This window comes from Danio rerio, chromosome 10 (assembly GCF_052040795.2).
Source record: "Danio rerio strain M-AB ecotype USA chromosome 10, GRCz13ab, whole genome shotgun sequence".
In the NCBI taxonomy this organism is placed as follows: domain Eukaryota; kingdom Metazoa; phylum Chordata; class Actinopteri; order Cypriniformes; family Danionidae; genus Danio; species Danio rerio.
The window spans coordinates 46323060-46395148 of NC_141030.1; the positions used below are offsets into that span (position 1 = coordinate 46323060).

General features: G+C 37.7%; 1 protein-coding gene and 1 long non-coding RNA gene across 3 annotated transcripts; both read left to right on the forward strand.

Annotated features, from left to right (window-relative positions):
- Positions 1-7473: 7473 nt before the first annotated feature.
- Positions 7474-48452, forward strand: npy8ar (neuropeptide Y receptor Y8a). Of its 2 annotated transcripts, XM_087268844.1 has the most exons (2): positions 7474-7655; positions 46735-48452. In XM_087268844.1, exon 2 carries the CDS (start codon positions 46751-46753, stop codon positions 47930-47932), a length of 1182 nt encoding a protein of 393 aa, XP_087124970.1. In that variant the 5' UTR covers positions 7474-7655; positions 46735-46750; the 3' UTR covers positions 47933-48452.
- Positions 48453-57873: 9421 nt separating this feature from the next.
- LOC147835177 (uncharacterized) lies at positions 57874-62425 on the forward strand. The gene is made up of 3 exons (XR_015501656.1): positions 57874-59548; positions 60873-61156; positions 61941-62425. It is a non-coding gene; the product is annotated as an uncharacterized LOC147835177 (long non-coding RNA).
- Positions 62426-72089: the final 9664 nt, after the last annotated feature.

The window sequence follows — 72089 nt, forward strand, 5'->3', positions numbered from 1 at the left end:
TAGGATTTAGGTCTGGGCTCTGACTAGGCCACTCATGGACATTCACCGAGTTGTTGTGAAGCCACTCTATTGATATTTTGGCGGTGTGCTTTGGGTCATTGTCCTGCTGGAAGATGAAGCGTCGCTCCAGTCTGAGGTCAAGAGCACTCTGAAGCAGGTCTTCATTCAGGATGTCTCTGTACATTGCTGCATTCATCTTTCCCTCTATCCTGACTAGTCTTCCAGTTCCTGCTGCTGAAAAACATCCCCACAGCATGATGCTGATGAGCGCTGCCTAAAATTGTTCCAAAGAGTTAAATTTTAGTCTCATCAGAGCAGAGAGTTTAGTTTCTTATGGTCTGAGAGTCCTTTAGATGCCTTTTGGCAAATTCCAGTCTGGGAGTGTCTTCTGTCTGGCCGCTCTACCATACAGGTCTGATTGGTGGATTGCTGCACAGATGGTTGTCCTTCTGTAAGGTTCTTCTCTCTCAACAGAAGAACGCTTGGCTCAGACAGAGTGACCATCAGGTTATTGATCACCTCCCTGACGAAGGCCCTTCTCCCCCGATCACTCAGCTTAGATGGCCGCCCAGCTCTAGGAAGACTCCTGGTGGTTCAAACATCTTTCACTTATGGGGGCCACTGTGCTCACTAGAGCTTTCACAGCAGCAGAAATGTTTCTGTAACCTTCCCCAGCCTTGTGCCTTGAGACAATCCTGTCTCAGAGGTCTACAGACAATTCCTTTGTCTTCATGCTTGGTTTGTGCTTTGACATGCACTGTCAACCCTGGGAGCTTATATAGACAGGTGTAGCCTTTTCAGATCATGTCCAATCAGCTGAATTTACCACAGGTGAACTCCAATGAAGCTGCTGAAACATCTCAAGAATGATCAGTGGAAACAGAATGTACCTGAGCTCAATTTAGAACTTCACGCCAAAGGCTGTGAAAACTGATGTACATCTGATTTTTCAGCTTTTTATTTTCCACAAATTTGCAACAATTAAAAAAATAATTCACATTGTCATTATGGGGTATTGTGTGTAGAATGTTGAGGAAATAAATAAATTTAATCCATTTTGGAATAAGGCTGTAACATAAACAAATGTGGAAAAGGTGAAGCGCTATCAATACTTTCTGGATGCCCTGTAAATCTATGGTTTAGAATAAAACAGACAGTATGTGTTTGTTAATGCCTAAATCATTGTTTTCTGTCTTAATACTCTTAAATAAACACACTTCTCTGTAAATACACTTCTCTACAAACAGCAACAAAATGCAAAGTAGATGGGACAGTAATTGTTAACCCAGGCTCATTCTAAAAAACAAAGTCCCGTGCATGTTTTTGGGGACCACGAAATATAGCTTGGGAGGTACGTATTTTTGCAGTTTTGGCGAATCCGCGAGAGGCCGCTGTGTGCGCTTTTTCGTATCTCAAATGTCTCTTGCGAGTGTCGTTCGCACTCGTGCCATTCTCACGTAAACCCACCAGAGGCCGCTGTCGACCGACCGTCTGTCTGACTGGCTGAATGGTTGACTGGGCGACCGGAAAATCGACTGGCCCACCCTCCTCCTTCCCTCAACCCAACCAATTTTATCGATTGACCCGTCCACCCGCTTACGTTCCTAAACCCAACCAATGGTTTAAAAAAGCCGTCCAGAAAAAGAAAAGCCCTCGTCTGATTTTTACCACGTTTTCGGATTTTACCCCATTCTAACCCTGTTATTCACTTGTTCATTTTATTTTTTGGATTCTGTTTTTGTCTTACCTGATTTCTGGAACCGATCTTTCCCGGACTCGAACCTGGTCGTTGTGGTCTGCGACTTTTTGCGACTCAATTCCGCCGACGTACATTTCAAGAGTTCACACTTGATGATTGATTATAAAAGCTTGTTTGGCATGCTGTCCCGGGAGAGAGCCCTGAGCTCATGAGATCCTCGAGCCCAGGGTTCCCTCCCGTTGCAAGGTGGGAGGGGAGTTTGAGCTCAGGTAGATCTCGAGAACTCCCGTGCTGTAGTAAACAATGAACCTTAAGTGATTGCTCTTGGAGATAACTACATACTAGGAGCATGTCTATGGTGCCGATTTGGATTAGTCAATTAACTTAATTTGCATGTTTTTGGACGGTGGGAGGAAACCGGGGAACCCGGGGGAAACCCACGTGAGCACGCGGAGAAAGTGCAAACTCCACACAGAAATGTCTGCTGGTTTGGTAAAGCCAGGAACCAGAGACATTCTTGCTGTGAGGCAACAGTGCTATGCACTGGGTCACCATGTCACCCATCTAGGAAGAAGGAGGAGAAGGGGTGGAAGGGGGGACTCTGCAAAACGAAGATAGCAGTGGAATGAAACCCAGGGTATTTATAGTAGTTTAGGAGTCATCTGATTGGAGCATAGTGAATTTGATAATGCGGATCCAGCTGCTAGCAATCATAAGCACGTGATCCTCTCGAAATTAGTTTATACATAAACTTCATGACGAGCTAACGGGACACACTGGTTGCGACGGGAACCCTCCACACGGAGGTAAGTGGTCACCTGGTGAGCGCCAAAAGGAACGGCATCATAACGCCTCGTAGCGTTCGCTTAAAAAATTTAATGCAGCCATACGTACCTCCGGCTACATAATTCATGGTTTCTAGAAACGTCCATGGGACTACGTTTTCCGAATGAGCCTAGGTTGGTAATTGTTAAATAGTGATTAATCATTTATTGTCACAGTAATTTTATTTTTTGCACTACATACAAATCCTACTTATGTTACAGTAAAATACTGTTTCCTTTCATTACAGCAGATCACTGGCTATTTTAGAGTTATTTAACGCATAATCAACAGCAAGGGATAACAGTGTATATTCAATAGCATTTCCTTGGCTTTTCAGATCAGGGTCTATACAGGAAATACAACCTACTCGGAGAAATCCTCACTAAAGCGAGTCTCTCCTCTTGAAGAAGAAAAGAAAACAACACCTTGAAGATCCTTCACAGAAAAAAACAATAGCATTTCTTTCCTCGAGCTCTGCACTTCAAAGTGTCTTTGGCTCCCGAAGTGCTCCTGAAAGTGGTCGAGAAACACAGTCATTTGCATTTCAACAGCGTGGATTTTATATATCAAAAAGAGCAAGAAATAAGAAGTAAAAGATCACATTTGGTCTCCCCCCCTGCGAGGTTTCTTGCGTAAGACGCGCTTTGCTTTACATCACGAATACGCCAAAAATAGCATAGAGCCTTGCACAGTAAATCACAGGCAAAGAGGCAGCGGAGTGAGTATAATATTTCTCGGTTCACACGTCAAGGTCTAGCCATCACCTGCAATGCCACAAAAAGTAAGTCAAACTCCCAGCACACCTCTAATCTAACACTGGCTGAAGCAGCAGCATTGTGATTTCTCCCTCTGTTCTTCCTGAGATGAAAGAGCGTGATTCGTAATGGCAGTTTCTGCCCTCGTAGTCTTGCCTTTTATTATCTTCTCCCTGTGATCCCTTTCCCAGGGCCTGAAAACTCATTATTCGCACAAATTGATGCGATTACCAGTTCTCGTCGATACACCGGTGGAGATTTCTCGGATTTCATTTGTTCTTAAATCACACTGGCATGCTCAAATGAGGAATTAATAATTTTTTACTCGTAATTGTGTCAAGGAGCAGCACTTCGAAGAGAGCCCAGCAGCCACAGGACGTCGACATCACGTCAGATTGATGTTGTACCTTAATGTCGTGAGCACGTGCATTTTGTTTGGAGATGAAAATCGGTTTAATGTCAGAACCCAACACCAGCAGTGACTAGAGTAACTTGGGGGCCCGGCAGGGACCACTTGTACTTTTAACACACTTTAACATACATCAAAAACTACTTAAACAATTATTAAGTCTTTTTTCATGAATCACTCTTCAGTCTTCATTGACAAGCTAATTAAATAGTCAAAATAGTCTTCCTTGTTAATTTATTAATACTTTGTTTTATAGTAGGATAACACGTTTTTAACATTCAAGTACATCAAGGCACATTTTTGCACCGGTAAACTTTAACAGATACATTCATTCATTCATTTTCTTCTCGGCTTAGTCCATTTATTAATCCGGGGTCGCCACAGCGGAATGAACCACCAACTTATCCAGATGCCCTTCTTCTGCAACCCATCTCTGGGAAACATCCACACACACTCATACACTACGGACAATTTAGCCTACCCAATTCACCTGTAACGCATGTCTTTGGACTGTGGGGGAAACCGGAGCACCTGGAGGAAACCCACGCGAACGCAGAGAGAACAAGCAAACTCCACACAGAAACGCCAACTGAGCCGAGGCTCAAACCAGCGACCTTCTTGCTGTGAGGCGACAGCACTACCTACTGCGCCACTGCTTCACCCAGAGATACAGTTGAAGTCAATATTTTTGTCCTCCTGTTAATTTAATGTTTCCCAAGTGATCTTTAACAAACCTGCCCTTGGTTTGTTAACCAGTTAAACTACTATTTGGGGATTTCCGCCTGGATTTTGCCTACCCAAATTTAAAAGCTTCCCAAATCCACATGCAGAGGTGCAAATGCAAAAATTTGGTATCATTTTAAAGAAAACCCTTTGAATTTTCATCAAAAACTATTGAAAGTGTTAAAAATTTCTGTATATGTCGTCTGTGTTATAATAAACACCTAAAAAAAAGAGGCCCTTTTTGTATTTGTTTTTTTATAAACTCAAATTTGAAAGTGTAGCTTTAAGGGCTCTGTGTGGTCTAGCGCGCTGTAATTAGTGATGGTGGTTCCTGCACATGTCTGTAATCATAGGAAAAAGGAAAAATGTCTCCATTATAATCTATGCAAAAGTTATTGTATTTCAACTGATGAGAGGTGCTGTACAAGCCACAGGGAGCGATCATTGTTTCATATTTCACTATTCTTTTGTTTGATCAAACATAATTCACTGTGTTTGGACCACGTCAGACATATAAAAGCATTACTTATGCACATCACCTCAAAAACAGAGGAGAATGGCCCTGAAGCGCACAGCATAATGTAACAGATGACAGCTGTCTGTGCTATCCGGGGCTGCTTATTGATCATAAATGTATTGTTTACACTTCTGCGTCATGGAAACACCGAGATTCATTCAACAACTGTTTGGCATATGAATATAATTCAGTAAAAAGAATGCTAGAACTCGGCAAGAGCTTTCATTTGAGCTATAACTTGTACATGTGCCATATGAAAAATATGAAAATGAACAAATTTAAAATACCCAGCTCGGGTATCCAAAATACTGTGTATTTAAGTGTGTATAACTTTTGTACAGTAGAAAAAAAACCAAAGTGATGCATATGTGGATAAAACGTAGATTCTACACTGTCTGGTGCAATGCTAGCCCTTTAAATCTTAAAGCCAAAGTCGGTGACGTCAAAGACCCGGTACCAGGTCCGATGAACTTAAACATTACTTTAAATGTTTAAATCCTTAAATTTTTACAGTATTTCCTATAATACAAAAATAATTCTTCTGGAGTTTTACATTTTATTTCTTATAGTTTGTCTTGTTTTTAATAATAAAAGAAAAACTATTTTAAGGTCAGTATTATTAGCCTTCTTAAGAAATATTTACTGTATATTTTTGATTGTCTACACAACAAACCAGTTTTACAATAACTTGACTAATTATTCTAACTTTCCTAGTTAATATAACCTAATTAAGTTCTTAAATTACACTTTAATCTGAATACAACTATAACTAGTAAGATATGAATCACTAACTGGTCACCATGGGAAAGACAAAAAGTAGTTATTAGAAATGAGTTAGTTACACTATTATGTTTATAAACGTGTTGTAAAAAAAATCATGTGTTTGAAGACCAACAGAGACAGCACGCAGAAGTACGATAAGAGGGGCGTGGCTAAGAGTATCACAGCTGAAACGTCAAACTGACGTCAACGGAGAAGAACGGACACTCTAAAAATGGTCTGATTTTCGAGTAAAATTACCCAAACGATTGTTTTTTAGTGTATTAACTGTTCACCTAAAGACTTAATTATTTAATTTAGACTTTAATAACCAATTCTTTCAAATCGTTTATTTGTAGACAATGCACTTTGAACTGAACCGAGATTACTAATCACTTTATATTTATCCATATAGCCTAAAACCAATATGTAGCTTATTGAATATATAAAAAAAGACCATTTACTTTAAAAGTGCGTCCAATCAAAAGTGGCTGAGACTTTTAATTTAGCATGCACTGTACTAACTCTGAGAAGGGGGCGGGGCTTTCTCTGTGCATCATTCCCTTCTAGCAAAGTAGCGGTTTTTCCTAAGGGAAACAGCCGTGGACGGAAGTTAATGAGTACTAATCATATTATTTATTAAATTATTCATTAAATTGTATTTATTAATGTCCAACCCTATAACCATCACAGTAATGTAAAAACTGTATACAGAGTATTATTCATTCTTTTTATAAAATTACACATTAAATTGTATTTAACACCTACCCCTACAGCCTGACAGTAATGTAAATAATATATATTATTGTTTTACAGTGTCACATAAATGATGCTATATTAAAGTGAGCATACACAGCTGTATCCCATGTAGACCTTACCCAAATTTACGAAATTAACGAGAATTATCTATATTATTTATTAAATTACCCATGAAATTGTATTTTTATTAACGTTTACCCCAACTGAAACCTACACCCAACCATCACAATAATGTAAACAGTAATTATACAGAATATTGTTCATTTTATTTATTAAATGGCCCATTAAATTGCATTTTATTAATGCCTACTTCTACCCAAACCCTAAACCTACCCCTGACAGTAATGTAAAAAAAAATTATATATATATATATATATATATATATATATATATATATATATATATATATATATATATATATATATATATATTATTGTTGTACAGTGTTACGTAAATTATACATTATTTATGTGAGCATCCGTAGCTGTATCCCTTCTAGGCTTAATGTAAGAGGGGCGTGGCTAATAATATCACGTCTGAAACGTCAGACTGACATCGATCGCAAACTTTAAATATCGTCCGATTTTCAATTAAAAATGGCCAAAACAATTGTTTTGTTTAGTAGATTGACTTAATCTAAATACCTAATTATTAATTTAAGACTTTAATAACCAATCCTTTCAAATAGCCTTGTTTATTTATGCAATTTGAACTGAACACGATCGAGAATACATTTAATCATTTTAATTTTATTAGCCTTAAACCAATATGCAGCATACATCGGGTGTGTAAACACACCATTTACTTTTAATTAATAATTAATAGTCTTTACAGTATCACAGCAACGACTTATCAACGACAGCAGTCAGCCTTAATTAGCCATCTTATTAATTAGCCTAACCTTTTCTTGCAGCGTTTCTATCAAAGCCTGTTTCTCTCCAAACAACACACCAATGAAAGCCGCGCGCGAAGGCGGGAGGAGGACACCAAAATCCACGCAAACTTTCCCAGCTCGTTTGATCTCGACACTTTCCATCTGAACGCCTGAAGTTCAGTCAGGAGGATCAGACAGATGCTGGTGCTGATGCTGAGGGCAGTTTTAGCATCTTCCTCCTCCTCCATCATTATAATAATAGTCGAGTTCGGGCTCAACACCGCACCGTCGGCTTCATCCCCGCCGGAGGAGAAAAAAAAACACCGCGTTACCCGGTAAGAGAGCTTTAAATATATACAGTATGCTGGATGTGTCGTGCTGGAGAGCCTTAGAAATGTTATAAACTGTGTTTTGAACGTGATCAGATTTGAACGGAGATGTTTACAAGCGTCTGAAGGAATTTCTAGGATTCCTCGCGTTTCTGTGCTGAGTTATGCAACTGATTTCCATATATTCTTGGCGTCTTTGAGATGGACTGTGAGGAATTTCTTGATAAAAACAATAAGCCTTGGGGTTCTCGGGTAAACTTTTAGCTTTGAGGAAAGACATTCAGGGCGAAGCAGTGGCGTTGGCTCAGTTGGTGTTTCTGTGTGGAGTTTGCATGTTCTCCCTGCGGTTTCCTCCGGGTGCTCCGGTTTCCCCCACAGTCCAAACACATGCGGTACAGGTGAATTGGGTAGGCTAAAATGTCTGTAGTGTATGAGTGTTTGTGTGAATGTGTGTGTTTCCCAGAGATGGGTTGCAACTGGAAGGGCATCCGCTGCGTAAAAACTTGCTGGATAAGTTGGCGGTTCATTCCGCTGTGGCAACCCCAGATTAATAAAGGGAATAAGCCGACAAGAAAATGAATGAAAGTCATTCAAACACTCTGATGTACATCTGCTCTGTATTAATAACAAATGCAATGTTGCGTCAAATAAAATATGGACAAACTCAAACGCTGGCTTAAATTCGGTCGGTTGTTTAAAGGGATAGTTCATGATGCAACAATTTAATTTCGTTGTTGAGTAGTTATGCAAATGATTTCCATAATCTTGAGATAAATTGTGAGGAATTTTTTGATAAACAAAAAACAAAACAATAAGTCTTGGGTTTCTCGGGTAAACTTCTGGCTTTGTGGAAAACCATTTAAAACATTTTGCTTATATCTGCACTCTAATAACAATAATAAATGCATATAATATTGTGTCGAATGAAATACGGATAAACCCACACGTTGGTTTGAAGTGGGTCCTGTGGCTTAAAGGGAGTAGTTCATGCAAAAATTAAATTTCTGTTAAGTTGCTACTGATTTTCAAAAAATGCTTGGCGTTTTATAGATGAATTGTGAGGTATTTCTTGATATAATATAAGCCTTGTGGTTCTTGGGCAAACTTCTAGCTTTGTGGAAAGTCATTCAAAACATTTTCTTAAGTACATCTGCTCTCTAAATTAATAATAATTTTTAAAATGCATATAATATTGTGTCAAATTAAATACGGACAAACACAAATGTTGGTTTAAAGTGGATCCTGTGAATTTAAAAGGGTAGTTCATGCAAAAATGTAATATCTGTTGAGTAACTGATTTTCATAATCTTGGCGCTTTATAGATGGATTGTGAGGTTTTTCTTGATATAAAATAAGCATTGGGGTTCTCAGGTAAACTTTTAGCTTTGAGGAAAGTTATTTAAAACATTTTGTTTATGTACATCTGCTCTGTAATAATAACAACTGCAATGTTGCGTCAAATAAAATATGGACAAACTCAACCGTTGGCTTTAATTCGGTCGTTTGTTTAAAGCCTAGCTCATGCAACAATTTAATTTCATTGTTGAGTAGATATGCAAATGATTTCCATAATCTTGAGATAAATTGTGAGGAATTTTTGATTAAAAAAAAACCAAAGCAAAACAAAACAATAAGTCTTGGGTTTCTCGGGTAAACTTCTGGCTTTGTGGAAAGCCATTTAAAACATTTTGCTTATATCTGCACTCTAATAACAATAATAAATGCATATAATATTGTGTCGAATTAAAAATGGACAAACCCGAATGTTGGTATAAAGTGGGTCCTGTGGCTTAAAGAGGTAGTTCACGCAAAAATGTAATATCTGTTGAGAAGTTATGCTACTGATTTTAATATAATCTTGGCGTTTTTTAGATGAATTGTGAGGCATTTCTTGATATAATATAAGCCTTGGAGTTCTCGGGTAAACTACTAGCGTTATGTGAAGTAAAACATTTTGCTAATGTACATCTGCTCTCGAAATTAATAATAATAATAATAATAATAATAATAAAGTGTAACAATTTCAAATAAAATATGGACAAACTCAAACGTTGGCTTAAATTCGGTCATTTGTTTAAAGCCTAGCTCATGCAACAATTTATTTTCGTTGTTGAGTAGATATGCAAAGGATTTCCATAATCTTGAGATGAATTGTGAGGAATTTTTTGATTAAAAAACAAAACAAAACAATAAGTCTTGGGTTTGTCAGGTAAACTTTTGGCTTTGTGGAAAGTTATTCAAAAGTCCTAAGTACATCTGCTCTCTAAATTAATAATATTTTTTAAAATGAGTATAATATTGTGTCAAATTAAAAAGGGAGAAACAAAATGTTGGTTTAAAAAACGTTCTTTAAATTTAAAAAAATAGTTTACTCAAAAAAATTTAGTTTCTGTTAAGTAATTATGCTACTGATTTTCATATGATCTCGGGATGAATTCTGAGGGTTTCAGGTCAACATCTAGCTTTGAGGAAAGTCTTTCAAAACAGTTATGTTCATGTACATCTGCTCTGTAATAATAACAAATGCAATGTTGCGTCAAATCAAATATGGACAAACTCAAACGTTGGCTTAAATTCGGTCGTTTGTTTGAGGCAGGGGTGTTAAACCCTGTTCCTGGAGAGCAACCTTCCTGCAGATTTCAGATTAAGCAACCCTTATTAAACACACCTGTTTGTAATTATCAAGTGCTGTTCAGGTCCTAATTAATTGTTTCAGGTGTGTTTGATCAAGGTTGGAGCTGAACTCTGTAGGAAGGTAGATCTCCAGGAACAGGGTTGAGTACCCCTGGTTTAAGGGATAGTTCATGCAACAATTAAATTTTGTTGTTGAGTAGTTATGCAAATGATTTCCATAATCTTGAGATGAATTGTGAGGAATTTTTAGATAAAAAAATAAACAATAAGTCTTGGGTTTCTCGGGTAAACTTCTGGCTTTGTGAAAAGTCATTTTAAACATTTTGCCTATTTCTGCACTCTAATAACAATAATAAATGAGTATAATATTGTGTCGAATGAAATACGCACAAACCCAAACGTTAAAGTCGGTCCTGTCAGCCTGATCTCACAAGAAAACTTAAGTATTTTACGTTTTGCCAGTTTAAGGTTGATTTATACTTCTGCGACAAGCGCACGCGTATGCTACGGCACTGACGCATAGCCCTTCGCCGTGGCCGTCGGCGTCACTGACGTGAACCTCTCAAAAATTGTAACTACACATCGCAACGACGCATAGCGCAAGCTCTGTGATTGGTCGGCTTGGTAGCGCTGACGAGTCTGGGCAGGACCGAGAGCCGCGTGAATGGTGCTAGCCTGATGGAGCGATTGTTTACAAGTGTGGAGTCCCGTGAAGGAGCTCCGGATGGAAAGTTTTGTTTTGTGTTTACCTCATAGTTAAAGTTGTTGCACGTCCGGCGGTTCCTGCCTCAAAATGAGCGAGTTTAAGCCACTTGTACATCCAGGAAGTGTTCAGTAAAAGCAAAACAGCAGAGAAGAAACTCGACACAGAGGAACATTTACACTTCACTGCCAACTAGCGTTTCGGAGGTGTTAATGCAGACCAACAGAAACAGCGCGCAGAAGTATAAATGCACAGCTACGCGCGTTGCATGCGCCATGGGTCACGCCGGTCACTTGACGCAGAAGTATAAACCAGGCTTTAGTGGCTAATTCGTACGAAATTGTACAATTTTAAAAAGGAGACGTGGCACCTAACCCCACCTCTAAACCCAACCGTCATTGGGGGATGAGCAAATCGTACAAATTAGATTATACGAATTCATACGAATTAGCAACTAAATGAAAAAGTTACGAATTGCCGTGAGATTGTGTTGTTCCTGTGGATTAAAGAGGTAGTTCACGCAAAAATTTAATTTCTGTTAAGTAGTTATGCTACTAATTTTCACATAATCTTGCCATTTTTGAGATGAATTGTGAGGAATTTCTTGACAAAAACAATAAGCCTTGGGTTTCAGGAAAACTCGCTTTGTGGAAAGTCATTCAAAACATTTTGCCTGTGCACATCTGCTCTCTAAATGATAAAAATGCGTATGATATTCATCCATTTATTCATTTTCTTTTTGCTTAGTCCCTTTATTAATCTGGGGTTCCCACAGCGGAATAAACCGCCAACTTATCCACCACATGTTTTATACAGCGGATGCCTTTCCAGCTGCAACCCAGTACACACACACACACTCACGCACACACACACACACACTACGACTAATTTAGTTAATCAATTCTCCTATAGCGCATGCACTGTAAAAAATAAATCCGTAAAATTTACGGTAAAAAAACGGCAGCTGTGGTTGCCAGTACTTTACCGTTAAAAACACGGTACAAACAGTAAAAGTAATTTCTCATTTTTACGGTAAACTACCATATTTTATTCATTTATAGAGGTTAAATGTCTGTATTTTGAATGATCAACATCTACACATCTTTTGTTAAACGGTTAGACACGTTAGCACACCCACATGCAGGTGGTGATGAGGAAGGTACATAATGAGCCAATGCTCATCACAATCAACTGCTCCCACAAGCAGAAAAGAGTATCGGCATTTTGGCCCCGTTTACACTAGTGCGTTTTAGTTTTAAAACGGCGTTTTAGAATGAAAACGATCCGCGTCCACACTCGCGTTTCACCCAGCGTTTCTGAACTGCTCTCCGTCCACACCAAAACGCTGAAAACGCACATCACGTGACCACACACACACTCTCAGGCAAGCGCTGTAGCCAATCTACCCAGATGAGAGCTGTGCTAGTCGGACTTCTCATCAAGCATCTCCCGCTGGATCTAACCTCACTATATTTATTAAACGGAATATTTCTTTCATCTTGTTGTCTTTATTTAACGACATATTCATTGGACATTGGAATCTATTACTTGTTCTCAGGTAACGTGTTTTGGCTGAGAGCAAAGATAAGTTAATGATTAATGTAACCACGTACATTCTGTATATTGACTGATCGCTTGCCTTTATTTCCTATAATGTATAAACTTATTGTATGTTATACTTTTATAATGGCCATTATCGATTAAAACTGATATTCAGCAAAGAGAGGGTGTGTTTCGTATTTTCACTGAAATTGAAAGGAGGCTGTTGTTATAGGCTCCGTTTTGTTATAAATATCCACACAGTGAAGATGACGCTCATATATGCAGCACGACGCCTCAACATTTCTGCTGTCTGTTTAGTTGTTAATATTAAAATGAAAATAGGCAGTTCCATCATGTTTACATTTTATTGTTGAGAAAGTAAAACAACGTAGCCAGGGTGATGTGAATGAAGTTATAAAGTACACTGTTCCCTTTGAAGATTTACCCGTGTCCTCGGTATAGTCTGTTTTCCATATCAAACTGAAAAGAAGAGATGCAGCCATGATCAAACTTGCGAAGTTTTAACTTACACGGAGAAGATGCAGGACTGAACTGTGTGTGTTAGGCTACTTAATATTCAGGAAAAGCCCCAATCAGAGAGGCGAATGTCTGCAGCCCCGCCTCCGTTTTCAGATGTCTCCGTTTTCCATCATCCACATTGAGACGGAGCAGCAGCGTTTTAGAATGAAAACGGCCTCTCCAGCGTTTTCAAAAAGCTCCGTTTTCGGCGCTCGAGAACTCCGGCGTAGTGTGGACGGATGGCGTAACCGTAGCAAAACTTATGCGTTTTCAAACTAAAACGCATTAGTGTAAACGGGGCCTTAGAAGGTGCTCAGTGTCATTCACACAGCTACTGAACACCAGTATGGTAACACGCATAAAATTAAAGTTATGAAATAAACGTTGTTTATCAACATTAGATGTAACATAAATCTCTAATGTGCATAACTGATGGGGAAACAACTAAAAAGATTCATATTAATGCCAATAAAATGCATAAAAAGTTATGTGCCATGCAGGGAATTCTGGGAAAGTAAATTTACCGTTATTCGGCGTATATATTAAGGAAACATAGCGTTAACCAGTTTACGGATTTGTACTGTAGCACTTTTAGTTTTTTACCATTGAAATCACGACCGTTTTTTACAGTGTGTGTTTGCACTGTGGGGAAACCGGAGCACCCCGAGGAAACCCACACCAACACGGGGAGAACATGCAAACTCCACACAGAAATGTTAACTGACCCAGCTGGGACTTAAACCAGCGACCTTCTTGTTTCAGTCAACAGTGCTAACCACTGAGCCACTGTGCCGCCCCTAAATCAGCTTAAGCAAAGCTGAAAAAAAGATTGTATAGCTATTTTCTGCAATTAGCATCATCATTATGTCCCCTGATGTGTGGCTCTTTTATTTATTTATTTATTTTCTCTCCACTGATTGAGAGCCTCAGGTATCCATTTTAAGACGCATAATCTAAAACTGCAATGACCATCTGTTATTGTTCCTATCTGTGCAGATTTTTATTCAAAAATAGATTAAAATGGCATTCTGCCATTACCGTTCTTCAATCTCGTGCCTGTATAATCGTCTCTGTAATGCAATTCTGCTGGTCAAGAGCAAACCCTTGAACTCTAGATAATGCGAGAGGTGATGCGGTCTGAAAAACTAATCTCAGGTGAGTTATTGCCGTCTTGACTGAAGCCAAAACAGTCTCTAGATTATCTCCAGGACATAAGTAATGATCTACTTTAAGAGGAAATGACACCGTGATCACCGTTACCTTGAGATCGTTCACACCTGTCGATCAAAAACACCACAACAAAAGAGGAAAAACCTCCTCATGCAGGAAAGGGAAGCTTTTTTCATCAACATCAACTGCAAACACAAACATCTGATCCTCATTAATTTTGTGTTTCTCAAGCCGCGTAACAGAACAATCACAAGCCAAGAAACATATTGCATTCTGACTGAGATTATCGGCTTTTATAGACAAGCAAATGACAGCTTTTTGTTTTTAATCCCACTTGTGAACAGTGTGTGTTTTTCAGAATGACTGTTTAGCAGTCAGCTCCATAAAGTGTGACATTATTCACCTCGAATTGACACTTTAAAACAATTCTGGGTTATTTCAACTTAATTTGGGTCAAATATTGACTAAACCAGTTAAAACCACTGAGTTAATTTTCCAAATGAATATGATAGTTCACCCCAAAATCAAAATTCATCATCACAAAAGTCATTATTTACTTCATTTGATTTTTTCCTTCTATTCTGGGTTATTTCAACATATTTTGGGGTTAAATATTGATCAAACTATTTAACCGCTGAGTTCATTAGCTGAATTAAATGAATCGTTCTCTGAAAAAGGAAAATTCATCATCACAAGTCATTATTTACCTCTTTTATTTATTTTTTTCTTCTATTCTGGGTTATTACCAATTAAGCATCATGTCAACGCCTCAGCCTACCTGAGTGGGGGGGTTCCACCATCAGTGTGCAGCATCCACCTGGATGACGTGATGGCAGCCATTTTGCGCCAGATCGCACCAGCTGATTGGTAGAGAGGAGACAGAGATGAAACTAATTGGAATATGGGGATGGTTAGGAGGCCATGATGGACAAAGGCCGGTGGGCAGATTTGGCCAGGATGCCGGGGTTAAACCCCTACTCTTTTTCGAAGGACATCCTGGGATTTTTAACGACCACAGAGAGTCGGGACCTCGGTTTAACGTCTCATCCGAAAGACAGCGCTCACTGAGCAGTATAGAGTCCCTGTCACTATACTGGGGCATTAGGACCCACACAGATCGCAGTTTGGGCGCCCCCTGCTGGCCTCACTAACACCACATCCGGCAGCAACCTAGCTTTCCCATGTGGTCTCCCATCCAGGTACTGACCGGGCGCAGCCCTGCTTAGCTTCAGTGGGCGACCATGTGAGAGTTGGAGAGAGCTAGCTGCCGGCTGTATTATTGCTGACCATGTCCATCCTTTTATGACCACAGTGTATCCATCAAATATTGACTAAACCATTTAACCGTTGAGTTAATTTTCCGAATTAAAGGGATAGTTCACCGCAAAATCAAAATTCATCATCACTAAAAGTCATTATTTACTTCATTTATTTATTTTTTTCTTCTATTCTGGGTTATTTTAGCATAATTTGGGGTCAAATATTGACTAAACTATTTAACCGCTGAGTTCATTTTCCGAATTAAAGGGATAGTTTACAGAAAAATCAAAATTCCTCATCACTAAAGTCATTATTTACTTTATTTAATTTATAGTTCTTGTATTCTGGGTTATTTCAACATATTTTGGGATCAAATATTGACTAAACTATTTAACCGCTGAGTTCATTTTCCGAATTAAAGGGATAGTTTACAGAAAAATCTAAATTCCTCATCACTAAAGTCATTATTTACTTCATTAAAAAATATATATATATTGTATGCTGGGTTATTTCAGCATAATTTGGGGTCAAATATTAACTAAACCAATTAACCACTGAGTTAATTCGCTGAATTAAAGGGATAGTTCACCCCAAAATCAAAATTCATCATCACAAAAGTCATTATTTACTTTATTTATTTATTTTTTCTTTTATTCTGGGTTATCTTTTTAATTCAGAAAATTAACTCGGAAATTAAATGGTTTGGTCAATATTCGACCCTAAATTATATTAAAATAACCCAGAATAATAGAAAAAAAATAATGAAGTAAATAATATTTTTAGTGATGATGAATTTTGATTTTGGGGTGAACAATCCCCTAATTCAGAAAATTAACTCAGTGGTTAATTGGTTATATTATATAAGGGATTTACCCCAAAATCAAAATTCATCATCACAAAAGTCATTATTTATTTCATTTATTTATTTTTTCTTCTATTCTAGATTATTTCAACATAATTTAGGGTCAAATAAGACTTTCTCCAGAAGAAAAAATATTATAGGAAATGCTGTGAAAAATTCCTTGCTCTGTTAAACATCATTTGGGAAATATTTGAAGAAAATAAACTTCACCGGAGGGCGAATAACTCTGACTTCAGCTGTATCTTCTTGATATTTCTCAGCATGTTGAAGGTGTCTTCATGTGCTGTGTTCGGTGGTTTCCCATGCATATGTCAGTCTGCTGTGAGGCGCATTAGCCTGAGAGGGATCTTTCCCAAGCTTAAAAAGGTGCCGATGAAAACACAGAAGGTCAGCGCATGGATTTAATACATTTTGATGGACCGTCAAACTTCATCAGCCGGATAGGAGCTAACGTTATGGCAAGCCGAGTCCACTTTAAGTCATTCTCAAGAGATGAACTGTTGAGTTTCTGACGATATCCAACTGCTGATATTAAGAATAAGCATGTTAACATGTTAACTACACTGTAAAAACATTTGTTAATTTACAGTTTCATTATTTTGTGATTCACAAGGGTTTTATTTACGGTTGCATTATGGGATGTTGATCTCTGCCCTGTCTACTTTTGATGTTATAAATTCAACTCAACAGTTTAACAGAGTGACTTTTATTGACATTTTAGGCATTTGAAATAATATAATGTATAATAAATAATAATATAGAGAGAAGGGTGAGGCAGTGGCGCAGTAGGTCGCTGGTTCGAACCTCGGCTCAGTTGGCGTTTCTGTGTGGAGTTTGCATGGTCTCCCTGCCTTCGCGTGGGTTTCCTCCTGGTGCTCCGGTTTGCCCCACAGTCCAAAGACATACGGTACAGGTGAATTGGGTAGGCTAAATTGTCCTTAGTGTATGAGTGTGTGTGTGTGAATGTGTGTGTGGATGTTTCCCAGAGATGGGTTGCGGCTGGAAGGGCATCCGCTGCGTAAAAACTTGCTGGATAAGTTGGCGGTTTATTCTGCTGTGGAGACCCTGGATTAATAAAGGGACTAAGCCGACAAGAAAATGAATGAATGAATGAATGAATATAGAGAGAAATAAGTGTGTAAAATGTACTGGTGGTTTATCAGGTTTCTGTAGCATAATATACAACACCAACCCAGACAATACAGCACTGCACACTATTAAAATGTCAATAAAAGTAGCTTTTTACAACTTTTCAACATTAAAAGTTGTTGGAAGAAAGATTAAGGTATTATAAAGCAATTCAAAAGCAGAAATAAACTGGGAAAAATAAAAACTTGAATCACAAAATATGGAAGAAAACTGCAAATTTACGGATATTTATATAGTGAAAATCACTGATATCAAGAATTTATCCTGAATAGAAGTTAAAGCAGCTTGCCATAGTGACGTGTCTATAAAGTGCTACATTTTTCTGACATGTGTTTTGTTTAATCCCTCCTGTAGGATGTAATGAGCACTTGTCTCTCTGTCAGCAATGTGACAAAAGCCAGATTGTTTAATTAATTTTTACATTTTTTAATTATTTTTTTTTATTGCATGATACACAAAATCAGCAGCAATATATATATATAGTTGAAGTCAGAATTATTAGCCCCCCTGAATTATTAGCCCCTCTGTTTATTTTTCCTCCAATTTCTGTTTACCGAGAGAAGATTTTTTTTCAACACATTTCTAAACATAATAATTTTAGTAACTCCTTTCTAATAATAGATTTATTTTATCTTTGCCATGATGACAGTAAACTATATTTTACTAGATATTTTTTAAGACACTTCTATACAGATTAAAGTGACCTTTAAAGGCTTAACTAGGTTAATTAGGTGAACTAGGCAGGTTAGGGGAATTAGGCAGGTTATTGTATAACAGTTGTTTGTTCTGTAGACTATCAAAAAAAATTTAGCTTAAAGGGGCTAATCATTTTGTCTCTAAAATGGTGTTTAAAAAATTTAGAACGGCTTTTATTCTAGCCGAAATAAAGCAAATAGAACAAAAATACTATCAGACATACTGTGAAAAATTTCTTGCTGTTAAACATAATTTGGAAAATATTTTAAAAAGAAGAAAAAAGATTTAAGGGGGCTAATAATTCAGACTTCAACTGTATATATATATATATATATATATATATATATATATATATATATATATATATATATATCTTAGATTTAAGGATCCAGACAGACAGTAAGATTGTTTTAGAAGCTGGTTGGAGCGTTTCCTTCAGCCCCGTGGCCTCAAATCTGACATTTAAAGATGTGCCGAAAAGCTTGTCACAGATTTTTTGTCTTTTCTCTTCCCCTCGGTGAGAAAAACACAGATAAACAAGAGTAAATGTTAAAGCTGTGTGGAAAATGAAAATCCTTCATGTCATTTACCTTTCTCAGCATTAAAACACTGTAAAATTCTGTTATAAGAACAAAAATATCACATTTGAACTAATGTTTTTACTCTGGATTAGTAAAAGAGGTAGTTTACTTAAAAATGAACATTGCTCACTATTTACACTGCGATTTTAAACATCTGTGAGTTTCTGTTTTCTGTTGAACAGAAAAGAAGATATTTTGAAAAATGATGGAAACCTGTAGCCATTGACTTTCATATAGGAAACAAATACTACTGGCTGCTATTTTCCATCTTTTTACATTTACATTTACATTTAGTCATTTAGCAGACGCTTTTATCCAAAGCGACTTATCCAAAGACTTTTTATCGTCTTTTTGTTCATTAGAAGCAGAAAAAAAGCAAATATGTAAGGGAAGGGTTTAGGTAAGAGTAAATGATAACAGAATTTTCATTTTTGGATGAACTGTCTCTTTAAGCTTACATTATATTAAATGTGTTTATTTTTAAATACAATTACCATTTAGGATGACTAATGACAAATACAGTCAATATTATAATTATAATGAATGAACTTGAGTGAACAAAAATATGTAGATCCAGTTTTTTTACTATATACAAGTTAGTATACAGTTAGTTTTTACTATATACAGTATATAGTTAAAGTCAGAATTATTAGCCCCCTTTTGATTTTTTTTCCTTTTTAATTATTTCCCAAATGATGTTTAACAGAGCAAGGAAATGTTCACAGTATGTCTGATAATATTTTTTCCTGTGGAGAAAGTCTTATTTGTTTTATTTAGGCTAGAATAAAAGCAGTTTTACATTTTTTAAACACCATTTTAAGGTCAAAATTATTAGCCCCTTTAAGCTATTTATCAAACCATCGTTATACAATAACTTGCCCAATTACCCTAACCTGCCTAGTTAACCTAATTAACCTAGTTAAGCCTTTAAATGTCACTTTAAGCTGTATAGAAGTGTCTTGAAAAATATCTAGTAAAATATTATTTACTGTCATCATGGCAAAGATAAAATAAATCAGTTATTAGAGATGAGTTATTAAAACTATTATGTTTAGAAATGTGTTGAACAAATCTCCGTTAAACAGAAATTAGGGGAAAAATAAACAGGGTGGGGGGGGGGGGTGCTAATTCTGACTTCAACTGTATATATCAGGGGTGGGCAAACTCGGTCCTGGAGGGCCGGTGTCCTGCACAGTTTTAATCAAACACACCTGAACATGCTAATCAGTGTCTTCAGGGTTAATAGGAATCTATAAGCAGGTGTGTTTGATTAGAGTTGGAGCTAAACTGTGCAGGACACCCGTCCTCCAGGGCAGAGTTTGCCCACACACCTGGTATATATATATACACAGTGGCTCAGTGGATAGCCATGTTGCCTCACAGCAAGAAGGTTGCTGGTTTGAGCCTCGACTGGGTCAGTGTGGAGTTCCAATGTTCTCCCTATGTTGGCGTGGGTTCATTCAGTTGTTGCGACCACTGAATAATAAAGGGACTATACGCCAAAATGAAAATGAATATATATATATATATATATATATATATATATATATATATATATATATATATATATATATATATATTCATTCATTAAATTTCTTGTCGGCTTAGTCCTTTTATTAATCCGGGGTCGCCACAGCGGAATGAACCGCCAACTTATCCAGCAAGTTTTTACGCAGCGGATGCCCTTCCAGCCGCAACCCATCTCTGGGAAACATCCACACACACACTCATCAATACGGACAATTTAGCCTACCCAATTCCCCTATACCGCATGTGTTTGGACTATGGGGGAAACCGGACCACCCGGAGGAAGGTAGGGAGAACATGCAAACTCTACACGAAAACGCCAATTGAGCCGAGGTTCGAACCAGCGGCCCATTTGTTGTAAGGCGACAGTATATATATATATATATATATATATATATATATATACACATACATACATTTTTGTTTAATTTTCTAATTAACCATCATATTTCTTCCAAAAATAAAATATAACTGTCATCATTTATAGAATTTATTTTCCTTTTTTTTTTGCACAAATTTTTAAATTAAGTTTTCCCCCAAAAAAAATCAATGTTTTAACTTTAGTATGATAATCAATAATTGGTGAAATAACCATGATTTTCAATCACAACAAATAAAAGCATTTGCTAATCTGACCAAATTGTTATTTTCTGTGAAAAAAAGAAGCTCTTAATAGCAATATATATTTAACATTTATTAGAAATACTATCAGACCTTTAAATAATGACAACAAATATTACAATTTATGCCTAGTTCAGACTGCGTGATTTTAGCCCCGATTTTGGCTCGCCGACAGGTTTTGAGAAATCGCCGACAAATGCCTGAAATCACAGGCAAATCTGTGTTCGTGCACGTGAGTGACAATCACACAGTATGAACGATCAAAGACGCGATCTGAGAGAATCGCTGATGAGTCGCCGATGCCTGTGAGATATTTGGTGTGCTGAATATCTGGAGCTGTCGGCGATTCAAATCATGCCGTGTGAATTGAGTTTTGACTGAAATTAACATCAGCGATCGCCTACAGCCAATGAGAGAGCAGCTTTCACTTGCATGTGCGTGTGTGTGTATACCTGCTGCAGGCCAGCGGGAGGCTGGGGGAGAAGTTAAAAGCGCTCTTTTTCGGTTTATTTGGACCCACGAAATGGAGGAAAAACTAGTGGAGGTTTGACGGGACTCAGGAGCAACCGTGTCTGTTTGACGTTTCATACAGAAATAAATCAGTTTATTATCAACGTTGAGGAGAAATGGCTAATTCCCTTTAAACCCAGGTGAGCAAACATGTACATGTTCTACCCCATTAAAGGCTTCTTTCTCATTATGTAGTTAATAACAATAGATATACTACATGTTTTTGGCTGTGAGACGTAGTTTGGACGAAGTTGTCAGCGATTCTCCCTATAGTAAAGTCATGGAATGTGAAAGTCCCTGTCGCCGAACCATCTTGCAGTGTAAACAAAGCAGCGATGAAACGCAAGCCCAGATAGTCAAGCAGTGTGAAAACATCTGTGACACGACTACTTTGAAAATCATGCAGTCCGGGACTTCCGGTGGCGCGCGCTGCAAGATGGCTGCTCGGCACTGAGCTCCTTACAAATACCTCCGATTATAACATTTTTTTTCTTCAAATTGAGGATAAATTCCTAATTAAAATAGAACATCAACTCCTTCTAAAGAATGGCAACTAGTAAAAAGACGATGTCTCCTCAAAAACAAGCTACAGGAAACAAACGACTAAAAACGCTTGATGACGACGTGGCCTCCATCGTCAGCCATGCAATCGAAGCGCAGCAGGAAGCCTTGCGTGAAATGGTCTTCGGCATGTTAACAGAGGCAATAAAGTCCGCTCTTGCTCCTTTCAATGACTACATTAATGAAAATGGAACTGTTCTTCGAGCTATAAAAGAAGAAATAGGCTCTCTGGGTAAGAACATGGCGTCGATAACATCAAAAGTAGATGATCTACAAGGAAACCTTCGCAAAACTAAAAAAGATACTAATCATTGCTTGTCTCAGCTTGACCAAATACAACGAAAATGCACGGATTTGGAAGATCGCTCACGACGCAACAATATCCGTCTGGTCAACTTACCTGCGGGAATGGAAGGAGACGACCCTATCGGCTTCCTTCAGAAAACGCTCCCTAAATGGATCCCGGACCTGTCAGGGCGTTCAAATCCAATAGAGATTGACAGAGCTCATCGAGTCTACTCGAATTCTAACTCAAACAGATCACGAGCGATGATCTTTCGACTCCTTCGTTATCCGGACAGGCAGGCCATACTTCAAGGTGCACGTAAAGCAAAGCCCACACTACCCGGAGGAGCGCGTCTGGAATTCTATGCAGATTACAGCGCCGCGACCGCACAGAAGAGAAAAGCGTTCTCGGCCGTCAGATCCAAACTCCAACAAAAAGGTGCGGAAACTTTTCTAATTTACCCAGCAATACTGAAAGTCTCATTCAAAGGCCAAAAATACTCGTTTGAGACGCCGGATGAAGCCGAGAAATACATCGAGGGACTGGAGCGAACAACGTCAGCGCCGGCTCGCAGGTCTTTATATCCTCAGCTCCAGGAGGCAATGGAGGAAACCGATTAAGGAGACAATATTGGACTTATCAACACTTAAATGACATGATTAGAAACATTTCTTAGCCCCCTAAATGACCAAATTATACGGTAAACAACTATTACTATTAATATTATTATTTTGTTTTATTGGTATTTAAAGTTACGGTTAGATATTCATGATACTATTTTTATTTATTTAATACTATTTATTTTATTATTATATATATTTTTACTATTATTTGTTATGTTATTTATTTATTTTATTTATTTATTTTATTATTTTTTATTTATTTATTTATTTTTATTAATTTATTTTATTTATTTATTTATTTTTTTGTCGACAAGGTGGGGGCTAAGTTTCTTGGTTTAAGATTTATAACAGCCCGAATTCAAAACTTGTTACATGTTTAAATAGAGTTGATGCTGATACACTGATGGTTGTAACGTTCCTCAGCTGTTTAATATCAAGGAGGTACTGGAAGGCGAATAGTGTTAAGACATTGCCTCGCGATCGCCACAGACGCTCGTTATTGAGGGGGTTAGGGAAAGGGTGGGGCACTCAGGAATAAAATACGCAGAAATTTTTATATTCTTTTCATATATATCCACGAAATTTCTATGTTTAAATTGCACCTACTACTACAATCTTTACATGTTTATTTGTGAAAGCTTTATGTTCAGAGATTATGGTTAATTTAAATATTATGTCTCTTAACGTCAGAGGGTTAAACTCTCCTAGTAAACGGACTAAATTTTTAGATTATCTTCGCAGGAAAAACATAGACGTTGCACTTATCCAAGAAACCCATCTAAGGATAGCAGATGTCCAGCGATTACAAAACAAACACTATATTCCTATAGTATCTTCAGGTTATAACTCTAAAAAGAGAGGGGTGGCAATATTATTTAAAAGAAATCATACTTTTAGTATTGAAAATTTAGGATCAGACAATAATGGTAGAATGGCATATTGTTGTACTAATATAGGAGGAAAGAAGCTAATGTTTGTCAATATTTATGCCCCAAACTCTTATGATGCTCCTTTTTTCCCAGACATTACAAAAACTCTTTTAGCCTATAATGAATATTCACTTATTATTGGAGGAGACATGAACACGGTAATGGACACCGATTTAGATCGATCAAATCCTTCAATCCCAATGATACAACCCCAGTCTTCAAAAGCATTAAATTGGTTTACTAAAGACCTAAACGTGAGTGACACCTGGAGGTTGCTCAACCCTAATGTGAAAGAATACACTTACTTCTCACCAAGACATAAATCCTATTCAAGAATAGACTACATCTTACTATCTCCTATGATATTTTCATGTGTAAAGAACATTGAATTTCTACCACAAAGTATTTCTGACCACAATGCAATAACAACATCGCTGCAATTTAGTACACTGACCAAACCCTCTAGATGGAGATTCAATACTCTTTTACTCAAAAACGAGGAATATATTTCACAACTGAGATCAGAATTAACTGAATTTATTAGCATTAATCAAAATTCTGTTTCCAACCAAGACATGTTTTGGGCCTCTATTAAAGGTTTTTTAAGAAATAATGCAATTAGTTTTTCTGCAAGGCTTAAAAAGAATTACCTCCAACAAATATCATCATTAGAAAAAAGGTGTGGAGAATTGGAGCGGGAATTAGAAAATAAATTTGCAACAGAAACACAACAAAAATTAAAGGTAGAAAGAGCTACACTTAATGACCTGCTTAGACAAAGAACCGAATACTTGATGCACATCACAAAACATAAATACTACATAGATGGAAGCAAACCGAGCCGACTCCTTGCACTCACTTTAAAAAAACATGAGCAACGCTTTAATATAAATGCAATAAAAAACTCTGAACAGGTTCTCACCTCAAACCCCTCAGATATTAACAAAACATTTAAGAAGTTTTTTGAAAAATTATACTCTTCAGAAATACAAACTAACACGGATCATTTAGAAAATTTTTTTGAGTCTTTAAACTTAACAAAACTTTCTAAGGAAGATGCTGACAACCTAGATTCAGAAATAACTCTAGATGAATTACATAATGCAGTTAGGGATTTACATACAGGGAAATCTCCAGGTATTGACGGCATCCCTGGCGAATTATATCTAGTACTATGGGACTTACTGGGACACATTTGGCTACAAACAATAAACAAGGCCATAACCAAAGGCCATTTTCATAAAGATCTTAATACTGCTTTAATTACTGTTTTACCTAAACCCGAAAAAGATCTTTTTGAATGTTCCAACTATAGACCTATTTCTCTGATTAATGAAGATATAAAAATTTATGCTAAAGTTATCGCCAAGCGTCTACAATCAGTAATAAGTAAATTAATTCATCCAGACCAAGCTGGTTTTATAACAGGACGTTTAGCTTCAGATAATGTCCGCAGAGTACTACACGTTATAGCTGAATCAGGAAAGTTGAAAAAACCTAGTGGCCTCCTCCTTATAGATGCGGAAAAAGCCTTTGATCGCTTGGAATGGGGCTATTTATGGTACACACTGAAAAACTTTAATTTTGGCGATCAATTCATTAAGATGATTCAAACTCTATACTCTAACCCCTTGGCTAGAGTAACTACAGTGGGAATTATTTCAGACACTTTTTGTATTAAGAGGGGAACAAAACAGGGTTGCCCTCTCTCTCCTCTTTTGTTTAATCTATCAATAGAACCACTGGCTCAATTTATTAGACAATGTAAAAACATTACCCCAATTCAGTTAGGCTCATCTGTCCATTCTATCTCTTTATATGCTGATGACATACTTCTATTTCTATCAGATTTACAAAATTCACTACCCAATGCCCTCACAGCTTTAAATGAATTTGGAAGAATTTCTGGTTTCAAAATAAACTTCTCTAAATCAGTTCTGATGCCCCTTAATCCAATTGGCCATAATGTTACTAATAATACTAATATAAAAATATCAACAAAAGTCAAATATTTAGGAATTGAGCTGAGCCCAACCTTACAACTCATACCTAAAATAAACTATATGTCAATTTACAGTAAGGTTGAGGCTGATATCCAGAGATGGATGCGCCTACCCTCATCACCACCCGCCAGAATTTCAACAATAAAAATGAATATCTTGCCCAGAATTAATTTCATAAGCTCCATGCTTCCCCTCCCTCCACCTCCAAACTATTGGAAAAGGTTAGACTCGATTTTAAACAAATTTGTTTGGAATGGAAAACGTCCCCGTGTAAAATGGTCCACTCTCCAAAAAAACAAAACGGAGGGTGGATGGGCCTGCCCTAACTTCAAATTATACCACTGGTCATTTATTCTGCTCTCAGTTGTGAAATGGTTCGAACCTGATATGCAATGTTCTTGGAAAGAAATAGAAAAAGACCTTATTTTTCCAACACGTCTGCAAGACTTTCTGTTCTCAGGCTTTAACCATAGGAAATGTATATTGCGCTATGGACCTATTTTATCCTATACCCTCCAAATTTTTAAAAAGGTAGAAACTTATTTTCCTTCCAGAACCACCTGGCATAATCATTCTCCTCTGTGGCACAATGTGAACCTACTTTCTGGTAGACAACCTTTTAATCAACCATCATGGGCCAATAAAGGTATTCTAACACTAAAAGACATAAATGGAGAAAAATCTATTTTAGATTTTCAAGAGCTGGTTAACAAATTTAATATATCTCCCAACACTCTTTTTATGTATTTTAAAATAAGGGCAGCACTAAAGGCTCATAAGACACCATGGGGTAAGGATCTTCATACCCACCCGATTGTGAAATGGATATATAATGCTCCAAGAAAAGGAACTGTTTCCTATCTCTACTGCTGTCTTTCTAATATTAATGCACATAGTTTCTCAAAAGAAAGACTATGGCTATCTGATATGTCTCGACCCAATACAACTATCGATTGGGAAACTGTATGGCATAATACATTCCACGCTTCCACAAACCCTAATCACCAGTTTATTCATTTTAAAACTATCCACAGGGCATATTTAACCACACGTATACGACATATCATAGGTTTATCTCCAGATCCATATTGTAAGTTCTGTGAACCACAGCGTCCAGATACCTTTTTACATATGATGTGGGAATGTCCGGAGGTACAAAAACTTTGGGATTCGGTACTGGACATTTTATTTAAAGTTACAAAAATTTGTTTCCCCAAAGACCCTATACTGTTACTATTGAATGATAACTCTCAATTTCCCTTAAATGCAAAGGTCCGTAAATTTTGGTTAGCTGCTTCAACTGCTACAAAGAAAATGTTGGTACAAAGGTGGAAACCTCCTCATGATCTCTCAGTTAAGCACTGGTTACATTCATTATTGGAAATACTATATCTGGAACTGTCATCAGCACGGATCAACCATGCCAAAATGGACATTCTTACGGCATGGAAAATCTACATATGCAACGTCAAAGAAATCTTGGACACTTAACCCTCATCTGATGCTACGGATGACAACTTAATGGAAATTATCTAACAGCTTGGTCTAAACTATAGTTATTCTGTGTTTCCTGATGTGCGTATAATGGGGTGGGGGGGTGGGAAATATATATGGGGTTATATCTGTTAAAAGTATTTTGTTATCTGATTGTAAAAATTGTATATTCTCACTATCGGAAATAAAAAAAACTGAATTACAAAAAAAAAAAAAAAGAAAATCATGCAGTCTGAACTCGGCATTACTCATCTTACTTTTTTGTTATTATTCTTTAGTGGTCTCCTAATTTTTCTCCAATAACTACTCTGTAAAAAAAAGTGCTTTTCTGTTTATTTATGCTTTTGAATTGCATTATGGGAACTTGATCTTTCCTCCAACAACATCTACAGTAGTCTTGAAAAGTTCCGACATTTTTAATAGTGTAAAGTGAAATATTGTCTGGGTTGGTGTTGTACATTACACTACAAAACCTTGTAACAAACTGCCAGCACATTTTCTGGAAATTTACACACTCATTTCTCTAGATCTTACTTATATTAATATTTCAAATGCCTAAAATGTCAATAAAAGTCCCTCTGTTAAACTGTAGAGTTGAATTTTCAACATTAAAAGTCGACAGAGCAGAGATCAACATCCCATAATGCAATTAACAACATCAAGTAAACAGAGAATGAATAAATAAATGTCATAATTTGTGTATTTTTGCCTGAAAAGCAACTATTATTCCCCCCAGCACATCTTTTGTTCTTTCCTGCTATTTCCACATCCTCCACACAATACACAGAGTCTGATTTTCTCATAAATTGACTTGTCTGTGTGTGTAGTCCTGCCTGATGGATTTCATCCACATTGCCTCGGGCCACTTTGAGGTATTTCAGCGGGGCCATTACACCTTGAGCCAGAGCCCTGTGTAGTGAATTATCCATCCAGCGCACTACAGAGGGACTCATATTAATGCAGAGAGCAGATGGAAATCCACTACAGCAGAGAGAGTCTGAACCTGCTTCTCAAACACTGTTTATCTGTATGCAGAGTGTCAATGTCCTCTAGATGAAGGTCGAGAGAGCTCGATCTAAACAAGGAGAGAAAGAGAGAGGGAGAGAGAGATGATGTTCAGCTCTTCAAGGTTGCTGAAACGTGTAATTATGTCTGTGTGTTTATATGAGAAAAGCTTAGCGCTACATTTCTCAATCAAAATATATCATCATCTCTGACAGCTACACTGTATCTGTGTGTTTTCATCAAGGTTACATTCGAAAATACATGATTTAGTTGATTTAACAGGGACAAGTAACAGATTTCTGAGCTTATATCTTGACTTTTTATCAGCATGTTTAATATATCATATTCATATATACATTGATTTAGTTTATATAAACTCAGAATTGCTGAGAAAAATAGCAGATTTCTGAAATTATATCTTGATTTTTTCATATATTTACAGAATGGCAGGGTAAATTAGCAGATTTCTAGGCTTATATCTTGATTTCTTTAAATATGGACATGAAAATACTTGATTTAGTTAATAAAATCTGACAATTGCAGGGACAAATAGCAGATTTCTGACATTATGTCTTGACTTTTTTCATACTTTTTAAAATACATACATGAAAATGCTTGATTTAGGTTATATAATTTTTAAATTGCAGAGAAAAATAGCAGATTTCAGAGATTAAATCTTGACTTTTTCATATATTTGCAGAATGGCAGGGTAAATTAGCAGATTTCTGACATTATATCTTGACTTCTTTCATACTTTTAAAAATATATACATGAAAATGCTTGATTTAGGTTATATAAATTTTAAATTGCAGAGAAAAATAGCAGATTTCAGAGATTATATCTTGACTTTTTCATATATTTGCAGAATGGCAGGGTAAATTAACAGATTTCAGAGCTTACATCTTCAGTTTTTAAAATATAAACATGAAAATGCTTGATTTAATTAATAAAATCTGACAATTGCAGGAACAAATAGCAGATTTCTGACATTATATCTTGACTTTTTTCATACTTTTTAAAGTATATACATGAAAATGCTTGATTTAGTTTATATAAACTCAAAATTGCAAAGAAAAATAGCAGATTTCTGAAATTATATCTTGAATTTTTCATATATTTGCAGAATGGCAGGGTAAATTAGCAGATTTCTAGGCTTATATCTTGATTTCTTTAAATATATACATGAAAATACTTGATTTAGTTAATAAAATCTGACAATTTCATGGACAAATAGCAGATTTCTGACATTATATCTTGACTTTTTCAAACATTTGCAGAATGGCAGGGTAAATTAGCAGATTTCTGACATTATATCTTGACTTTTTTCATACTTTTTAAAATACATACATGAAAATGCTTGATTTAGGTTATATAAATTTTAAATTGCAGAGAAAAATAGCAGATTTCAGAGATTAAATCTTGACTTTTTCATACATTTGCAGAATGGCAGGGTAAATTAGCAGATTTCAGAGCTTACATCTTCAGTTTTTTAAATATAAACATGAAAATGCTTGATTTAATTAATAAAATCTGACAATTGCAGGGACAAATAGCAGATTTCTGACATTGTATCTTGATTTTTTTCATACTTTTAAAAATATAAACATGAAAATACTTGATTTAGTTAATAAAATCTGACAATTGCATGGACAAATAGCAGATTTCTGACATTATATCTTGACTTTTTTCATACTTTTTAAAGTATATACATGAAAATGCTTGATTTAGGTTATATAATTTTTAAATTGCAGAGAAAAATAGCAGATTTCAGAGATTAAATCTTGACTTTATCATATATTTGCAGAATGGCAGGGTAAATTAACAGATTTCAGAGCTTACAGTACATCTTCAGTTTTTAAAATATAAACATGAAAATATTTGATTTAGTTATTAAAATCTGACAATTGCAGGGACAAATAGCAGATTTCTGACATTGTATCTTGATTTTTTTCATACTTTTAAAAATATATACATGAAAATGCTTGATTTAGTTTATATAAACTCAAAATTGCAAAGAAAAATAGCAGATTTCTGAAATTATATCTTGAATTTTTCATATATTTGCAGAATGGCAGGGTAAATTAGCAGATTTCTAGGCTTATATCTTGATTTCTTTAAATATATACATGAAAATACTTGATTTAGTTAATAAAATCTGACAATTGCATGGACAAATAGCAGATTTCTGACATTATATCTTGACTTTTTCAAACATTTGCAGAATGGCAGGGTAAATTAGCAGATTTCTGACATTATATCTTGACTTTTTTCATACTTTTTAAAATACATACATGAAAATGCTTGATTTAGGTTATATAAATTTTAAATTGCAGAGAAAAATAGCAGATTTCAGAGATTATATCTTGACTTTTTTATAAGGTAAAATAGCAGATTTCTAGGCTTATATCTTGATTTTTTAAATATATAAATGAAAATACTTGATTTAGTTAATAAGAACTCACAATTGCAGGGACAAATAGCAGATTTTTGAGATTATATCTTGACTTTTTTCATACTTTTAAAAATATATACATGAAAATGCTTGATTTAGTTTATATGTCTTTGGACTTTGCGCCTATCATTAAAATAGAGCCCATAGTGTTAGATTTTTTATTACATGAAGTAAACGTACTGTATACATTTTTCAGTTTGTACTCATGAAATTCTACTATACTTGAAATTTAATATGAAAGTAAAAATTAAGACTTAAGTAATTTATTAAATTTTACCAAAAAGTCTATTTTGTTTTATCTCTGGTTGCTTTAAACTTGAACTCTATAAAGCAGAACAGATTCTGATTGGCTGTTAATGTTGTTATTATCAGCTCTAAGAAATAAAAAAAAAATATATTCTGAATAAATAAATGATATATGGCGAGGCAGTGGCGCAGTGGTTAGTGCTGTCACCTCACAGCAAGAAGGTCACTGGTTCGACCCTCGGCTCAGTTGGTGTTTCTGTGTGGAGTTTGCATGTTCTCCCTGCGTTCGCGTGGGTTTCCTCCGGGTGCTCCGGTTTCCCCCACAGTCCAAAGACATGCGGTACAGGTGAATTGGGTAGGCTAAATTGTCCGTAGTGTATGAGTGTGTGTGTGAATGTGTGTGTGGATGTTTCCCAGAGATGCATTGCGGCTGGAGGGCATCCGTTGTGTAAAAACTTGCTAGATAAGTTGGCGGTTCATTCCGCTGTGGCGACCCCGGATTAATAAAGGGACTAAGCCGACAAGAAAATGAATGAATAATGATATATATTTATGATATATTATTATTTAAAATTTTATTTACAGCAAGGAAAATAAGTATTGAACACATTGTCATGTTTTTTCCTGGAATTTATATTTCTAAAGGAGCTGTTGACATAGAGTTGAACCAGATTTTGGTAAAAACCCAAACAATACAAGCAAAAATAAAACAAATCTGAAAAATGAGTGATGTGTACTAATAATAAAATGACAGAAGGAGAAAGCGCTACTAAAACATACTGAATGCTTTATATAAAGGCTTTACTGAAGTCACACGCATTGCATGTAAAGTCACACACACAGACGTAATCTTGATGGGACTGTGGATCTCGTCTCAAATCTGAGATTTATTCGTATTTTACATTGGATTCGGATCAGGTGATTGACTAGGCCATTGTGCAGCTTGATTTTCTTTCTCTGAGAGCCTCTGAGAGTCTCCTTGGCTGTGTTTTAGATCATTGTCTTGCTGAAATGTCCACCCTGGCTTCATCTTTATCCTCCTGCTAATGTAGATGTTGGACTGAAGCAGCTGATGTTCATTTACACTGAAAAAGGGCAGAGGGTTGCTGAAGAACTACTGAGTGATTTCAGCTGCTGTCTGGGCATTCACTGCTGAACTGCACCTCCCTTTCTTCATGTGTTCAATACTTTTTCCCTGTGTGATTTCAGTTTATAACACATAGCTTCATTTGGGAACTTATTAGATTTGTTTTCTTTGCATATTTGGATTTTTTTGGTTGTTACTAACATCCAGGGAATGGATGTTTTTCTTAGAAAAAAGTCGACATGTTCAATACTTATTTCCCCCACTGTAACAATTACTTTTATATATTACAATTTCTTAAATCAGGGGTCACCAAACTGCAGATTTTAGCTCCAACTCTAATCAAACACACCTAAACAAGCTAATCAAGGTCTTACTAGGTATACTTGAAACACACAAGCAGGTGAGTTGAGCTAAACCCTGCAGGGACACCGGCCCCCCAGGACCGAGATTGGTGACCCCTGTCTTAAATTTTTAAGGTCAATTGACTTTTTTAAACAATATCTTCACTGTTTTTCTTTAGTCATGGTCTGTTTTGTAAACAAGCCTGAATATGAATATGAATAAAAAAAAAAACTCCTTTAAGATGAAATCAGAGAAAACACTGTTAGAATTAAAGACTTGAACGAGACAATCATTTCAAGAGCAAAGGGATGCTTTGATTAGGTTTGATCGCTCGCAGTGTTATCTGTTGACGCAACAGTACCATTACGAGTCTGTTTAATCAGAGTTTATGAGAAGTCTGTTCATAACTCAAGGTCATTATAAAGCTGCCAATTTCCCAAGTGACTCACGCATGCTAATGGGAGCCAAATATCATTTTAATACTGCAAGGACAATAAAAAGGTTGCTGGAAAATCATTATTATTCTGCTGGAGTTGGCCGGGGTGATAGTAAAGGCATGATTGTTCTCTCAGTAATGCTAGCTGCCTGACCAAAGTGTTTGATAGCAGCATTTGTTGTCAGATTATGAGCTGCCCTTCAACAGGCTGGCAGCAAACTCACAGTTACAGGGAGAACACGGTTGCCAGGTTTTCGCAGCAAAACTTGCCAAATAGAAAGTCAAAAATTGTGCTCAAAAATTCTAAACTTGTGCATTCAATACAGCCATAATACACTATATTATACCATAATAATAGCCACCGCCATATCACCCTGCAGCCTAATGCTGTGTTCACACCAGACGCGGAACGCGCAGATAAATCGCGCTATTCGCGCGTAAATTGCTGCGTGAACATTTGAGTTCACTCGCTTCGTTCGCGCGTCAAACACCGCTTTATACGGGCGTGAAATCCGCTTCATTCGCATGTCAAATTCACTTCAGAACAGGCGCGGATTCGTGTGATGGGCAGAGCTTCTGTCAGCCCGGTGACTGTAGCTTCGTTGCTAAATGGCTAACATGGATTTTATGAAGAAAATAACAGTGTTTATGTGCTTTATGAAGACTGAAAAACAGCGTTGATACGTTTAGGACCGTGTCTGAGTCCACTACATGCTTTCAGAGGTGCATCCAGCTCTGTGAGCTCATAAACTCCTCCAGAAACTGAACCTGGATGATGGAGGCTTTCAGCGGTGCTTCTGACTGTGCCAAGCTTAGTTTGATGACTTGTTGTCGATGTCGCCTGGAGGATTTCCCCCGGGACACTATCAACAGGTTCTACGTCACAATCACGCCCCCACAAGAGCAAGCTTCTGATTGGTTAACGCGGCGCGAATGTCCGCTGAAGTTCAGATTTTCGAACTCGAGAGATTCGCGCAAAACGCTCGTTAAGCACGTCAAACGCGCAAAACGCTCAATTCGCCCCAACGCGTACTGCGCTTTTCGCAACGCGCCATTCTCAACATTCGTGCCGCGCCATTTACGCGTACCGCGCCGCAGGATGTTTATTCACGCGTTTGCATTGACGTAACATGTAAATCACTCGTGCTTGACGCGCATTCCGCGTCTGGTGTGAACGCAGCATTACGCCTGTTTCACACCGCAAGCGTCAGCGGCGCGTGAGCAGAGCGTGCGCAGCGCGTATGTCGAGCAGTAGCAGCATGCAGGCGTTTGCCTTTTCACACCAGCTGCGTCTGCAGCGCGGAGCTCTTCGGCAGCCTATCTCTGTCTATTCTATCAAGTTACCCATGTCTCTCTATATACAAATACACTTTTTAAACTTTTCATCTCCAACAAGGCCCCTCCTATGCTGTTTCTTTAACCTGCAAATGTTTATTTTACAAAATTTATAGATCAAATAGTACTGTATGCTTCTCAAGCTAACTTATATGAGAAGTGTCTACAGTCAGAGGACAATCGCCTGTGTTGCTGTAGACCTAGTTATAATAATATTTATATAATAGTTATAATGATATTTATACATGATCAAACTAGTGTTACTTTCTTCGCTTCAGTGATGTCCAGCGGCAGAATAACAGCTCGTTAATTCATGCTCGTGCAGAGGATGAGACGGACAAAAGTAACCAATGCAGGCCATTCTTTTACTTATTTTCGTGTTGTTAGATTCACAGTGCAAACAGCTCCCGGTAGGAATAACTCGAGTGAACATAAAACAAAGCCGATTAAAACTTTCTTCCTCTGCTCAGCTGCACAGAACACAGCGAGCTCACATCATCCAGCATGGGTGTCGAACTACACTACCCACAATACACTTCGCTATGGACTACAAATCCCGTAAATATTCTATTTCCCCTCTCCTACAACACTAGTGTGCAACTTAAGCAAAACTGATAGTAAAATTGTTTTACATTTGGTTTTGTAGTTCAGGCCTAAATAAATGTTTCTTGCTGTTTTTAATCGTTTTAAGTTAATTTGGATGACTATATAAACCATTGACATTATTAACGCATTTATTGGGTAAAATTGCTACTTTTTACTGTCATTCAATGTGTTTTGGTCATTATCAATGCACTGTCACTTTAATTGAGCGTGAGCAGCGCGTCAAAAATAGACCCAGCGCCGAAACTATCTCTGCACTGCTGCTTCGGCGACGCTCACGCCTCGCTCTGACGCGCTGCTGCTGCGTGCGGTATGAAAGCTCTAATCTGTTTACATGGACGCCGAAAACACTCGCGCTGCTCACGCTCTGCTCACGCGCCGCTGACGTTTGCGGTGTGAAACAGGCGTTAGACTGGTTAAAACTATTATGCTTACAAATGTGTTGAAGAAAATCTTCTCTCCATTAAACAGAGATTGGGGGAAAAATATACAAGGGGGCTAAAAACTCTGACTTTAACTGTATATACATTTAAACATCACTTTGCATGCCTTGTCAAAAAAAAAGTATTAATTTTGAGGGATAACTGTGAACTTGGCAACCCTGAGTGAGAATGACAGCGTTCGAGCCATGAGGAACAAGCTAATCAACTACTGTAGAGCTTCTTTGAAAATAGTGGAGCTCGTCAAGGTTAATGGAAGAAGAAAGCACTTTTGGCACAATTCACGTTTTGTTTCCTGACCGCGTCTGCTGAAGCTGACCTTGTGGAAGCTGTCAGCAGCGCACAAATACTGATAAATGCCCTGTTGTGTATTTTTGAGAGTGGAGTTTTACATAGGCTTTCCAGTTAAAGGGACATTCTTGACATTTTTCACAACCTCCTGTTGTTTGGCTGTTTATAAAACTCCAATAGTGGACGGCTGCTTCTCATTCAGGGCTGTTTATGCTAATGAGGGAGGGAGGGTTAGTAGTGGGCGGGGCTTCCCCCCTCTGATGACCCGTACAAAGGGAGAATGTCAGTCAAAGTGTTTCTGCAGACTGTTTATATCCAGTCTGATTATAAAAAAATCAGTTTACTTTTATTCATTAGAGGCTGGTTATATTCACACACTGCTGACACACATCTGTGTTTAAACCCCTTTTAAAAGTGATTTCAGCATAATATCTCCCCTTTAAAGTGCTCTTTTTGACCTAGATTTGATTTTCAGTGCCGTTTGAAAACAGCATCGCTCATTTGCCTTCACTTTTGTCTTTGTGGTTGATTCGTTTTCATCTCAGACGACAGAGAGGATTTGATTTGCACAAGTAGCAAATCTCAGTGAGCGGTTATGAAAGCGTGTCGCTCAGACTTGTCTGTGTGATATGAAAATTAGATGATTAATTTAGTTCTGCCTTATATAATTTCACACTCTCTCTTAAATTCTTGAGTCATTCTCTCCACACACACACACACACACACACACACACACACACACACATTCAAGCCTCTGATATGTGCCATTATTTCTCAGAGAGGCAGCATGTCAGTTCTGTGGTAATACAATACTTGATATCCTGTGAAGGACACTTCTGTACTATCAGAGATATCACATATCAGATTTATAATATTATGCACACGTTTGACTTCTAGCTCAGAATGTAGGGCTGATCTGCTTTACTGATGAATGCTAGATGTCTATTTAGTTAGTTCAATGGTAAAATAGGAATATGGCTGTCTGGAATGCTTGATTATGATTGGTCAATCATGTCATTAAATGGTATATTCTGTTAGGGCTAAAGTACATCCAGTAGGTTACAACAGAATAGACGTCTGCCATTAAAGGGCACAAAGTTTACCCCTTTTTTATGATTTAATATTAGTATTATGGTTCTTTAAACTAGCGCACAGTTGGCAACTTGTTGCAAGTTTTCCGTGCAACAGAAATGCGGCTTAGAGAAGCCTTTACGATTAATTAACTGTGACGAATTAAAGCGCAGGTAATAGTGAAATCAGCTAATCGTTGCATCCCTATAAATGATTACAGTGCATTGTATAAAAGGCATTTTCTACAAAACATTTCCAAATGTTTTCAGCTGTCCGCACAGCTCTAGTCTAGTACTGTCCTGTTGTGCTCGGCTCAAGTTTTCTTGGGTTGAGCACTTGTTTCTGTGATTGTGTCTGTCTCTGTGTGCGCGCGCCGTCTAGTGATGGGTCGTTCATGAACGATTCGTTCTTTTTGAACGAATCTTCAATATGACTCGGGAACTACGAGTCCTCTCAAGGAGTGATTCGTTCATCCGCGCATCCGCACATTTGTGCAGGTAGTACCGTTAATTTCAAGTCTTCATCACATTGGCAGAAGCCAATCATATGCATTTAGAGCCAGAAAAAGTTTTGATCCGCTCACCTCTCGAGTCCTCTATCGGGTCTGAGTCAGTCGTTCATCACGAGCCAATCATATGCGTTTAGAGCCGGAAAAAGAATTGATCCGTTCATCTCTCGAGTCCTCTATCAGGTCTGAGTCACTCGTTCCTCACGGGCCAATCATACGGGTTTAGAGCCGGAAAAAGAATTGAAACCGTTCATTTCTCGAGTCCTCGGGTTTGAGTCATTCTGTCACGTGATGAACGAACGATCATAGCTCCTATCGGCTTAGCTAGACTGTGCATTGATTAAGATTATATGTGACTGTCAGTGTAACGTGAATGAACCCCGGGCATTTGAAGACATGAAGAGGTGAGCTGAGCAAAGAGAGAACAATACCTTCATAGACAGAAGAGCATTTAAACATTGAATTATATTATTACATTAATTACATTGAGTTATATTCTACTTTAGACTTTTGTTGTGCAATCAACCTTTTGGGCTAGTTGTAGATGTGTTTGGAAGCAATTCGTAACATTTTAATAATATTTTGGCAAATTGAACCAAATGAACGAAATGACTCGAAAAAAAGATTCGTTCATCTTGATGAACGAGACTCAAAGATCCGAGTCAGTAAAATGATCCGGACTTCCCACCAGCGCCGTCGTGGGTGTGCGCAGAGCGTGCGCGCTCCCGCTTAATGCGGCCGCGCGGGCTCTGCGTGCCTCGGACGCGTGCTCTTGTACTCGTGTTGTGTTTTGTTCTGTCAGCATCGCGCTCTTTCGGTCTCAGCATTTCCGTCTAGTTGGTTTCGGTTTTGGTGGACGCTGAGATGAAGCATGCGCGTTACCGTACGTTCACACCGAAAGCAGCGAGAGCGTCCAAGGTCGCTCTGGCCGCCCTGGCGACAACGCTGTTTGCTTTCAGCTCCTGCGGCGAGAGCGTCAAAACTCGCTACATTGATCTCATATTTAAAGGAGCCGTTGCAGCATTATCAGTTACATTCCAGCATAAAACATGTTTCTAGCGTGAAAATGTTGCGCACTTTTTATCAAATTCATAAAACAATGGAAGATCAAGTTGCGTGTGGTGTGGCTTTGCTTTATTTATCCAATATGTGTCCATATGTCTGAAATATCCTGAAGCAGCAGTACTGTTTTGTACTGTCACATCGCGTGAGATTCCCGCTTTTTTAAGATAAATTTATATAACATTAATGAACATCAGTAACTCGCCAGTAACTTATTTAATGTATGTTCCTGTAGGAAAAAATTGTAAATAATTGGAAATCCGGCGACCGCAATAATCAAACCCTTGGGAACAACTGTGGTCGGAACCAAAGTTCACAGGTCTGTGTTCTCTGAACTGCTATCAAGCGATGGACGTCTTCATTCTGATTGCTTGCCGCCGAACGGCGTCATAGCTCATTACCATAAAGTTAACTTCATTTCAACTCTCCTCGACGCCTACGCCGGCGAAGACGCGCCGCGCTGCTCCTCGCCGCCGGCTCTCATTGAAAATGAATGACTTCCGGCTACTTTGACGCTCTCGCCACTTTCGGTGTGAACGTACGGTTACATATCTGTGAGCGCACGGTAAGGTGTTTATCTATCGTGTGCTCATGTCTTGCGTCTGTTGTCAAAGCACGTGGCTCTGTGTTTACATTGTGGTCACGTGCTTTTGTTGTGTGCTTCAGTGTTGTGCTTGTGTTGTCATGAACATGCGGTTAATGGGTTCTCTCATTGGCTGCATGTTCTTGTCCTGTTTTATGTGAGCGCATGGCTTGTGTTGTCTCTGTGTCATGTGCTCTCCCGTCTTATGTCAAGTCCCACCCTCCTTGTTAACCCATTAGTTCAGTGGTTCTCAAACTTTTTTCATCAAGTACCACCTTAGCAAAAAATTGTCTCTCCAAGTACCACCAAAATGAGCAGTATTGAAATACAGTAGCGTAGTAGGCCCAGTAAAGCAGTTACAGCTCTGCACAGTTAAAAAACCTGGCAGATTACCTCAGAAATATAGCCTATATATAATATATGGCATATTATATACATCATTTTTAATAAATTTTGAATTATTTGTAGCATGTACATGAGATATTTCATTCCTCCGTGTACCACTAGAAGGAAGCCCGCGTACCACTTGTGGTACACGTACCACAGTTTGAGAACCACTGCATTAGTTAATTATGTTCATATGTTTGTGTGTTAATTTACTGCAGTTTATAATCCCCTCATGGGCGACGCAGTGGTGCAGTAGGTAGTGCTGTCGCCTCACAGCAAGAAGGTCGCTGGTTCGAACCTCGGCTCAGTTGGCATTTCTGTGTGGAGTTTGCATGTTCTCCCTGCGTTCGCGTGGGTTTCCTCTGGGTGCTCCGGTTTCCCCCACAGTCCAAAGACATGCGATACAGGTGAATTGGGTAGGCTAAATTGTCCGTAGTGTATGAGTGTGTGTGTGAATGTGTGTGTGGATGTTTCCCAGAGATGGGTTGCGGCTGGAAGGGCATCCGCTGCGTAAAAACTTGCTGGATAAGTTGGCGGTTCATTCCGCTGTGGCGACCCCGGATTAATAAAGGGACTAAGCCGACAAGAAAATGAATGAATGAATGTATAATCCCCTCATGTCTGCTGTCCTGTGCCAGTTCGTCGTCTAAACTCCCCCTGTGTTTCTGTTCTTGTCTTGCCAACCCAGCCAAGTTTGTTTGTCTGTTTGTGTTATAGTTATGCTTTTCCCCATCGGGGTAGTTTTTGTTGTTCTTTTGTTTTATTTTAATTATCAATAAATCATCCTGTGTTTGCATTTAAGTCCTCGCTCCCTCATCCTTCCCAAACCATGACACAGACCGACTGAATATATTCCCCTTATTCCTGCTGGGCGCAGTCACACATGGGCAATGGTATGAACCATTTCGGGGAGGTTAAATTTATATTAATACAGATTTATTATGATACAGATCCCAAGCCCTCCTGTAATTCACACCCTGCTTTAATGCACTTCTGAAATGCGGTGAAATTAATTTACAGTGCGGCTCTTTAAAAGACGACACGTGATAAATGATGCTCTTTGGAGCGGTGAAAGATTGAAAGTGTCGAGTAGATAATCCCAGTAAGGCATTCCCTGAATTAACTCGCCTCTCCATGAGAGATGAATGACGTAATAAGCCAGTGTGAAACTCCTGACAGTTGGTTTGGAGGAGAGAGAGAGAGAGAGGGGATATTAGCAGTGGCTTAATTACAACACTTACTCAATCCAGATAGTCAGAGTGGCCGGCGAGAGGAATAAATTAACTGGAGTGACTGCGAGAGTCAAATATTTGATGCTGTTGCCACTCTGTATGCATCTCAGGAGTCAAGTGAAGTCAAGTCTCTGGAGTAAATAGAAGGATGGGGAAGGAATGGTGAGGAGGTAATAAATCTATGTACGCTTTCACTTAGGAATTATGATTTTTAGCATATTTAGGGGTGCATTCTTATTAACTACCTTGCAAACACAGGGCCCTATCAAACACACGGCGCAATGTGGCGTGAGGCAAGACACAATTGTTGTTTGCAAGTTTCAGCTTGACTCAAGAGTCGTTTTGACATTTTGCACCACGCTGATGTATTTGCGCTTATATATGCGCCCATAGGCGTTCTGGTCTAAAAAAGCAGGCGTGTTTTGGCGCTGTAACGATGGGAGTGACACAAACAACTAAGGTTTGGATCCAAATGCAGGTTTAATCAGTGGTCAGGCAAGCAAAGGTCAATACAGGTGCAAACAGATATATGTAGACAGTCCAGAATCGTAATAAACATGCACACTGGATTAACTTTGACTGAGGCTATAATTAAGACAAGTTCACTATTTCCAATGAAGGGACGCTCATGCAAGGCAACGTGCTCTCACTTTCCAGCTGAACCTAGTTGAGATGAAAGGGAGCTTCTGTGATGGCGGGAAATGCAAACGGTTGAAGTTTAAGGAAGATGCAATGAAAAAACACGTTTGCAAACCCACCTAAAGTTACAAACAATAGCCGAAGTAACAGGCGAGAGGTCAGAAGGCAGGCGGCAGACGGAGACAAAAGGTAAACAAGGCTGAGGTCAAAACACGAAGAAACAAGACTAGGAAAACGCGTTGTAATGTCACTGTGACAGATAACAAGACTCAGCAATGACAGTTTCAAAGTGAGCTGTATATATATGTGTAATCAATATATGAGCAACATCAGCTGTGTGTATGCAATCAGTCAGGATCTGGAACTGGTTGTGTATGTGGAGCATGACTGGTTCTTGTAGTCCATTTATCAGCAGATTTGTAGTTCATGTGGATGTGAGTGTTTACCAGCGACCTCTGGTGGTTTGATCGTTGGTGAACATGCCACGTTGCTATTTTGAGGAACTAAAATATTCTGTTCAATAGATCAGATCAAAGCAGATGTATAGTCCAGCGCAGAGCGCGTTAGTTGTGCGCCTCGCTTAAACAGTGCTTAACACACACAGGATGTACAGCCATACGCAAATATCTATACAAACGAAAAATAATTAAAGGAATAAAATGTTGCAAAAAATTATACTTTCTAGCCTGCATAAATATAAAAAACCCTGCCCTCATCTCGGGGGGCTTTTCAGTTTATTCCTGACAATTTGCTTTTTTAGGTTATTATTTTTAGCAGTATTATTTATTTTATCCATATTTATATTTGTTTTAATAAAAACGAGCTTAGATTTGTCCACCGGTCAGGTGTTAGACCATATAGGGCGCAGCATGTGTATTTGGAAATAACTCAATTTTTTGAGCACACTTCGTCATTATTGTTCAATTATTCATTTGCTGGAAATTAGAGCTGAATTTAGAAATAGTTTTGAAACAAATCTTTGCGCTTAATAAACTAAATTTATTATGTAGGGTAATGGATGTCTGAGCGTACAACACGTTTCCCTATCTACTAGAGTGAAAGTGAAAGTAAATCATTCTCGCGCTGCAGATGCTCTGTTTAACTGTTTTCTCACTAGTGAAGTGTTCAGTTTTTCCACTTACAAAGTCTGTCATGTAAATAGCGAATGCGCTATGGAGTGACGCAACTGACTCTTAAACGGAATAGGAGATCAAACTGGAATTGGTTTATTCTCAAAACAAACATATAACTCATTAAGAGAATAAACTCAACCCTTTTAGACCATGCGCCACAGCGCAAAGTGGATTTTTCCATCCTTAAAATAGCAAAAGTGGATTCTGACACGCCCTTAATGCGTTTGCGCATGGATCGACAAAATAGAGCCCATAGAGTCTAAAAAAAAGCTGAGATGTTGTAACTTAAGATTGAGACAAATATGGACAAAGTCAGCCATTGGGTGGAAACTGTAGCTCTATTTTACTGCCTTTAATGAAATGTGCGAATTATACATTGACATTTGGGAATGTCATCATTTTTCTGTTGTTACTGTAATGCCTCAGTGAACCAAATCAATGATTCAAATCATTAATTTAATTACATCTCATTTATTAATCAAACTATTTTCTACTGTTTTTAGGAATAGGGATAACCCATGACAGGCTAAAAGATTGTCGACCTATTTTTTATATAAAATGGTGAATTTTGCAGAACGGGGACAATTTGCATCCCAGTAAATGGATGATTATATAAGATCACACAAGAAGTAAATTACATTTTTTTTATATATTGTAATTATATTATTTTTTACTATATACTGTATATCTTGTAGGGGTGTAACAGATCACAACCCAGTTCGGAACTTGTGTGACCTGCGTATTTATAACTATTTTAAATTCGTAGGTTAACCAAACATTTATAACAATTGCAGAGAGATCGCCTCAGGCGTCTTTCAAATCACGTGTATGAAAGCATTTAGCTTCTCTGTAAAATATACTGATGACGGAAAAAAGTTCCATTCGTGCCTGCTGTTCTCGCATAAATCCACCAGAGGCCACTGTCAACTGACTGACCAACCAACTGACCGACCGACCCCTCCCACTGCCTTCCCAAACCCCAACCAACAGTGTTTTCAAAAGCAATCAAGAATAAGAAAAGCCCTTGCAGCCGCCTGATTTTTACCCCTTCTTCAAATTTTTACGACGTTTTAACCCTGTAAGTTACTTAAATGTTTATTTTTTTGCCTTTTGTTTTAGTTTTACCTGCTTTTTAGAACTGTCTTTCGCCGGACTCGAACATCGTCCACATGGAGATAAGCGGTCAGTTGGTAGCGTGAAAAGAAACAGAAGCCGTCAGCAGCGTCATACCCCCCATATCGTTCATTTTAAAGATGAAATGAAGCCGCTTGTACCTCTGGCTACATAATTCGCGCTCTCCAGAAATGTATACAGGGGTACGTATCCACAATGAGCCTGTGTTGATTTTAATGCATGTTTAAAATTCTCAATCCCCATCCCTACAGGCCATCTAAGGTCGACATGATTATCGAGTAAAACAATGTGTTAAAATGTGCATCAAAAGCTTTTAAATCAGTAGTTTGTGATATGATTATTTTTTATCGCATAAAAGCCAGATGAGGCCAAAGAGAATAAAACTTGGAGATAAAAGGGATAAAGAGAGAGAGAGAGAGAGAGAGAGAGAGAGACCTCCATCTGTCAGCTTAACGGACTGGACGACCCGTCAACGTCCTGTGGGAGTTTCTGCAAAGAGTATTTGTTCAGCCCACGCCGTTATTAGAGCAGAACGAATCTTGTGTTTCTGCTGGACATCTGCATGAAGTGATTTATGATTAGGTGAAAACACAGATTTGCGCTGTCTTCTTTTTAAGTAACATGTTTGCGCTCAGATTTCAAGTCTATGAACATGTGCTGGATTTAGGGCGCTTAACCTTCACCAGAGTTAAATCCTTCCCCCCTATAAAATCTCTCTTAACATATTGCACATTTCTATATAAGCTAACAGCAGACTTCAATAACATTCAATATAGCGCGATGATGAACATGCAGACGACATGGTGGAGCATTGGGTAGCACTGCCCCCTCACAGCAAGTAGGTCGCTAGTTCAAGTCCCGGCTGGGTCAGTTGGCATGTCTGTGTGGAGTTTGCATGTTCTCCCTGCGTTTGCGTGGGTTTCCTCTGGGTGCTCCCCACAGTCCAAACACATGCGCTATAGGGAAATTGAATAAGCAAAATTGTCTGTAGTGTTTGTATGTAAATGAGAGTCTATGGGTGTTTCCCAGTGTTGGGTTGTGGCTGCAAGGGCATCCGCTGCATAGGACATATGCTGGATAAGTTGGCGGTTCATTCCGCTGTGGCGACCACTGATTAATAAAGGGGCTAAGCTGAAAAGAAAATGAATGAATGAATAATTTATATAAGATAAATACAGGTATACGGTTAAGGACTGGTTTGGAGGTATGGATAAGATTCTGGAAGCTGTTTTGTCAAATCATGCTTGCTGTGTATTTTATAATCTTCTGGAACATAATTAATATTGAACTGTAAGCACTTCACGAGTTTACACTTGCATTCGTTTAAATATAAAGCATATTTGGCGTGCTGTCCGGGGGGAGGGCTCTGAGCTCGAGGAGACACCCCAACTCGATTTATTCCCCTTATCAGGAAACAAAGAGGAGTTGGGATTCGAGCAAAGTATCTAGCCCGGCCCCAGAACGCTCCCCCCGGGAATATAATGCAAGAGGTGAGGTGACGGGGTGGTGGAGGGATGCTAAACTCGTGAGATGCTGCAGGTAAGACAGCTTTGGTATATATAGGGGTTGCTCAAGAACTGATTTGATGATGGGATAATTGTCAATGACGTATTCGATACTGAAACTTCTGCGCATGCTCCTCCCGAAATTTGTTTATAAAACATCACTTCTGTATTTGTGTCGTGTCCTTTGGAAGCCCAAATACAGAAACAGACGAAGCTCTGTGGAAACAGCAGTGTGTGGACGCATTTTAGCTCTATCTCTGCTACAGCGCCTCAGGCCACGGCCCTTTGTAGGCTTTGCTAAGCTAACTGTAAAAACCAAGGTTTCCTTTTGCATTGAACTTAAAACTTTTTACATTCAGAGATATTGTTTATGTTCACACAGCTACATTACACATCAACTAAGGTTTAAAATATGATATCGTAGTGGACCACCCCTTTAAAATCTCCATAAAGCAGAAGCTGTGAGCTACAACCAGTAAGTGTTTTTATTTGTTAAACTTGATCATGACATGTACAGTGTCTGGCGTTAACGGTATGCTGTAGCAACGATGTAAACAATAAGAAATGCTGTTTTTCACCGCAAACAATTTAGCTACAAATTCATATTTATCAGTCAAACAGTTGTAAACACCCACACACACTTCACAAGCGCGTATAGGTTCTCTCTATGTGTGTGCGCGACTTTGCATAGATTCTCTTTAGCCAGCTTTTCCATGCGTTTTACATCACAGTTAATGAAGTCGCAAAAGATATGTGGATGATTCATATTACTTACACAAAATATATCTAAAATATGTTTTTTTGTGATCCTATAACTCTGTAGTTAGTTGTTTTGGAAAATATAAACAGATGTTTCAATATAATGTTAACATAGGCTTTCTATGTGAGTTTATATTTCGAGATTCGCAAATGCCGCATCCGCAACCTTGGAATTTATGGGTGTCAAACTAATTGTTTCTTTGGTGCACCGTGATGCAGACGCGGACAATTCGGTATCGGTTCAGTAATGATCATAACCGGTTATTATGTACTGACGTCATTTATCTCTTATGCTCTCTGTCACGAGGGAGGCGAGCGCGAGTATTTACAACACTCAGCCAACTCAGGGCCGGCTCGTGGCATAGGCACCATAGGCAAATGCTAAGGGCGCTGTATATCCAGGAGGGCGCCAGAAAGGAGCGCGGTTCAGTTGGTTTTGTTTTCGATATTCTTGATACACATTCAGATGCAGACTGAAATAACTCAAAAACCTCTTACCCTAAAAAGATCTAAAATGTGTTTCCTACAAAAAGACAAAGCTGGTTATGTTTCACAGCTGTCTTTCTTTTTTTTCTCTCCACATTACAAACACTGCTCCGTTTAAGCCCTCGCAATATGTGTTTAGCCGGGAGAGCTCGCGCTGAGAGGAGCTCTCAGCAAGGGACCGTCAGAAAAGTGCTTATTTTTTTCGTTTTTTTTTTTTTAGTTTTTCTGCTCCGCTCTTCGCGAGCTCTCCCTGTTGCGAGGGCTTAATTGTGTGTGTGTGTGTGTGTGTGTTTGTTTGTTTGGTGCTGTCTATGTTTGTGTATGAATGAGAGACAGTGTGGTGCTGTGTCTCTGTGTGTTTATACAGACAGCTTGTTATAGCCTCTCCTCTAAAATATAACACTGTATATGGAAAGCATCATCAATGCATCTTGATGCACCGAAATATCTAATTGAACCGAATCGAAGGCATGATAATCGTAACCGAACCGAACCGTGAGACCAGTATAGGTTCACACCTCTATTGGAATAACTCATATACAGCATGCTGCTAAATTAATTCAAGATGAATTGATTTACAGTAAGTTACTGGAGAACTGCTGCCAGTTTGTTACTGTAGAATTTACAGGAATTTGTTAAAATTGTAGCTAACAGTCTTTGTGTCTGTCTTTTTCTCCAGGTCTCCAGGCGATTGAATGCAAGCACGATGCATCGATTTCCTTCCACCCTTTAAACGCTTCATCGAATTAAGACTTATGGAGGCCAACATCACTAACATCTCCTCAGGAACGGGCCAGAAATCATGGGTGGAGTCCAACGTGTGTCCTCCGTCAGTGAGCGGCACCACTCTTCTGATCGTGGCCTACAGCACTGTCATCGCAGTGGGCTTAGTAGGCAACACATGTCTCGTCTTCATCATATCCCGGCAAAAAGAGATGCGAAACGTCACCAACATCCTCATCGCCAACCTCTCCTGCTCGGACATCCTCATGTGCGTCGTTTGCCTCCCGGTGACTGTAATCTACACCCTTATGGACCGCTGGATATTAGGCGAGACGTTATGCAAAGTCACTCCCTTTGTGCAATGCATGTCCGTAACGGTTTCTATCTTCTCATTGGTGCTCATTGCACTGGAAAGGCATCAGTTGATTATACACCCAACAGGGTGGACGCCAGCCGCTGGTCACTCCTACCTAGCCGTGGCCGTGACATGGATGGTAGCATGCTTTATCTCCCTGCCCTTCCTATCCTTCAACATCCTCACCAATGCTCCGTTTCAGAATATCAGCTTGCCGTTTAACCCGTTTAGCGATCACGTAATATGCATGGAGCTTTGGCCGTCAGAACGCAACCGTTTGGCGTACACCACCTCGCTTTTGCTTTTCCAATACTGCCTACCGCTGCTTCTCATACTGCTCTGCTACTTGCGTATTTTTCTACGTCTACGCCGAAGGAAAGACATGGTCGAGCAGGCTACGGAAGCGAGGCAAAGAAAGGCACGTGGTGCTCAGCGTGTTAACGCGATGCTAGTCGTGATTGTGGTTGCATTTGCGCTATGCTGGCTTCCGCTTAATGTCTTCAACACTATTTTCGATTGGTACCACCAGGCGTTGCCGGCATGCCAGCATGATGTCATCTTCTCCGCTTGCCACCTAACAGCGATGGCGTCTACTTGTGTAAACCCGGTGGTTTATGGATTTCTCAATACCAACTTTCAGAAGGAGCTGAAGGCGACGCTGCAGAGGTGTAACTGCGGATGGGGCGTCCCGGAGACCTACGAAAGTTTCCCACTTTCAACGGTGGCCACAGATGTCAGTAAGGTTTCATCAATGCAGCATGGCTCGCTGATTCGATCCGAACAATGCGCTCACTGCTGAATGGACCCATATTTCTTGGTATCTTAGCAGCAGAAGTCATCATAGTTGTTAAAACTCAAGAGCGCAGTCAATGGGAGAGTACAGCAAATCATTTGTTTACAATCCTATTTGGTCAAATAATAACAGAAAAACTCCACAGTGGTGTTTTCGAGACTTTCAGACAAAGGAAAATAGTGTGAGACTGAAGGCGGCAGCCAGAAGAGAGAATACAGTGGTCCCTTGTTGAGTTACGTTCTAAAAAATAATCTGTGATGTTCATCTTTATTTTTAACATTTATTCTAGATGTTTTAAGGCTGTGAAACCCCTCAACACACAGTTCATACACATTTCTCAGACAGGCAATGCATATTTCACACGATCCTCTCTTGTTTAAACACTTTCAAAGTTCAAACTTTTGTAGAAAAATAAGTCAATTGTTATAGAATGAAACCAAAGATCAAAACCTGTGCACAAACAGTCATCGCTGTCGGCAAAAGGGTCATTAAGCTTTTAAGTGAATAAAGTTGGCATCCAGTGTAATGTTCTGTTCTCTGCAGTCACTGATCCACAAAACTAAGTGAAGTTTAATTTTAAACTAATTTCGAGAGGAGCACGTGCTCATGAGTGACCCAGCTGGCCCACATTAGCCAATCACGATCCTCCAATCAAAGGATCCCAAGCCACTATGTATATCCTTATTTCCTTACAACTATCTTTGCCTGGAAGAAACCCCCCTCCTCCCCTTTTTCCACCTTCATCCAGAATGGGCGGCACGATGGCCCAGTGACTAGCACTGTCGCCTCACAGTAGAGATCTGCGCGGGACTAAATTTTGAATCCCGCTCCCGCCAGGTTTTAGCCCGAACCTGACCGCTCCCGCTTATATTCAGCATTTGTTGTCCCGCTGCCCAACCCGCCCCGTTTTCTACCCGCCGCGCCCGTTCCCGCTAACGGAAGCGGGGAGAACAAAACTGAAAACCACCCAGCTATACAGTGTCCAGACAGCCTATAACAAGCTGTCTGTATAAACACACACACACACAAGCACAAGCAAGTGACACACACACAGACAGCGTCTTGCTCTCTCTTTCATTCACAAACACACACACACACACAGAGAGAGAGAGAAAGAGAGACAGCACAAAGCTCTCTCTCTCATTTGCCCACACATAGACAGCAACAAACAAGCTAAACGCAGCTTTATTCTGTCTCATTCGCACATGCATACCTGTGCTCGTTCGCTCGGAAGTGGAAAGCGATAATGTTAGACCGCCCGCTCCCGTCCAAAATTAAACCCGCTACCAACCGCTCCCGCGCTTTATTCAGAAATGTATTCCCTCGCCGCAGAAATGTGGTCGGGTCCCGCAGCTCCCATGGTACAGCCACGGGAATGCAGACCTCTGCCTCACAGTAAAAATACCAATGGCGTTGGGTCCTCGCTGGGCAATTTCTGTGCAGAGTTTGCATGTTCTCCCCGTGTCCGCATGACTTTCCCCCGTGTTCCTCCCATTATCAAGATTTGCTCAATATTATAAATAAAATGAGCCTAAATCTTTTTCCTAAATGTCTTACTCTTAGCCTCAGCAGCAGGGAAATTTTGAGATCGACCTAAGCTCAATTTCCCCTCGCCCTGCGAAAGGGGGGGAGCCCTGGGCCCGAGGATCCCTTGAGCTCCGGGCTCTCTCCCGGGACAGTACGCCAAACAAGCTATGAATAAATTATGATAAGTGTGAATTCTAGAAAGCAGACTATCTGAGTAATGAGTAATGTTATGTAAAATGAAAGTATTCAGACGGCGCTCTGCAGAAGTATGAACAGTGTCCTGAGTCATAGCTCGGTGCCACAGACAGCCGCCGACTTGGGGCGCCGGTGTGTGTTCCCTCATGGAAACCTATAGCCCCCTTTCTACTGCACATGACAAACGACAAGCGACAAACCCAAAGTCATTTCCAATGGAGAGTAGTCCAGGAGCTGCGTAGAGTTCCGATCTCTCCGTATGCGGAAAATATGAAATATTTGAACTCCTGCGACTAGACCGTATGCAACTGGCCAACCGGATGTGATGTATTCAAGTGTTGTCCAAGCAGCTCGGTGCGTGCAACATGTGAAATAGTAGTTTTTTTGTTATTTTTTTAATCAGTCTATATTTACAAAAATTTATTTCTATTCATAAATGAATAAAAAAAATAGATATTTAATGTTGTCTCCACATTCCCTCCAAACTTTTTAGCTGTCTATGAGTTTCTAGTATTCATTCATTCAACCATGTTGAACGCACAGATAATTAAGGCTTCTTTATTCGGACACTGCGAGAATCAGCTTCTCTCCCATGGTGCCCGACAACACTGAAAGTTCTGTGCGGCTGCCACAAGGGGGCGTATTCCGACAGTCGTGTCCAAATGTCGTGTGCAGTGGAAAGGCTCCTTTCCACTGCACATGACAAGCCACAGACCGGAAGTCATTCATTTCCAATGGAGAGCAGTCCGGGAGCTGCTTGGAGTTCAGATCATCTCCGTATGCGGAAAATTCGGATCCGATTTGAACTGCGGATACGTTGAATTATTTAAACTCCTGCGACTAGACCCTATGCGACCGGATGTGGATGTGATATATTCCAGAGTTGTACAAGCAGGTCCGTGCGCTCGAGATGAGAAATTGGAGTTTTTTTGGATATTTTTGGAAATAGAAAAAACTCTATATGCAAGTAATAGAGTAATAAAAATATATTTGTTTAATGTTGTCTCCACATTCCCTTCAATATTTTAGCGGTCTGTGAGTTTGAAGTATTCATTCAATCATTCAACCATGGTAAACGCACGGAGAATAAAGGCTCTTGCTTTTGCACTTCTTTATTTCGGACACTGCGAGAGTCAGCTTCTCTCCCATGGTGCACGTCAGAACTGAAAATTCTGTGCGACTGCCACAAGGGGGCGTATTCCGACAGCTGTGTCCAAATGTCGTGTGCAGTTGAAAGGCGCCTTGAGTTTTGATGGTGACCCCTTTTATGATGGTCTTGCTGCGGACAGTTACGACCCTTTTTGCATTCTTGTTGACACACACTGCTAGCATTTATGTTAATTTGGCAAGCTGAACGCATTCTGTACTGTACAGGAAGCACAAAAGAGATTTAATGATAATGGTCTACAGCCAATCAGGATGCAGAACACAATGTGCTGTAAAAAAAAAAAAAAAGTCGAATTGCGCACAAAAAAAAAGTCGAATTGCGCACAAAAAAAGTCAGCAAAACTGTGAGACCGCGAGGTTATAGCGAGGGACCACTGTAAATTTACTATCCTGTGCCCATAGACGCTGCATTAGAAACAGCCTTGCATAAGCAGTTATTCATTTTGGGGCAAATATGCTTTAATACATACGTAAATACAAATGAATATTCATCCTTTTTTAAAAAAAATCTAATATTAAAAACTTTGAAGGATTTGAGATGCTGATAAACGCGTCATAACAGTCTTGTGAAAAGGGTCCATGAGCCGGGGGAGGCGGGAGGATGAGCTGGCACTGTTTCCATGGAGACGGCCACATTGCTATGTGGAATTCTGCATCAGTTTATACCCAGGAGATCTAAAAACAACCTCCGTTGCTTTGCTTTCGGGGGTACATGTGTGTATGAGGAGGTTTTGTTTTTTTAAAAGGGGGATAGTTCACCTGAAAATTCGCTCATTGTTTACTCATGCTTTATTTGTTTTTCACATTTCTGTTAAACACAAAAGAAGGTATTTTGAAAAAAGTTGAACACCTGTAACCATTAACTTGCATAGTAGGAAAAACAAATAAAATGGAAGTCAATGGTTACAGGTTTCATCCTTTAACATGTCTTATTTTGTGTTTAACAGATGACAGAAACTCGTAACGGTTTAGATCCACATTAGGGAAAGTAAACAGTAAGTTACAGTAATTGTAGTTTTTGGGTTAACTGTGCCTTCAAAGAGATAGTTTAACTAAAATTAAATGTTTTATCATTACTCAGTCTTTATCTGTTTCAAACCTTTATGAGTTTCTTTCTTGTTAAACACAAAAAAGGTATTTTGAAGAATGTTGAACACCTGTAACTATTCACTTCCGTAGTAAGAAAAACAAATATTATAAAAGTCAATGGTTACAGGTTTCCAACATTCTTCAAAATATCTTCTTTTGGGTTTAACAGAAGAAAGAAACTCATAAAGGTTTAGAACCACTTGAGGGAGAGTAGATAGTGAGTAAAGTATTATTTGGGGGGGGGGGGGGGGTAAACAATGCTTTTAAAGGGATAGTTCAGTCAAAACTAAAAAAAAAAAAATGTCATTATTATTTACTCATTATTTATTTGTTTCAAACTTTTATGAGCCTCTTCTGTTAAACATATGAAAGAAGATATTTTAAAGAATGTTGAAAAACCTGTAACCATTGACTTCCAGAATATTTGTTTTTCCTAGTGTGGAAGTCAATGGTTACAGGATTCATTCTTTAAAATATCTTCTTTTGTGTTCAACAGAATAAAGAAACTGATAAAGGTTTAGAAGCATTTGAGGGTTAGGGTTAAAAAGGGGTAAATAGTAAATAAATTAAATTTTTTTTGTTAATTATGCCTTTACAAAGATAGCTCAGTCTAATCTAAAACTTCTGTCATTATTATTAACTCATTATTTATTTGTTTCAGACCATTATAAGTTTCTTTCTTTTGTTGAACACAAACAAAGATACTTTGAAGAATGTTGAAAACCTGTAACTATTGACTTCCATAATATTTGTTTTTCCTAGTATGGAAGGGTATAGCCACAAGATTTATTATTCAAAATATCTTCTTTTGTGTTTAGCAGAAGAAAAACTCAAGAAGGTTTAGATTTACTTGAGGGAGAGTAAATTTTCATTTTTGGGTTAACTATGCCTTTAAAGGGACAGTTCACCCAAAACTACAAATTCTGTTATTTACTCGTCCTTTATTTGTTTTTTCTTCTGTTAAACCGAGAATAAGTTTTTTTTTTAAGTTGTAAACCAGTAACCATTCACTTCCATAGTAAGAAAAACAAATATTATGGATGACAATGGTTTCAGTTTTACAACATTCTTCAAAATATATTCTTTTGTTTTCAACAGAAAAAAAACTCATAAAGGTTTAGAACCACTTAATGTAGAGTGAGTAAATAAAATTTTGGGGGGTAAACTATGACTTAAGGGGTTATGAGTTTCTTCTGTTAAACACAAACGAAGATATTTTGAAGAATGTTGGAAACCTGTACCCATTGACTTCCATAATATTTGTCTTTCCTAGTATGGAAGTCAGTGGTAACAAGATTCCTTTTTCAAAATATCTTCTTATGTGTTTAACAGAAGAAAGAAACTCATGACGGTTTAGATTCACTTGAGAGAGAGTAAATTTTCATTTTTGGGTTAACTAAAGGGAAAGTTCACCCAAAACTACAAATTATGTTATAATTTACTCGTCCTTTATTTGTTTTTTCTTCTATCTAACCCAGAAGAAGTTTATTTATTTATTTTTTTTTATTTTTTTTTTAAGTTGTAAACCTGTAACCATTCACTTCCATAGTAAGAAAAACAAATATTATGGATGACAATGGTTCCAGCTTTACAACATTCTTCAAAATATCTTCTTTTGTTTTCAACAGAATAATGAAACTCATAAAGGTTTAGAACCACTTGAGGGTTAGGGTTAAATAGGGGTAAATACTGAGAATAACTTAAGGGTGAGTAAATGGTAAATAAATTAATTTGGGGGGGGGGGGGGGGGGTAAACTATACCTTTAAAAGGATAGTTCAGTCAAAATATCACTGTTTACTCATCATTTGTTTGTTTCAGACCTTTATGAGATTCTTCTGTTAAACTTAAAAGAAGATATTTTAAAGGATGTTGGAAACCTGTAACCGCTGACTTCCATAATATTTGTTTTTCCTAGAATGGAAGTCAATAGTTACAGGTATAATTCTTCAAAATATCTTTTTTTGTGTGTTTAACTGAATAAAGAAACTTATAAAGGTTTAGATCGACTTGAGGGAGAGTAAATGTTCATTTTTGGGCTAACTATGCCTTTAAAAACGACAAATTCTGTAATTATTTACTCGTCCTTTATTTGTTTTTTCTTTCTATTAAACCCAAAAGAAAGTATGTTGAACAACAACAAAAAAAGTTGTAATCCTGTAACTATTCACTTCCACAGTAAGAAAAACAAATAATATGGAAGTCAATGGTTACACGTTTCCAACATTCTTCAAAATATCTTCTTTTGGGTTTAACAGAAGAAACTCATAAAGGTTTAGAACCACTTGAGGGAGAGTAAATAGTGAGTAAATTGTAGTTTTTGCCTTAACTATGCCTTTAAAGAGAGTGTCCTGTCATTATTATTTATTTACTCATTTATTTCACCAGCATGGACCATGCCACACTTTAAGCTAGACCTTATTGTAGGGATGTAGGGATGAAGGGAGTTGTAAGAGAACAGTGGGATGAAGGGGAAGGGAAGTAAAAGGATAAATAGTGAACAGGTAGGTAGGTTGATCAGGCACCCCATGATGATGCAGAGACTCATTGTGGGGGTAAAGTCTCTGTAATATTTTGGTAGAGTGATTGGACCCCCTAATTCAACCTAGGAGGGAAGAGAGGGTTTAAGGATTGTTAACGGGAAGCATGGAAATAGAGGAAGGGAGGGTGGGTTCAAGAGAATGAGAAGAACAGTGCTAGAGGGCTGGTCTGCCTTAAATAAGTTTTAGGGAGTAGGTGATTGGTTTAGATGATTAAGTGAGGCGTTGTCCCACTGCCGAACCTTTGTTAACAAGTTCACTCCATTTGTTGCAAACCTTTAAGAGTTTCTTTCTTCTGTTAAACACAAAAGAAGATATTTTGAAAAAGGTTGTAACCATTTACTTCCAGAAAAAAAAATGCTAATGTTATTTTGACCCAAATTGGGTAACATATGAACTAACCCAAACATTGGGTTAAATTTGGTCCTATTCATTTAGAAACAAAGCAACTATTCCTATTACACCCAGAATTGGGTTGGAATATCACAGCATTTTATAGAGTAGTATTTGTTTTTCCTACTATGGAAGTCAATGGTTACACATTTCCACCATTCTTTAAAATATCTTCTTTTCTGTTTAACAGAAGATCCTTTATTTGTTACAAACCTTCATGAGATCTGACATTCTTCTGAACATTCTTCAAAATATCTTCTTTTGTGTTTAACAGAAAAGTAAAACTCGTTTAGATAGCATTTCCAACATTCTTCAAAATATCTTCTTTTGTGTTAAACAGAAGAAAGAAAGTCAAACCACTTAAGAGAGAGAGATAGAGAGAGAGAGAGAGTAAATAATGGGTAAATATTCATTTTCGCGTGAACTACCCTTTTAAGGATTGCAAGTCAGTGCTGTCTCTGATTACCGGATGTATATTTAATTTTTAATGCGATTGTTCCAGCGATGACCTGTTATGACAGGAATGATTTATGAAGCTGCATTGTTTTAGAGCTCACGAGTTGTTGATATATTGAAAGTAAATGTTCTCTGTTAAAATGACTGTAGCAGGGAGTCAGTGCCCTCACCAAAGTCTTCATTCTGTTTATGTGTTGTTGTGGTTGTTGTTTAATGCAGTGGTTCCCAAACTTTATTCTGCATGCAAGGCCCCCTTTATGAAGAGAAAAAAAAAACATTTTTAGCCCCTTCTACAGAAGTTTTCAGCATCATAACTCTGCATAAATCATAATAAAATGCTGATTTTTTTTCATTGTTTTATAGAGAATATACAGTAGTAATTCAGCAGTAATTTTTACAGTAAATAAAAACATTCTCAGAGATGATTAAGACAGCTTCCCCTTACTATTTCAACTTCAAATTGTCAGAAACACAACATTATAATAATACAGCATGAATTATAATGCATTATTTGTACCATTTTAATCTTATTGCATCTCACTGTTATTGCACAACCACTAAACCTGATATATTATGAATCTATATGTCAGGTATCTGCATTATAAGTGGAAAAGTGGAGTCTTGTATCCCTCTAAAGACGATTATTTATCATAAAATGATGCATATTATATACATGATACTTCATACAACATGAATTATGATGCATTATTTGTATAATTTTCACTGTTATTGCTTGAAAACAACCACTAAAACTGATAAAACACCTAAATTATACATAAGATATGACAAATAGTGTTAAATTATGAACGTATATATGTCAGATATCTAAGTTATAAGTGTGATAGTAGGGTCGTGTATCACTAAAGATGATTATTTAGCATAAAACAATGTACATTTACCTTCACACGACATGAATTACAATGCATATTTGTATAATTTTCTCCATTATTGCATGAAAATGATCACTAAAACTGACAAAAGACTCAAAGTATATATAATATATGACAAATGGTGTTAAATTGAGAACTTATTTGTCAGGTATCTGCATTATAAGTGTGAGAGTGGGGTCTTGTATCACTCTAAAGATGATTATTTAGCATCAAACGATGTACATTACAAACATTATCCTTCATCCGACATGAATTATGATGCATTATTTCTATGATTTTCACTGTTATTGCTTGAAAACAACCACTAAAACTGATAAAACATCTAAATTATACATAAAATATGACAAATAGTGCTAAATTATGAACGTATATATGTCAGATGTCTAAGTTATAAGTGTGATAGTAGGGTCCTGTATCACTAAAGATAATTATTTAGCATAAAACAATGTACATTTACCTTCACACGACATGAATTACAATGCATATTTGTATCATTTTCTCCATTATTGCATGAAAATGATCACTAAAACTGACAAAAGACTCAAAGTATATATAATATATGACAAATGGTGTTAAATTGAGAACTTATTTGTCAGGTATCTGCATTATAAGTGTGAGAGTGGGGTCTTGTATCACTCTAAAGATGATTATTTAGCATCAAATGATGTATTACAAACATTATCCTTCATCCGACATGAATTATGATGCATTATTTGTATAATTTTCTCTGTTATTGCTTAAAAACAACCACTAAAACTGATAAAACATCTAAATTATACATAAAATATGACAAATAGTGTTAAATTATGAACGTATATATGTCAGATATCTAAGTTACAAGTGTGATAGTAGGGTCGTGTATCACTAAAGATGATTATTTAGCATAAATCAATATACATTTACCTTCACACGACATGAATTACAATGCATATTTGTATCATTTCCTCCATTATTGCATGAAAATGATCACTAAAACTGACAAAAGACTCAAAGTATATATAATATATGACAAAAGGTGTTAAATTGAGAACTTATTTGTCAGGTATCTGCATTATAAGTGTGAGAGTGGGGTCTTGTATCACTCTAAAGATGATTATTTAGCATCAAACGATGTACATTACAAACATTATCCTTCATCCGACATGAATTATGATGCATTATTTCTATGATTTTCACTGTTATTGCTTGAAAACAACCACTAAAACTGATAAAACATCTAAATTATACATAAAATATGACAAATAGTGTTAAATTATGAACGTATATATGTCAGATATCTAAGTTATAAGTGTGATAGTAGGGTCCTGTATCACTAAAGATAATTATTTAGCATAAAACAATGTACATTTACCTTCATACGACATGAATTACAATGCATATTTGTATCATTTTCTCCATTATTGCATGAAAATGATCACTAAAACTGACAAAAGACTCAAAGTATATATAATATATGACAAAAGGTGTTAAATTGAGAACTTATTTGTCAGGTATCTGCATTATAAGTGTGAGAGTGGGGTCTTGTATCACTTTAAAGATGATTATTTAGCATCAAACGATGTACATTACAAACATTATCCTTCATCCGACATGAATTATGATGCATTATTTGTATAATTTTCACTGTTATTGCTTGAAAACAACCACTAAAACTGATAAAACACCTAAATATACATAAAATATGACAAATAGTGCTAAATTATGAACGTATATATGTCAGATATCTAAGTTATAAGTGTGATAGTAGGGTCGTGTATCACTAAAGATGATTATTTAGCATAAAACAATGTACATTTACCTTCATACAACATGAATTACAATGCATATTTGTATCATTTTCTCCATTATTGCATGAAAATGATCACTAAAACTGACAAAAGACTCAAAGTATATATAATATATGACAAATGGTGTTAAATTAAGAACTTATTTGTCAGGTATCTGCATTATAAGTGTGAGAGTGGGGTCTTGTATCACTCTAAAGATGATTATTTAGCATCAAACGATGTACATTACAAACATTATCCTTCATCCGACATGCATTATGATGCATTATTCGTATAATTTTCACTGTTATTGCTTGAAAACAACCACTAAAACTGATAAAACATCTAAATTATACATAAAATATGACAAATAGTGTTAAATTATGAACGTATATATGTCAGATATCTAAGTTATAAGTTTGATAGTAGGGTCGTGTATCACTAAAGATGATTATTTAGCATAAAACAATGTACATTTACCTTCATACAACATGAATTACAATGCATATTTGTATCATTTTCTCCATTATTGCATGAAAATGATCACTAAAACTGACAAAAGACTCAAAGTATATATAATATATGACAAATGGTGTTAAATTGAGAACTTATTTGTCAGGTATCTGCATTATAAGTGTGAGAGTGGGGTCTTGTATCACTCTAAAGATGATTATTTAGCATCAAACGATGTACATTACAAACATTATCCTTCATCCGACATGCATTATGATGCATTATTCGTATAATTTTCACTGTTATTGCTTGAAAACAACCACTAAAACTGATAAAACATCTAAATTATACATAAAATATGACAAATAGTGTTAAATTATGAACGTATATATGTCAGATATCTAAGTTATAAGTTTGATAGTAGGGTCGTGTATCACTAAAGATGATTATTTAGCATAAAACAATGTACATTTACCTTCATACAACATGAATTACAATGCATATTTGTATCATTTTCTCCATTATTGCATGAAAATGATCACTAAAACTGACAAAAGACTCAAAGTATATATAATATATGACAAATGGTGTTAACTTGAGAACTTATTTGTCAGGTATCTGCATTATAAGTGTGAGAGTGGGGTCTTGTATCACTCTAAAGATGATTATTTAGCATCAAACGATGTACATTACAAACATTATCCTTCATCCGACATGAATTATGATGCATTATTTGTATAATTTTCTCTGTTATTGCTTAAAAACAACCACTAAAACTGATAAAACACTTCAATTATATATAAAATATGACAAATGGTGTTAAATGTCAAATATCTGCATTAAAAGTGTGAGAATGGGGTCCTGTATCACTAAAGATGATTATTTAGCATAAAATGATGTACATTACCCTTCATACGACATGAATTAAAATGCATTATTTGTATAATTTTTACTATTACTGCATGAAAACAACCACTAAAACTGATAAAACACTCAAATTATATATATAAAATTAAATTTATATGTTAAATTATGAACTTATTTGTCAAATTTCTGCATTGTAAGTGGGAAAGTGGGGTCTTTTATCCCCCTACATACAATTATTTACCATAAAATGATGTATATTATATACATTATACTTTATACCAGTGGTTCTCAACTGGTTTGGCCATGGGACCCACATTTTTACATGGTCATCAAGCCGCGACCCAAATTTTTAGGAATTATAATATGATATTAGGAATTATAATTCATTTGTATTTAATTGTTAACATACACGACTAGTGACAGATAAATTATGAGAAAATCACCAAGACTTACAAATAAACAATATTTTATTGCTCTCATTTAACAAAATAGATCAAATTATAGAAATATTACAGAGTAAAAACGTCAAATACTGTAAACAGTGGTTAGTGCAAGGAAAAGTTAAGTTACCATGAACTAAACTGAACTGTTTATAAAACATTAACACTGATCTGGTTGAACTGAACAGCAACCAGCAAACTGAAGTAAACTTATTAAAATAATCATAACCAATTTATAATAATCAGCAGTTATTTGCTGTTCTGCATTTGTGTGGGCTTTCTTGGCCATTGCTACACGGTGAGCACAGTAAGATGTACTTGTACTTGTTTTGAACATGAATATGTCAGGCACTAGTCGTCTTAGAAAAATAGTCCACTGGTTTTTCCTTGTAACTGGGATGTTTGGTTTCTAAATGTCGTTTTAATTTAGGTTTCATTTCTCTCGTGAAAGCACCTCACTACATATGACACACTGAGGTTTTAAGCCTTTTTGTCGTCAAAATATGTAAATCCACACTTTACATATTCGGGGTCGTACTTGCGCTGGAATTTCACATGTCAAAAGGGTATATGAGGAGCTTACGTTAGTGTTGTTCCCATACTGATAAACTTCCGGTGCCTGTTATTGTGGACTTTTTTTCCCATTTTATACGGTTCCTTTTACAGCATCGATGTTGTAATGTCATTAAAATACATTCATTTAGTTGCTCAAGCGAAAACGAGAAAAAAAGCCGTTTACTCGCACACGCCCCTCAGAATCAGCAGGCTAGCGCAGAAGCTCCATTAAATATACTGGGGTAAAATAAATGCTCATATTATAAAGACATGGCGGGGGGAAATGTAATTTAATGCGGCGCTTCTTGTATAATCTGAGGCCCACTTTATATCGGATATCACTCAGCCAGTGGAGATCGCTCGATTTTTAAAGAAAACAGACCTTAAACGCGCCGGTTTTTGCATTGCAGTTCGCCAAAAGCGCTTTACCCAGGTTACTGGCAAATTAAAAGTCCCACTAGCATGTTTCGGCACGTACATTTCAAAATAAAAAGTCCAATATAAGCAAAATACTTTAAATATTAAACTTTTGTTGTTTTTTTGATCACACACTCCGCGACCCACTGTGGGTTGCGACCCACCAGTTGAGAAACACTGCTTTATACAACAGTAATTATAATACATTACTTATAATTTTCACTGTTATTGGATAAAAACAACCACTAAAACTGACAAAAGACTTAAATTATAAATAAAATGACAAATGGTGTTAAATTGAGAACTTATATGTCAGGTATCTGCATTATAAGTGTGAGAGTGGGGTCTTGTATCACTCTAAAGATGATTTTTTAGCATAAAATAATGTACATTATGTACATTACCCTTCATAAGACAAGAATTATAATGCATTATTTGTGTCATTTTCACATCTTATTGCTTGTGTCACAATCACCAGCGATCGTTAACTCCATAGACCGCTGGAATACACTCGCAATCACGTATGGACTACAAATTTGCCATTGTTGGACTACAACTTCATGCATGCACTCCTCTCACACACAGATGTTCCTCATTCTGACTGATTACACACACACCACTGGAGGATTGTCAAGGACTGATTACACACACTATTTAAGCAGCACATGCACTCACTCCAGTTGCCTTGTCTTGTTTTGAGTTGCGGCCACGACTCTGGCAGCTGGCGTCGACTCAAAACAAGACAAGGCAACTGGAGTGAGTGCATGTGCTGCTTAAATAGTGTGTGTAATCAGTCCTTGACAATCCTCCGGGGGTGTGTGTGTAATCAGTCAGAATGAGGAACATCTGTGTGTGAGCGGAGTCAGGGCCGGAGCAAGCTGAACTGCCGCTCTAGGCAGAGGACGATCACGCCGCCCTCAACCCCAATGTGAAAACAAAAGTGACCGGTTATAAAAATGAAGTGAGGTGTCGAGGACCTCTATTCTGCCGTCCTATGCGCGGATATAACAGAGGACATTCGGGTGCTGACGGAGGTGTCGCTGACGCCGCCCTCTCTATTCTGTCACCTATGCGCGAATATATCTGAGGACGCGGGTGGTGAGGGAGGTGTCGCGGACATAACGGAGGACGCGGTTATGCAGTTGGAAAGGGAGGTGTCGCGGACCTATGGACGCGCCGGCCCTGAGCGGAGTGCATGTATGAAGTTGTAGTCCAACAATGGCAGCTTTGTAGTCCATACGTGATTGCGAGTGTATTCCAGCGATCTATGAAGTTACGATTGACAGCTTGAAAACGCTCAAATTATATATCAAAGATGACAAATGGTGTTTAATTATAAACTTATTTGTAGATATCTGCATTATAAGTGTGATAGTGGGGTCTTGTATGACTCTGAAGATGATTATTTAGCATTAAATGTTGTACATTATATACATTCTCCTTTATATCTGTAGTTTGGGAATCACTGGTTTAATGAATTATACCTTTTACTATTTATTGTGTTGCTTTGGTGAGATCGCTTACGCTGAGTTTCGACTATTGAATTGTGCCTCTGTAATATATTTAAATTAGGTGTTCGCTTAAAAACACTAGAGTAGATATACTGTAGGCCTACATGACTGTGCCGATACCGCTCTGGTATTCTGTATTTTCTTGACGATGGAAAGTGACTAAAGTGTTTGGTGTTGACGTTCTTGTTGCCTTATAAATGCTTTAGTGCAAATAAATCTGCAAAAATGACAAACATGTAATTTTCTTCTGTCACTCATTGTCGTCTCTCGCTCATCCTGTGCTGCTGCAGCGTTGATTATAATTGCATGCATGTTTTTTTTTCCTGCTCATTACTGAAGATGAGCTGATTTGCATATGCAGCAGGTGTGTGTGTGTGTGTGTTGTCTAAGTGCGTGTTTATAGACCGACATCTTTTTTTTCTTAGGTAATGTTTCGCCTGAGGCCCGTCACAGTGAGTTTAGTTAAGTTGGTGTGTTGGAAACAAGATTGCTGTCTGAAAGGCAATTTGCCAAGCTTGTATTTGAGAAAAAAAAAATATATATATATATATGACAAGAGCATGACAGTGCTTTCGTCACAGATACAAGAGGGAAAATCATTTTATGGCATCTTTGCGGTGATAGACAACACTAATAATGATATCTACATTTTGTTGATGCTTAAGTTCAAAGTGCACAGTAAAAATATATATTTAATTAATTTATGCTTTTGAATTGCATTATCAGACCTTGATCATTTTTTACCAACAACTTTTGATGTTGAAAAGGTTGAAAAAATTACTTTCATTGACATTTTTAATAGATTGAAGTGATATATTGTCAAGGGGTGTCAAAATAATTGTTTCTTCGATGCACCGCGATGCAAATGCGATCAATTCGGTACTGGTTCATTAATAATTATAACCGGTTATTATGTACAGATTTCATTTGTCACATGTGCGTTAAGGCTGATTTATACTTCTGCGTCAAACTCCGGCGTATGCTACGGCGCTGACGCATAGCCCTTCGCCGTGGCCGTCGCTGACGTGCACCTCTCAAAAAATGTAACTACACATCGCAACGACGCGTAGCGCAAGCTCTGTTATTGGTCGGCTTGGTAGCGCTGACGAGTCTGGGCAGGACCGAGAGCCGCGTGAATGGTGCGAGCCTGATGAAGCGATTGTTTACAAGTGTGGAGTCCCATGAAGGAGCTCCGGATGGAGAGTTTTGTTTTGTGTTTACCTCATAGTTAAAGTTGTTGCACGTCCGCCGGTTCCTGCCTCAAAATGAGTGAGTTTGAGCCACTTGTACATCCCGGAAGTGTTCAGGAAAAGCAAAACAGCAGAGAAGAAACTCGACACAGAGGAACATTTACACCTCACTGCCAACTAGCGTTTCGGAAGTGTTAATTCAGACCAACAGAGACAGAGCGCAGAAGTATAAATGCACAGCTACGCGCGTTGCATGCGCCATGGGTTACGCCTGTCACTTGACGCAGATGTATTACCCAGGCTTTATATGGCGATAGCTTACAATGCGAAAGAGGAGACCAGGTGTAATTAAAACGCTAAAACTACTCAAAAAGCAGATAACTGTGCACAAATGAGTGCTTGTGAGTTTGCTGGACAGTCTTTAGGGGGTCGCAAATTCTAAACTCAGGTTCCCATCAGGCTACGCACATCGGCGCTGCAGGTCGGCGGCACCCAGCCACGACTAAAGGGGGTCACACATCAGGACACTGTTCATATTTCTGCCACGGCAGAGAGCCATCTGAATAGGTTATTTTTAAAATAACATGCGAATGTGCGCGTCTGGTTTGTGTTACAGTTAACTGTCATGTGTGCCACTCTCTGGCTGTTTCTCAATTCCAAGAACGCAGAGAACAGACTTGCGTTCTTCTCAAGACTGGTCTTGCCAGGTGTCCTCGGAAGAATGAACTCGGAAGACCACGAGAACAGAGAACGCGTCCTGTGAGGAATGAGATGCTGCGTTCTTCCTGATGGTCACATGACCTTCATGCTTTTTTAATGGAAATTATTTAAACATTACAGCGTTCATACAACGACTTATTGTTTGTCCCCTCTTGAAAATATATATTATGCATAAAGACTTTCCAAATATGCGTTGCACAAAACAAATAAAACTGATTTAAATACGAATTTCAGCAAATAAACACCCTTAATGTGTATATTCCTTTACTAAGATGTCCATGGTGATGTTTATATTAAAACAAAATGTTTTTTTATCTATTAATATTAATAGCCCCCTTAAGCAATATTTATTTTTAATTGTCTACAGAACAAACCACTGTTATACAATGACTTTCCTAATTACCCCTACCTTTCTCTAATTAACCTAGTTAAGCCTTTAAATGTCACTTTAAGCTGAATACTAGTGTCTTGAAGAATATCTAGTCAAATATTATTTACTATCATGATGGCAAAGATAAAATACATCAGTTATTAGAAATGAGTTATTAAACTGTTTAGAAGTGTGTTAAAGTAATCTTCTTTCCTTTAAACATAAAACATATACAGAAGAGCTAATAATTCTGACTTCAACTGTGTGTGTGTATATATATATATATATATATATATATATATATATATATATATATATATATATATATAGTTATTAAAATGCATATTATAGTGTCAGATTTATTATATAAAGGTGATGCATGCTGGTTGGAGGGCCCCCTGTGATTTTTTTGCCTCGGGCCCTATGCAAAAGACTCTGGAATATAATTTGCACCCTGCCAACACTGCGGGTAACTGAGCAAAACCTTGACGTAAGTGCAAACCCTCTACAAATTACATAGAAAAGACTATTTTAAGGCCTCCTATGTATATATATTTTTTTCAATAAATATTTCTCAAGTGCTGTTTGATAGATTTTTCAACACATTTCTAAACACAGTAGTTTTAATAACTAATTTCTTTTAACTCAGTTCTTTTGTCTTTGTCATGATGACTAGATAATATTTATTTCATTGGATTTACTTAATTTTTTTAAGGTAAGTGGTTGCAAACAATTTATATATGCTGAATTTAAACAAATTAAATGTAGTACCATTTAACTTAATTTGTTTGTGTAAATTCAGTCCATATACAGTGCGGGAAACAAGTATTGAACACGTCACCATTTTTTTTAGAAAACATTTCTACACATCAGCGGGGATAAATCGTGCTATTCACATCTAAGTGGATGCCTAAACATTTTGAGTTTACTTGAAAGTCACATTCACTTCACAATTACAGCGGATTAGTGTCATAGGCAAAGCTTCTGTCTGCCTGGTGACTCCAAGACTTCAACATAATTTTATTTTGAGAGTAGCTGTGTTTTATATGCTTTAGGAAAGCTAATAAACAGCGTCGATTTGTTTGGCGCTTTGTCTGAGTCTACTAGATCAGTGGTTCTCAAACTGTGGTACGTGTACCACTAGTGGTACCCGGGCTTACTTCTCGTGGTACACTGAGTAATGAAAGAAAAAATTAATACAATTTAGAAAAATGACCGTATTCTCTTGTAACATCTCGGTCACAAAATGAGAAAGAACTGCAGCACAGCACGCTTGCGTATTCCAGGCATACCCAGTTGAAAACATCTTAACTTTTTGGAATGCCGCACCGCGAGTCACATGACAAGAATCAACTGATCAGCTTCATATTTTATATAGAATTCAACTTCGTTAGACTAATTATCTCAAACACAGAACACCCAAAAACTGCAGTGCTTCTTAATTTTCTCCATACATAGAACTCTTATTAGAGTGCAGCCATGTTCTTTCAGCTTGACATCCTCTGAAAAAAACGGGTTCCCTAGCAATCTACATACAAGTTAATGTCTAGATTTCAAAAAGATTTACAAATACGTCATATGTACATGCAACATATATTTCAAAATCTATCAAAAAAAATGTATAAATATGAATATGACTTGTTTTTGAACTGTGGAGTGCTGTAGCTGCTTAATTAGGCCAACTTCACTGCTTTATTTCATTACTGGTCATTATGGTGGTACTTGGTGAAAAAAGTTTGAGAACCACTGTACTAGATCCTTTCAGAGGTGCACCCATATCTGTGAGTTGATAAACTTCTCCAGAAACTATTGACCTAATTCTAAAATGTTTTCGCGATTGTTTTAGAACAGAATTCAGTCGCCTATGGGAGAAACGACTAAGAATAATAAACGGCAGAAAACGGTCAAACTACTTGCTCTACAAACAAATGTTTGCGGTGCTATACAGATCAAGTAGAATAATATAATAGGGAAATATCAGTTTGCCACATCAAGCAGCGTAACGAGCCGTTTTTAACGTCTAAAAATGAATAGAAGTGAATGGGACCGGAAGTCTCGAGCCAAAAAGATTCAAATGGCTGCGCCCACCCGTCGGCAAAGAATAAGGTGAATAGCTGGATGATGGAAGCTTTCAGCGGTGCTTCAGACTGAGCCGAGTCCAGTTTGAATTTGAATTTGAATGTTGAATTTTAAATTTGAATTTATTGAATGGGATAGCCCCTTGAAATGAATCATCTCATTTTCGAGGGGGTCCCTAAAAAGTTCACAAATCAAACAGAGTACAACACATCATAAAGTACCTACATTTGACAAGACAAACAAACAATCAAACAAGCAGCACACTCCACCTGAAACACTTCCCACAATCAGAAGCCTAAATAAGCAACAACATATGATCAAAAGTACAAACAACTTGATATGCAAATAAATAATACACATTTAATTTGGAGCCAAATTTAATAACATTCGCAAGCTGTTTCCAGAAGAGAAAATAAATTAACCCTGAAAAGACGAAGTGATTTAATTGATCTAAAACAGGAAGGGAGATTGTTCCAGTCGGAAGGTGCTTTGTATCGAAAGGACCTACGGCCACTTTCTGTAGAAATTCTGGGAACCAAAAAATAATTCTGTTGCTCATGACGAAGCGAATATGATGATGTAAATGGAACAAAAAACTGCTTTAAATAAAAAGGTAAATTAAAATAAACACATTTAAAAAGAAACAAATACCAATGATACTGTCTGCGGAACTTAGGTTGAAGCAAACCAAGTGTTTCGTATAATATACAGTGATGGGCTCTATAAGGACATCTTAAAACAAATCGACAGAATTGAAGACAGTATTTAAAGGTTTTACATTAATATCAGAGGTATAGATAATATCAGCGTAATCAATGATAGGAAAGATTAATTGAGAGATCAATTTTTTTTCTACTTTAAATGAAAAACAATTAACAGAACGATAGAGAGAACCCGATATGACTTTTTAATTATAATAGTTTGATGAGCTGTTGTCTGGTGTCGGCAAGAGGATTTCCTTGGCACATCAACAGATGCCACATCATAAACAATGCATCACAAGAGAAAGCTCCTGATTGGTTAAAGGGTCACGAAACACCAAAGCACATGTTTTGAGCTGTTGACAGTCATATATGTGTCCCACACTGCTAAAAACACTATTAGGACACCTATATTTCACTAAAAAGTGTAAACTGGTTGTTTTTGCGTTATTTTAAGCAAATTCGTACTTCCGGTTTGAAACGAATTTTTGAAGCTGCGTCACGGTCATGACATAATAGCATTTATTCCAGCGTGCAGACTGGACGTCTGTGCCAGAGTGAGTCTTGTTACGTCTTACAGTGTGATGCATTAATGCATGAGTAAGGCTTGGTTTAAACCAATCAGCGCGCTCTATTGTGCAACTTCATTAATATTCATTACTGTCACAGTGTTTAGACGACAGAGACGCCACGTTGTGTTGGCAAAACAAGCGTGAAGTGTTGCTTTTATAGTTTGCTGCAGTTAAGTTTTGTTTTCATTTTCTCTCTGTGAGAGCTCAGCTGGAGTCACGTGTGGATTAACAGTGTACGCGATGCTCGACAACAATAACTTACGTGTCTAAGGAGGATTATTGTTTACCTGAGAGCTGTTCTCATCTGCAAACGCTGAGATCCGGATTCGTTTTAGTCTCCTCTTAATAAAGACGCGGCTCTAGTTGCTGGTGATTGTCCTGTCTCTACAGATTTGGTAAGTGAGCGAGCAGTGCTCTTTGTTTATTCAGTTTGTTCGTATCCAACCAAGTTAACTATAGCACCGAGTGTAAACATGTTAATACCACAAACAAACTTTAACCTCGTGTAGGATTTTCAGCGCTTTTTGTGACCGGAATAACACACGTGGCTTTCTGACACTACCTGTCATGTGCATCTGAGTTTCGGGAAATGCTGAGTTTTTTTTTCTCTCATTCGCCGTGCGGTATCAAACATTGCATGAAAAATACACGCTTACAGCAGCTCCTCGAATCAAATATCTCGTTTGTCGCGAGGGGCATGAATGAATTCCCTGAATGAAAGAGCCAAACTGCAGTTAAAGTCCACCATTTAATAATTTGGCAAATAATTCGACTACAGATGTCCATGTAAACACAGTCACTTTCCCCCCTGTGTGTGTGTGTGTGTGTTTTGACTGAAAGTCAGCGTGCCCAAATAGACACTCCCACACCATGCTTCTTTTCTTCCTCCGACACTCCCCGCTAAACAGAGCTGGACACGCCCACTTTTCGGACTTTTTCCAAAGTAGAGGTGTGAAAACGCCCTGCTGAAACGAGGGGGTATCATGGCCCTTTAAAGAGGTGCGAAGGTCCGATGAAGTTCGAGATTGTTTCATCTTTCAGATTTGTTTTATTTTTATGTTTGCATTGTTTGGGTTTTTACCAAAATCTGTTTCACTTTACGTCAACAGCTCCAATAGAAATATTATTCCCTGGAAAAAAAAAACAGGACGTGTTCAATACTTTATTGTTTGCAACCACTTACACTTAACAAAATTGAGCAAATCCAATGAATCATGCTTTTCAGTGCATCCCACAGAGGTCAAAAGGACATCTAGAATCTGTCGGCTACAGAAAGCCGTGTTCACAGTTCAATGTGTGACTGATAAAAACCCCACAGTGAACGGTGTCCAGGTCAGGGGTGTCTCTTATTCAGAGGCATTACTAATGTCAGCTCACTTGATTTGTTGCCTCACGTGTCCCGATTCTTCACACCGTTTCCTATTAGAGAAGATGAAACGTGTGGCGCCCTGATAAAAGCTCTTTAGCTAACCTTGTTTTCTCGTTCTCGATAAGACGCACTTATTAGAAATTGCCATTGATTTCCGCCTCTAAAACACTCTGGGAAAGTGAAGTGTTTGATGACACACTTGTGTTTGTGTAGACGAAGCCTTAGGAGGAAAAAACTAGCTTTGAGATTACAGACAACGGATAATCATCATTTGTCCTGAGGGATCGCCGCTGATTTATAATTCTCAGCGCAGTTTATTATTAGCCAGCGCTGGGTTATCTGTGTTAAAATGGGCTTATATTTATTCAGACATCATCTAGAGCAGGTTTTGATGTGACAGTCTCCTCTATAGTCTCTCCGCTATCAGGCTGACTTGCGAATGCAGCACATTTTTCAAGTGCTTGATGTTCATGGACTATTCCAGCAATATTCAGCACATTTTCATGTTGTTGGTTGGATTAAATATTAAAGATGGTGTATAAAAAATGCTGTATGAATTTCTTAGGCCATGTTTTGCAGATGGGAATTTACATTTGAGCAATTTACACCACTGAAATCCGCCAGTCTCACTGTAAAATATATCTACACTGTCCAAAATAAACGTTATTTTACAGGTAATTCTGTTTTTTTTTAATGCAGAATTTTCCATTTTTTTCATTTTACAGTGAAATAGCTGTTGTTTTACAGACATGTTCTGTAATAAAAAAATTCTCACATTAAATGTACACTGTAAAAAGTCATATTGTGGCCTTGTAGATTTCATTAATATTAATATGTACACTTCATTTAACAAAATTAATTTCCGGATTTTAGGGCATTTTATTTGCTTTGAAATTAATAAAAAAGGTCTGTAATAAAATCTAATCAATTTTATTAAAAGAATTCAGCTGTTATTTTTGATTAACTTCAAAACGAGAAAATATCAATTAAATCCAACGTGATTAAAATGAGCATTTTCAAATTAGCCAGGGGCAACCAAGTCAGTGTGTTTAGCCGAAGACCGGCTGCCCTCTGCGTGTACACGAGTGATGAGCGCCCGCAACGTCATGACCTGGAGGTGGACATCTCAGCAATTATCAAAGGACATTTAAAAATATGCACAGTCTTTAGAAATAAACCGCGGATTTGAGTTTTAAACTACATTCTCGCATGAACACCCATTAAAGCTTTATTTCATGGTACATTTACAGCAATATTGGATTTATGTATTGGTTCTGTTCAGTGTGAGATTAAATCGGATTGATTCAACCATACAATTTTTGTGGTTACTCAATTCAAATGACTAATTTTAAATAAACTGATTAATTTTTACTCAATCCATATATGTTACATTTAATTAATAATATTGCTTGTAAGGAGAGGCAGTGATGCAGTAGGTAGTGCTGTCGCCTCACAGCAAGAAGGTCGCTGGTTCGAACCTCGGCTCAGTTGGCGTTTCTGTGTGGAGTTTGCATGTTCTCCCTGTCTTCGCGTGGGTTTCCTCTGGGTACTCCAGTTTTCCCCACAGTCCAAAGACATGCGGTACAGGTGAATTGGGTAGGCTAAATTGTTCGCAGTGTATGAGTGTGTGTGTGAATGTGTGTGTGGATGTTTCCCAGAGATGGGTTGCGGCTGGAAGGGCATCCGCTGTGTAAAAACTTGCTGGATAAGTTGGCGGTTCATTCCGCTGTGGCGACCCCGGATTAATAAAGGTTAATAATAAAAACTAAGCCGACAAGAAAATGAATGAATGAATGAATATTGCTTGTAATCGGTTACCTCAAATTTATAAAGTAGATATGGGGTATTATTTTTTTACAGTGTACAGTTATTGCTTGTAATTAGGTATTACATTATTTTTCTGCTTTTTAAAGGAAATGTTTTTGTATTTTTAGAGAGTAACGCGTAATTTTACGTTATTATTTACAGATTATTCCTGTAAAAATAGGAAAACAAAAATTCAGTCTCATTGTTTTTAGTGAAGATAGTAAACATAGGATTAACATGAGGTTAATAAAGTGAAATAATAGCCGATTGTTTGTAGGCTGCATATAATGCATGCACTGTTAACTATGACACGTTTATTTTACCACTCTGACAATGTTGCTATGTGAACTGTGACGATCACCAGTGATCTAGCGGCTGCGGATAACTACACACACGTTACTTTACTTTTAACGAACTACAACTACCAGCATCCACCTCTATATAGGAGAATTGGAAAAACTAAATTGGCCGTAGTGAGAGTGAATGGGTGTTTCCCAGTAATGGGTTGCAGCTGCAGTGTAAAACATATGCTGGAATGGTTGGCGGTTCATTCCACTGTGGTGACCCCTAATGGATAAAGGGTCTAAGCTGGGGGAAAATTAATGAATGACTTGTCAAGGGGCAATGTTGTTAATGCAGTTAATAGATAGAGAAATCAAGCATGTGTGAATTAGCAATATGATGCTTGTTTGTTGATCCCATCACAAGTGTACAATGCTAAATTCAGATTTATTTAAACTGAGATTGTCCACTTTCATGTTGAAAACATTGTATTGGATTGCTATTGTCGTGTAAATGCTTGTGTGGTCGAATGGGCATTAAAGCATACACAAATATGTCAGCATTTTGAGAGCGTAACTAAAGTCGGTAATAGGGTTGTAACGGTATGAATTTTTTACGGTATGATAATCGTCTAAAACAATACCACGGTTTCACGGTTTCACGGTATACGGTATTAAATATTAATTCTCATAGCAAAGACCCTGAAAAGAATAAGAACACGTTTTCTGATTGATCAAAGGTTTTCTATGGGGGGAAAAAATGCATTTATTTACTGACAATGTATTTGCCCAAAAGGTCTGGGAATGAACT

Bases quoted from the DNA above. Each gene is read 5' to 3' on its own strand.
- npy8ar (XM_087268844.1), top strand. From the start codon at position 46,751: ATGCAAGCACGATGCATCGATTTCCTTCCACCCTTTAAACGCTTCATC.